This window comes from Eschscholzia californica, unplaced genomic scaffold (genome assembly GCF_041429995.1).
Source record: "Eschscholzia californica isolate CP2 unplaced genomic scaffold, dmEscCali1.0.p SCAF_4, whole genome shotgun sequence".
Classification (NCBI taxonomy): Eukaryota; Viridiplantae; Streptophyta; class Magnoliopsida; order Ranunculales; family Papaveraceae; genus Eschscholzia; species Eschscholzia californica.
Window position 1 is genome coordinate 41,679,526 of NW_028238461.1, and position 71,378 is coordinate 41,750,903.

Sequence of the window (71,378 nt, forward strand, 5' to 3'; positions counted from 1 at the left end):
TGTTGAGTTGTGATAGTGGTGGGGGTGGAGTTTGGTTTTTACACATACCTTCGAGTTGTTTGGAGATGAAGTTGATGGAGTCGTTGAGTTTATCGAATCGTTGATCGATTTTATCGAATTTTTCTGTTGTTTCTTTTTTGTACTCATTGAAACCTTCTTCCAACTTTTTACCTGCAGATAGCCTTCTTTAATGTTATCCCATTCGGATGAAAAGGTTGGTGTTTTCTCCTTAGTTGGTGTAGCGGTGATAGTAGTATTAACCATGGTGATAAAAGTGAAGAAGAGGAAAAAAAATTATGGCTCTGAATACCACTTGATGTAGAACGCAACGGAAATAAAGAAGACGATAAATAAACGAAGAACAATTAAAAGAAAGATTAAAATAACTCTAAAACTTGATAAACTTTATTAAACTCAAGGGGATTTTCTCTTCAACATGAGGATAATGGACAAACTAGACATCCTTTTATAGGATTTTGGACTTTCCTAGATAGACTTGAATTAGACTTTCTTAAATAATTAAAAGACTGCAACTTCCTAAATAGCTACACTCAAATCTGGACCTTTCCAATTATTGGAAATACTAAAATAGCATAAATTCCTAAACCTAAATTCTCTAATAATCATACTAAAATTGAGACTTCCTAAAAACTACTCTTCATGGCCGGATGGCCTATGGCCCGGTTTGGCCATGGAAAAAGCCTCCACGCCGGGTGTCCCTGCATCATGAAGATTTGAACTATTCTTGTGATAAAGTTAAGGTCAGATCGATATGTTAATATCACATCTTGGGTAAACTACACATACTGCATATGAGTTCAAGTCCAGTGCACATGCGCCTTATTAGGTGCAGACGCGTTATGTTAGATGCACATGAGCTATGTCAAGCACGCATAACGGCATAAGTTATGGAGACGAAAACATCAAATTATATACAAGAAATTTCAAAGTGTAAGTGTGTAACTGCATTGAGTTTGCAGATTGCAGTGGGTTCACTAGGTTTGCGTTGCATCGGGAGTACAACAAACCGTTCTAAAAAAAATATGTGGATCGTATTGACTTTGCTATAGCTTGCATTGGACCTGGAAAATATAAATTGTGGTTTTCTTTTCAATCAAACTGTTAAAATGATATAATTGACATTTATATCATTTTAGGTAATAATTGATGACCAAGAAGGGTGGAAATAATTGATGAAGCACCAACATAAAATAAAATAGTATGTTAGGTAATTGGGTCCCAAGATATAATTGACATTTATACGAAATAGGTTACACCTTTCTAGTTTTGACAACTTAATATAACAACTAGTAGTTGTGAACATATTTGGTTTCTTTGTGGGTTTTAATAACTTTTAACCAAAACAAAAAAGACTTGAATCCTTTTGGAATCAAATCTTTACCAATATGTGATTTGATCAAAAGTTAAACACCTTTTCTTCTTTTCTAACTTCACTACCTTTTCTTATCTTTCATGTTCTTTTGTCTCCTATCAATTCTTTATTTTCAATTATAACATACTATGTGGTACGGAGGCAGATAATGCCCTCCAGAACAAAAAATTGTTTGCCGTCGTTCGTTAATATTAACTGGATCATATGTTTATACAACTAACTTGTATCAAAACATTATCTAGTTGTATTGTCGTCATTTGTGTCCTAATTGTATCACAAATTACATCAATTTAAAAAAGTCATGATGACTAAAACGACGCATTCATTCTATTTTGTTGTATATACTAACATATAGTTGGTGCTTTATGGCAAACGTTACCCAACGTTATGTATAAAGTACTAATAATTAATAAAAAATTTGAAAATAAAAATCTTTTTATAAGTAGGGAAGATTTATAGGCAGTGCTCAAACTTATTCAAGGCAATGTGTCTTTCACGTAAGAGTATGTCAAAACAAGTCGACCAAGTGTAGTAAGAGGTAATGTTCAAAATTGAGGTTGTTTATCACCCACTTCCTTTTCTCTCCTCTGAAATAAAGTCGCGGGCCGGAGATCGCTGACCGGGGACCTTAATTAATTTTGTTCTTTCTTCTCCTTCTTACTCTACTCTTTCTCTACTCTCTACTCTCTCTCTCTGTAACAACTTGCCACATACGTTGCGCATTGTCTGTAAAACTTCCAATTGCCTATTATCTACCACAATATCACCACACCATCACTAGTTCCCTATCACAACTGCAGTAGGATCAGCACTGCCCCATTGCCAACAATCTTTGGTTAGAGTGGTAAAAAGTTTATTCTTCCACTCTAGAGGTTAAGGGTTTCGGACGCTGATCATTTAAAAAAAAACACTGCACGATTTGACATTTGTTCCGGTGTGCCCTTTCAACTTCTCTTGTGCACAAATGCACAAGATTGTCACTCGAAGGGAAGTTGTGTTGGGTGGCTGCCTTCAGCAGAAATGGAGGCGCCAATAGCAGTTCTTGCAAATATTGTGAGCCCAGCTCACTATGCCAACTAAACAAATATTAAGGCCAACCACCAGGTGGTCTATACAAGCCCCACTTCCAATGCATCCCCACAAACTTTGGCTTTAGAGGGCCTGCGAATAGCTAGTCAGCTGGGGCGCCTAGAGAATTCTCCAAATAGAAAAATGGTAGTCCCTGGAAACTCCCCTGTTGGACACTGATCAGCTGAGTGGACTTAAAGAATCAATGTAGAACCATTCTTTTGTTGGGAAAAATACCCTAATTAACTTGTTCAGGAATATGAAGATAAACGATGTGAAAGTAAAAGTAGAGACACCAAGATTATTTAACGTGGCAAAAAACCCCTCCAAACTAGAAGGTAAAAAACCACGGGACCTAGTCCAGAAATCTTCCACTATAATTAAATAATGGGTTACACAATTCTTCAAGATGTGTAGAAACACTCTTGGACAACTCTTCACCAAACCTATGGTGGATAAACTGAACAAAGAAACAAAGAAATAAAATCTCTTACTCTTTAGGATTTGAACAAATCCAAGATTACTAAAGGTTGAAGAAGATAACCACAAACTAAATTGCTTCACAAGATTAATAATCTTCTTTTCTTCAAACCAATATTCTGCTCTTTCAATCTCTCTTGAAAGAACCACTTCAGAAATCTCTCTTTCTCTGACTTCTCTTTGTTCTGGAAGTTGTTGTGTATAATCTCTTCCCTTTCATTCCCTATTTATAATAATAAATAAGGAGGTTTACCAATAGAAATAGGAATTCCTTTTTAGGCTTGAAAAAATAGAAGTTTCTATTTTTTCCCCAAACAAGGAATAAGGGAAATCCTATTCCAACTAGGAGTCCTTTAATTATAAGGAGGGACCCCAACATCTTTTGCAGTTGACAACCATTTAGTAATTTTATAGAAAAACATCAATGATTTTTACTATGCGGTAAAGTTTTCTCTTATAGATGTCAGGTTATAAATCCATTTCAATTAAATAATAAACAAAAGTTACAAAATGATTTGTTGAGAAGTTGAAGAACTGTAGCTAAATATAAAAACAACTCATGAATTCACTTATACTGTAAGGATGCATGTTAGGATGTTACAAGAACCCTACTAGTTTTTACAACAAGTAAAAGAAGCACTATAGGTTCAACAAAAAAACATTGTTATTTTTCTTTTTCAATAGATGTGGTGATGGGCCTAAGTTCCACAAGAAAACCAAACCATGATTTAGAGTCCAATCATAAAAAAAAAAAAAAAACAAAAAAAAGTATTTAGTCCTTTATGTAATCTATTATATTAAAACAGCTCAATTAGTTATTCAGAGGATAAGTCTGACCGTCCCTTTAATTTTAGAGATTTGGTTGGGAACACATTCAACGAATGATATAAAATATTTTTTGTGTAAATAGACTAAAATTGGTCAAAATATCCCCACAATAACTACTACCCACGTATTTCTCTCTTATTTATAAGTCTGTTGATATTTTTTCCTTAAGAAAATCTTTTGTAACCGCTTTCAAATGAATATCACTTACTGCTATATATATATTTTTATCCTAACAAAGTTTTGGTATCTTTTTCAAAGAGTTTCACAATTTTCGATTATTTCATTCATTTGCTCTATATCTCTCGGTCAACTTCAATTTAGAGAACAAAGTAGAGAAAAAAAATGTAGAAATATTTTCTTCAATCTTTATTATGTGTATTTTTGTTTTCTTTGTTATTCATATTTTTTGTTTTGGTTTACATTAGTTGTCATCTATGTCTTTAGAGAAATTTATTTTTGTTTTTCTTTTTGAATTGTAAAAAAACTCAACGGCGTTAGTCAAGAGGGATCTACATTGTTTTTTTTTTTGAATTGTTTTCCTTTTGAATTGTTTTTCTTCTTGAATTTATTTTGGTTTACATTTTTTGTCATCTCTACTATTCTAGATAAGTGAATTGTAGTCTTTTTATTTACCACAACGGCGTCAGCCAAGCGGGGTCTACCCCGCCGTAGGGCGGGGTGGGAAGCTAGTATACTAAAATAGCATGACCGGCCCTGTGCCCAAAGCACGCAAAGCCTTGCTTTGGGCCCCCACATTTTAAGGGCTCTCAAAGTTTCATTTTCTAAAGAAAAATACTGGACTCTAATCTTTTATAATGAATTTTAAAGACCACACCAACAACACTGTTGAAAACATGGGCCACAAATTCTCTATCTTCTAACACATCAATTTTTGTGGAGCCCACAGCAAACAATACGAAAAACTTATAGGTTATTGGTCTACTTACATCACAACATGATTGCATGTCAATACGAAAAGAAACTCTCATTTTCTCCCTATGTTGAAGGATTTCCTCACCTTTCACGTCTCACCCCTAGGGGTGTGGGTGAGGGGCTGCAGCCTGTGCGGTCGCACCGGCCCCCTCTACCTAGGGGCCCCATTTTGAGCAAAACTAAAGAACAACTTATAAGTGATTGGTCTACTTACATCACAACATGATTGCAGCTCAGTTGGTTAGGTACCTATCCTAACCATCTAATGTCTCAAGTTCAAACCCAATCAATGACCTAATTTTATTTACTTTTTAAATTCTAACATCTATAGGCTCCTCCATACTGAGTTCCAGCCTATTCACACCATATACACGATAGAAGGCCCACTTTAACGATTTCATGACTCTTATAAATAGATATTCTAAAGGCCACCATAATTTCTAATTTCTACCTCTCGTCTCTATAGGCACGTGTAATTTTTTGATTCTCACATCATCATAAGAATGGCCCCGGATAAAATTTTACACCAGACCCCCAAAATCTCGGCCACGCCACTGCTCATCCAACCCAGCCGGACAACAACTATTTGTGTTATACGAGTATAACTTTAGTGATCAATATATGGACAACCCAAATTTCTATGTGAACAACTGATGTTGGGTGTACAACCAAAATTCTTACGTGGACAACCATCCTACTTTCATTCTTACGTGGACAACCATCATACTTTCTCTCTCTAGAAATTCTTAAGACAATACTGTCCTTATGTTTGCTAAGATCCAAGCTTCACGACAACTTCCTTAATTATTCTACCTACTCTCTCCTCTTTCATTCTCTCTCTAAAATCTCCCATTCTCTCTCTCTCTCTATGAACCAACCTTACCTCCTGATGAGATTGAATCATCTTTTTTCTTTTGCCTACAGTTTACCAGAACCTTTTTTCTTGTTTTCTTTGTTTTAAACAAAGATCTAGTTTAAGTTTTATTGCTCATAATACACAAAATCTTTCATTGTTAAATGCAAACTTTGGGTTCAATAAACTTGAAAAGCTGTTAACTTTGTATAGGAAGGAACAATAGAGCTTAGTGGGGTTTAGGGCTTGGTTGCTAGGTTAAAGATGTTGTTAGTAATTTACAAATCCATGTCTAGCTGCTAACTACAATCCTGTATGGAGATCTTACTTCTTTATCATCGTCGACTAACCGTCCCGAAACCTGAATATAATCAAAGAATCGCTGCCTTTCATCAGCGACCTAAATCTTATCATATGAAAAATGGTCGTCAACACCACCCGAACCAACATCATCTTCTGTTCGTCTATCCATTATCAAAGAATTCTTGAGAGAGAAAGTATGATGGTTGTCCACATAAATGAAAGTAGGATGGTTGTCCATGTAAGAATTTTGGTTGTACACCCAACATCAGATGTCCACATAGAAATTTGGGTTGTAACAATGAACAATAACTTCTAACATTAGGCACATTGTAGTTACTTTTATCATTATGAATAATAATATGATACCTAATTCATAAATTTTAAGAACACTGATTCATGTAAAAGCACCTATTCGTGGATTAATTGATTTATTATGTAATTGTTTTACCATTACTGGTAAACAATAATAATGTTCTTATGAATACCTAATTCATTGTCATTGCATTATTTGGTAAACATATAGTAGGTTATGAATTTTATTTATATATTAACATTAATTAATTTACCATATAATAAGATTTTTTATTAATGAAGTAATTCGGGAGGTGCCAATAACATTAGCACCTCCCATCCAATCTCCACCCGATCAAGAAAGTTTCTCAAGACCAAGATTAGAAGATTACTTTCCTTATTATTTGTAAATAGAAATAAGATGTTTCTATACTTGTTATTATATTTTCTCCTTTTATTTTCTTTCTATATGTAAGTTATTTCTTTGTACAACTCTATATATATTTGTTTATCAAATCAATAAAGCTACCTTTTGATCATCATAATTTCTTGTTCAAACTAATTATTTAACATGGTATCACGAGCATAAGGATTTCTTCTCAATTGGTATTATCGTTCGATCATCAATTTTGCTTAAGGATTAATTTTCTTCTCTATATTGATCATCTCACTTTCAAAAGCTGGGATTCCCATCTTCGTGTTACAAATAATCCATCTTCAAAGGTCAGTAACAAAATCTTACTAATTTACATTTTCTGATATTTTAGCCAATTTTTTCGAATTTTGTTCGAATTTTTTGTGATTTCTTCCGAAGTTCTCAACCTCATTTAGGTTAGAAATCGATTTTGTCCTGTTCTGGTTCAATTCCAATTCTGAATTAACCCAGACCCGTCCGTGACCGGAACCAAATTCTAATTTTTGGTTCCCGACCATAAACCCGGTTTTTTCCCAAACCGGAATAACCAAAACTTGGTAAAATCGAAACGGATTCTAATTTCTGGTTCCAACATAAAAAAAAAAAAAAAAAAAAAAAAAAAAAAAAAAAAAAAACTGGTTTTTTCTAATACCGGTATACAATATCGTCTGCAACCGGAACCAAGTTTTTGTGTTTGGTTCCCGACTACTGATGAGACATGAAAATGTCCCATCTGAATCTCTTAACTTGGACTAGTTAGTCTATTTCGGGCAGTTACTCTCATGAATTACTTGTTTCTTCTGTCCAGGTGTCTTCCACAGAATTGAGCGCGAAAGAACGGTTAAAATCAGGAGATTGACACATTAGGGGCATTTCGGTCATTTGGAGGTTAGGGTATTCTGGAAATTTTGATACTCGGATGAAAAGTGGGGTCCATGGCGAGTCCGTAGGAGAAAACGGGAGTCCAATCGGAGTTCGGAGAATAAAACTAGAGCAGGTCAAAGTGGGTCAAATACAGTCGACCACGGTCAGCACCAAGCTTTCGGAGACACATGGCGTATAGCAGAGGCGCGACATCACTATGCGCGGTACTTGTTCGGGTATAGCGGGACAGACTTATACCAAATCAGGAGAATGATTCGGTGCATGCAATTTCATGCCACTAGCTCGAGTTTATTAATCTCAACGGACCACGTGACAATATACTTCATCCAACGGTCATCTATACTGAAAGGCAAGTAAAACGTGATAGGCCATGTTGCATCATATCCTCCCTTTTCTTACAGCAATCACGTGTAGTGCATTGGCCCTAAAATAAGGCAACTACTCCTTCCTTCTTTATCTCTTTCTCATCTTCTTCTTAATTTGTTTAAAGAAGATATATTTGACAAGATTTGTGATCTTCTTAAAAGAGAAACCAGAGAGAAATTAGTGAAGGAAATAATTTGACATATTAGAAAGAGCTGGACAGTGAGTGATAAGGAAGGATATGACCAAGAAGGAAGCTTGATTGAGGAAGATAGCACTCGGCTATAAAAGAAAACAGAGACAGAGGAATGAGACATCTCGGTTTGGGGTCGAAAACAATCACCATCTCGACTGGAGAGTCTTCCTCTGGTAGCTCAACCAAAACCGACTATATTAGAGAGAGAGAGAGTGATGTAAAGAGCTTTAGAGAGAGAGAGAAGGAATTTGAGTTTACTGTTTTCTGTTTCTTCTTCTTCTGATTCTTCTATTAGTGAGAGAGAGAAGATCAGATTGAAAGAATAGAGAGAGAGAAAGCTCCTGGTTTGTAGAGAGAGAGAGATTGAATTAATTTGAAAACTACATTAAAATCATTTCATCTTCTTCTCCCTTTACTGTTCCTGTTAGAGAAAGGAAGAGAGAGTTATATTTTTGTTTAGAGAGAGAAAGAGAAAGTTTAGAGTGAGAAACAAAGAGAAAACCGAGAGAGAGAAAAAACCAGAGAAGGAAAATTACTTTCTCACCTGGAAATCGTTTCCGGGAAGATGAGAAAATAATTTTCCCTAAGGTTCTGTTTGGCTGCGCAGAAGGAAAAAAAAGGCGAAAAAAGGTGTTTTCTCTCCGATTCTTTACTTTATTTTCCAATTCTTTTTACATAATGCCTATGAGTAACTAATCTTACCTATCTAGGGTCTTAGATGAAGTCATAATAATTATATTCTCGATAAATTTATTAAAGTTTTTATTATTTTAACGATAAAATCTTCCGGGTTTTTAGACCGTTCATGGACTAAAAATCTGAGTTATATAAAGAACTCTCTAATTAGATCAAAATTAAATTGTCGTTAGAATTGATTATATGGATGGATTCAGAAGACCCTAGGCTCTCCCCCATTTGAGTTCCTTGTATCATTTGTAATTATTTTCTTTTCGTAAATTTATTTTTAATATTTTATTCATTTCAAAACCAAAACCAAATCATTTTAAAATCCTATTACTTCCTAGTTTTAGAATAGATTCAACTAGTCTCTGAGGAACGAACCGGTCTTACCGGAATATACAACTTGACACCCGTGCACTTGCGGGTGTAGACCTATTTAGGAAACTTTTTAGGCCCTTCAACTACCCTAATCCATCTTCTCCGACGACCGACCCATTAGGGTTTAATTTTCGCCGGAATCGTCCACTCTTTGACGGTACGAACCACAATCGTGAATCTCTAGGAAACCCAGAACCATTTAGTCTGGCCAATTACACATTCGATCGGTCTAGGGATCTTTCTCTCTCTAGAACTACAAGCATCATTACCGGTTTATTTTGCTCCGACCGATCAAGATTTGGACCAAATCAACCGGACTTTTGCCCTGTACATCCTAGATCAGGGTCATTCCAATACCCAATATATCTTTGCAGGTCTGATTGAAGCCATCGTTTGCCTTTGCAACAACCCTGGTTCGGCTGACTTTCCCGGCATCTTGTCTAGCCGGAGTTTATTAATTTTCGTGACGGTACACATTTGTGACATCCACTGTACCCACATTAACTTCCTGTTGGCTTAGTTAATTGATTATTCCAGACGGTCAGTTCTGTCTCTATTTTTACCAACAGTAGGATTACTGTTGTGAGTACCTCTATCATTTTCGTTTTTCTTCTTTCCGATCATCTTTTTTCTGAGATCATTAGTCTAGATGACTTTTTACTTCAGAACTATACTTCTGACTTTATCATACGTGACTATAATTTTCCTTGAATTATTACACATTACGTCAATATTTGACGTTTTTTCGACAAAGATATTCTTGTCGACTATAGCGACAACATTACTTGAGTTGTCACTTATTCAACCTATTTTTGGTACTTTCTCTTTCAAAATGTTTTTGACAATGCGTTTAGCTAATTTTAGTTTTTCTGGTTTTGCCAACCGGAATTCTCTTTTCAGAAATACTGTAACATCCATGACGGTACGTTATAATTTCATCACGAATTTTTCGAAACTTATTCTCTCGAGTTTTTCAACTAATCTCTTTCGACCCATCATTTCTATTCCTTCTCATTTATTGAGAACGATTCTTTTTCCTGCCACAGATACTGGTGACCCTAGCCGTACGGCTACGACACTTCTCTCGGGAACTATCCTTTCCATCCACCCTACTTCGTGGATTATCGACAGTGGAGCTTCAAACCACGTCTGTTTTTCTTTACACCATTTTAGTTCTTATGAACTTGCTCCTCCATCGATTTATGTTCAAATTCCCGATGGAAACACATTTTTGGTTAAACATATCGGTAAAGTGGTTTTCTCTGACTCTTTACATATCGAAAACGTTTATCATATTCCAACTTTCAAATTTAATTTGATTTCTGTACGACAGTTATGTAAATCTTTACATTGTCTTGCGACTTTCTCACCTTCTCAGTGTGTCTTTACAGACGCCTTGACAACTCGTCTGCTTGGACAAGCTGATGAGGTTGGCGATCTATACGTTTTACGCCATAAATCTTCAGCACTTACTCTGCATAAGTCGCTTGACCTTTAGCACAGACGATTGGGACATCCAAGTTTGGATCGTCTCAAACACTTATCTCAGCGTTTTGATTTTATTCGCTTTGACTATTCGCATGACTGCACAATTTGTCCAATGGCCAAGCAATCTAAATTGCCTTTTCATAAAAGTACTTCTGTTAGTACTTTTCCTTTCCAATTAGTTCATGCTGACATTTGGGGACCTTTTCCTGTTCCTTCGCTCACAAATAAGCGATACTTTCTCACCTTAGTTGATGACTATTCCAGATATACTTGGACATTCCTTATGCAGTCCAAGTCTGAGACTAAGAAATATTTAGAATATTTCTTTAATTTCACAATTAAACAATATCAAAAGACTATTAAGTCAATTTCTTCTGATTCGGCAACCAGCTCCACCTGCCCAATTCAGACTTTTCGTTCCGACAATGGAACTGAATTTCTCACTAAGGACTTACAGTCTTGGTTTCAGTCAAATGGTATTATCCATCAACGCAGTTGCGTTCATACTCCACAACAAAATGGGGTTGTTGAACGCAAACATAGACACTTATTGGATGTCGCCCGTGCCTTGCGATTTCAAGCTAATCTCCCCCTCAGTTTTTGGGGTGAGTGTTTAAAAACGGCAACTTACTTAATTAATCAGATGCCAACTCCTATTTTATCACTTAAGTCACCTTATGAGGTTTTATATGATACTCCACCGGACTACTCGACCCTCCGTGTTTTCGGGTGTCTGTGCTTTGCTCATAATGTCAAAGCAACTACTAAATTTGATATGCGAGCTAAACCGGGAATCTTTATCGGGTACCCTTATGGAAAGAAGGGTTACACCATTTATGACCTAGAGACTAAAACCCTCTATGACTCTCGAAATGTCACTTTTTTTGAAAATAAATTCCCTTTTGAGTCGATTAATGATATTTCCTCTGACTCACAAACTTTTACTCCTTTGAATATTATGGATGACCCTGTGCCTTTTCCACACACTTCCCGGTCTCTGCCGCGACCCAAAATTTTTTCACCTCCACCTTTGGCGGAGTCTTTGCCCCCGCCTTTGGCGGAGTCTTTGCCCCCGCCTTCGGTTGACTCTCCTTGTATGCCTTTTATAGAGCCATCACCTCCTACTTTGGTTGAGCCTCTGACTCACTCTGATTTGAGCAAAGATTTATCTTCACCATCTCCTATAGAGGTGCCTATAGCTTCTTCTGATAGTGCATCTTCTCCAGACCTTTCCGCTTCCGCTTCTCCTCGGCCTTCTACCACCAGTGACACTTCATCACTTGGCTCTTCCGCCGAGGAATCTGATAATCTTACACGACCCATTCGTGCTAGGAATCCGCCTGCTTATTTGGCTGACTATATCCTTTCTAGTTCAGAAACGACGTCTTCGCACACTCCTTATCCACTGGTTGACTATATCAGTTTCGACCGTTTTAGTCCTTCTCATAAGGCTTTTCAAACTTCTGTCATCACTACGGAAGAACCTAAATCTTACAAAATCGCATCTGCTTCTCCAGAATGGCGTGAGGCGATGACTAAAGAGATTTCAGCCCTCGAGACTAATAATACTTGGTCTCTGACTTCCTTGCCACCTGGCAAGAAACCCATTGGTTGTAAGTGGGTTTACAAAATCAAATATCGTTCGGATGGATCTATCGAACGTTATAAGGCACGCCTCGTCGCCAAAGGGTATACCCAGGTTGAAGGTGTCGACTATCATGATATTTTTGCTCCAGTTGCAAAATTGGTAACTGTTCGAGTCCTCTTATCCCTTGCGTCTATCCAAGGATGGTCATTGCATCAATTAGATGTCAATAATGCTTTCCTCCAAGGAGACTTGGAAGAAGAAGTCTATATGACCATTCCTCCAGGTTTTAGCAGCAAAGGTGACACTAAAGTTTGTCGCTTGAACAAATCATTATATGGTTTGAAACAAGCTTCAAGACAATGGTTTGCTAAATTTTCATCCGGATTAAAAGCCGAAGGTTTTTCTCAATCTTTGTCAGACCATTCTCTTTTCAATTATTTTAATGGTCCGACTGCTATCTATATTCTTGTCTACGTAGATGACATCATCATTACAGGCAATGACAACAAGGAAATTGACTCCCTTCGACAACGTCTTGAGAAACAATTTTCTCTTAAAAATCTCGGACGACTTCAATATTTTTTAGGCCTAGAAGTATCTAGGTCCCCTAAGGGTATTTTCCTCTGTCAACGGAAATACACTTTAGACATTATCCGTGATTCTGGACTTCTCGGAGCCAAACCGAGTTTATTTCCTATGGAACAACACTTGAAATTATTACCTACAGATGGTACACCTTTAGACGATCCTACTTCTTTCCGACGTCTAATTGGTCGACTTCTCTATGTCACTGTAACGAGGCCTGATATCGTCTTTTCAGTGAATTATTTAAGTCAATTTATGCAGCATCCTCGTTCAACACATATGGAAGCTGCGACTCGAGTGCTAAGATATTTAAAGGGGACCCTCGATTATGGGATCCTCCTTTCATCTTCTAGCTCTTTGACACTTTCGGGTTTTACTGACTCTGATTGGGCCAGCTGCCCTATTACACGTCGTTCCACCACCGGCTACTTCACAATGCTTGGTGCGAGTCCGTTGTCTTGGAAATCTAAGAAACAACCGACCGTCTCCCGGTCATCTGCTGAGGCAGAATATCGTGCCCTTGCTTTCCTTACTGCCGAGCTCCAATGGTTGAAATACCTTTTCCAGGACCTTCGGATTTCAATTCCAGAACCTTTTCAGGTCTTCTGTGACAACAAGGCGGCTATGCATATAGCTTCCAATCCAGTTTTCCACGAACGCACTAAGCATATCGAACTCGATTGCCACTTTGTTCGTGAGAAGCTTGAAAGTGGTCTTATTCAGATCTCTCATGTTCGCACCACCGATCAGGTGGCTGATATTTTTACGAAGCCTTTGGGTTCTGACCAGTTTCACAAGTTACTTCCCAAGTTAGGCTTGACTCAACTTCCTTCCTCCGCTCCAACTTGCGGGGGGGTAATGAAGTAATTCGGGAGGTGCCAATAACATTAGCACCTCCCATCCAATCTCCACCCGATCAAGAAAGTTTCTCAAGACCAAGATTAGAAGATTACTTTCCTTATTATTTGTAAATAGAAATAAGATGTTTCTATACTTGTTATTATATTTTCTCCTTTTATTTTCTTTCTATATGTAAGTTATTTCTTTGTACAACTCTATATATATTTGTTTATCAAATCAATAAAGCTACCTTTTGATCATCATAATTTCTTGTTCAAACTAATTATTTAACATTTATTTTTTTATTTCTCTCTCATTTAAGTCATAGTTTAGTTGAGCCATAAACCAAAAATTATGAAAATTTGTTTTGGGGCCAAAATTTATTTAAAACCAAAATGTTATTTACCCCTTTCTTTTCCTCTTCACCACCACCATCATGTTTATCTTTGGCCAGCGCTTTGGGGAAAGCTAAATAGTTTCCGGGACAGGGGCGGACCCAGCAAGGGACCTGTGGGGGCTCGTGCCCCCACGGCCCAAAGCTGGGTTCCATAGAGGCACTACGATGTGTGACTCCCTAGTTCTCGCCAGAAGACTATATTAAGCTTAATAGGTGATAAATATACATGAATTATAGTTAGTCAAGTGGTTCCTTAGTTGATCCTACACTCTATAGGTCTCAAGTTCAACTCCACCGTGTGGTTTTTTTTTTTACTCCATTTTTTTAGCTCCAATTTTTGCCCCATACTCCTGACATTATTTTTTTCTTGTTATTTTTTTGCTAATTTAGTTTTGTTCATCTAATCTTTGTCAATGTTATATTTTTTTGGCAATCCTTTTCCTAACACACGCACATCTCTTATTTTTTTTCCCATCACACGCACATCTCTTAAATGAACTAACAATCTTTGATATAATTTTCAGTGGTTAATTTGTTTAGTTTTTAGTTTATGTTTTTTACTTCTATTTTACATTCTTTCGGCGAACTATTGTCTTTCACATTCATAGAATAAATTAAATAAATATTCTTAATTTTTTCCCATCACACGCACATCTCTTATTTTTTTCCCATCACACGCACATCTCTTAAATGAACTAACAATCTTTGATATAATTTTCAGTGGTTAATTTGTTTAGTTTTTAGTTTATGTTTTTTACTTCTATTTTACATTCTTTCGGCGAACTATTGTCTTTCACATTCATAGAATAAATTAAATAAATGTTCTTAATTTTTAAAAATTCAGAAATGTTCATTTAAATTTTCTCTACTTCGACTAAAATGTGCCCCCACAAGTGAAAATTTCTGGGTCCGCCACTGTTTCGGGGTGTGAAATTTTAAAGGAAATAAGCAAAATTTTGAAAATTTTTCGAGGAAACATATTTTATGGGGAATATGTTTCAAAATAAAAATAAAAATAAAAAACCCTCCACCTCACCTTTCTCTCTCTCCACCTCACCTCTTTCTCTGTCTTCTCCGACCAGTTCGCCGGCCGGAAAATTTTCCGGCCGGCGATCTCTCTCTCTAAAAAGAAAATATTTTTTTTTAAATATCTCTTCTCTCTGATCTAGGTCTGCGAACAGATCTTTAATGGCATGTTCGCAGACCTCCATGAAGATCTGCGAACAGACCTAGATCTGGAGAGAGAGGAGAGATATTTTTTTTTGGTGAGATAAAAAAAAATTTAATTTTTGAAACTCGTCGGCCGGAAAATTTTCCGGCCGACGACCTTCGCCAAAGAAGACGATGAGGTGGCAGAGAGATGTGATAAGATGTAGGAGAGAGAGAGAGGTGAGGTGGAGGTTTTTTATTTTCCTATAACGACTTACAAAAAATTTGTCAAACAAAATTGAACAATTTTTGACCAAGTCTTCACACCCCGAAAACTATTTTGCTTTCCCCAAAGCGCTGACCTTATCTTTTCCTCTCTCCTCTTCCTTCTTTCTCTCTTTCTTTTCTCTCTACCTCACAGTTCTGACGAAGTGAAGAGGTTCCCATTGTTGGAAACTGTTCGTTGAGAAGGGGGATCGTCCCCTTGGTTAAAACCGAGAGGAAGAGAAAAGAACTTGCTGGTTGTAGGAGTGGTGGTGGAAATGAAAAAGAAAAATTTAGTAAAACCAAATTTTCTAATTTTGGGGCCTTTAAAATAAATTTATCCTTAAACCAATTTTCACGCCCAAATTTTTAGATTCTGCAAGTACTTGTATTCTTTAAAGCACTAACCCATATACACATTGTCGTAAATGTCGTTTCTTCGTTTCTTTGGTATAGCAGTAACAATCGGTGGCCAATATACGGACAACCATATTTCTTAAGTGGACAACAAAATTGGGTCTAAACAAATTTATTTCAAGGCATCTAAATTGAAGGATTTAAATCTAAAGTGTACTATTCTTTCTTCATCATCACTATTTCCACGGGCAACAACATACAATAACCAGCCAATCACCACCGGCAAACACCATTTTCTCCGGCGACTACCACCATGTTCGTGTTCTTCACCCCTTCTTCATCTTCATCTTATCATCTAGCTACCAACCCATCATCTCATCTCTCTCTCTCTCTATAAGTCTCTCTCTCTCTCTCTCTCTCTCTCTCTCTCTCTCTCTCTCTCTCTCTCTCTCTCTCTCTCTCTCTCTCTCTCTCTCTCTCTCTCTCTCTCTCTCTCTCCTTTCTTTGGTTTATCCGCAAGCGAAGGAGTTCTTCCCCTCGTCTGTTGAAATTTAGCAATACATGTTTCCAATATCACAAGCACATCTCTAAAAAGCAAGTTATGTAAAAGCATATGTGATTTTAGTCTAGCTTTTCTAGGCTGAGAAGAACACACCATAATCAAGTTCAAGCTCAATTAAGGGGTTACCTCAAACCTCATATGTTGGTCTTAGGTATAGCTGGAAGTACAGTAAGAATGTGAAGGATGTTTATGACATGTAGGAGAATATTGATACTAGACTTCTTGAGTCTCCCATAGGATGCCCTAATTTGCACAAACTGGAAGTTGGAGGATGCCCTAATTTGCAGAATTTTAGATGTTTGTGGGTTCGTTTAGATTGACCCTTGTGATAAAATCCTAGTTTCTTCTAAAGAAAAAAAAGGGGAGAGATGCAGAGGAGAATATGTGTTGTTGGTGGTGATGAAGATGAAGAGGGTGAAACATGAAGACTATGAACGTGATTGTAGTTGGTGAGATGGTGATGAAGAAGAAAAAATTGTGTATTTAGTTTTAGGTCCTTCAATTTGATCTCCTCGAATTATAAATATTTACACCCCATTCATGGTTGTCCATCTAAGAAATTCGTTTGTCCACGTATTGGCCACCTAACAATCTGGTCTCAATTTTGATAATCTGACTAGAGATAACTTAATGGTACTTGTTTTTTTAACTCGCAAATCTAAACAAGCTTGTCTATTCTTCTTGAAGGAGTTGGTCAAACCCATTTCCTCCTTTGGATTATATAGTTTAATACTGTTACATTTTCTTGGGGCGGTGTTAAACGAAGATGTTAGATTTGTGGCTCTCATAATTTTTCGAATTTTATAGATGATTTCTCTCTAGTATACGTTGCTCTAATTTTCTCTTTTGTTTCGCCCAATATAGTAGAGACTAGAGAGAGTTGACGTAGTAAAGAGACTACTTAAAGAAGATGATGGAGTAAGTTTGAGAAGAAAATTTTGGCCAATTTTAGTAGGAATAGGCGAGATAAAAGGTCCAAAAACAAAGAGGGAAGAAGAAAGAAAAAATGACATTAAACTCGAGTGTCTTGAATTGTAGCACTTTTAGGTTAAAATAGTATAATTTCTAGGTTTTAGAGCACCTTTAAAGGTGCAACAAAATAATACAGTAAGTAATTTTTATTTAATTATTTAAGTAGAAAAGTAAATAAAAAAAAGTTAGTTTGGTGACTTAAAATTTTGGGATGAGCAAATTGCCGACCATTTAGAGTTAGGCTGAAGCTAAAATAATCAATTATGGTTTGGCTAAATCATCAATCGAAGCCAGACCGATCAAATTGTCAACCGACTTTATTCACTCCAATCTGGTTTGACTCGACTGAATTTAGTTGATCGATCCAGCCGAACTCAATAAACTAAATGAAACATGAGAAAAAAGTGAACTTAAACAAAAAGAATAAGAATTAAAATTTAAAGTTAGTTTTTAAACGGTTGTAGATTTGGTGACATAACAAAATATATTTCTTAGTTTATGTTCCCATTAAGTAATGATTATTAATATAAAGTATTACATAGTTCTGTCCGTTCGACTTAACTTGTTTTCAAATACCCAAACCCCAGCTAAACCAAATCAAGATCGGATTTTTTCGATCATGTCGAATCGAATATTGTTTGATTCAACCCAAAAATCATTAGATTTGGTTCGACCAAGTTCGATTTGGTCGGTTTGACCGATTGTTGCTAATCCCTGTAAAAACTTTGAATTCACTTAAGTTAGACTTTCTTTTATTCGAAGTTCTTAGCTTTTGAATTTAATGTTAAGTTATTTATGTTCAACATTTACACTAATGTTGTCCACCACCCTTTGGTGTAACGGTTGGACACCCTTCTTAAGTTCATGAGGTCGTGGAATCGAGTCTCGGTAGAAGCAATCTGCGATCAAAATTTATCTCATGTAATTTAGGTAATATATAAAGTAAATATTGTAATAAATTTGTCGAGTTTTAGTCCTCTTTCATATTGTCGGTTTTCATGCCTCTTTCATTATGGTCTAAATTAAGGGGTTATTGTGTTCATCACATCTTCATGATGTATCAATGTCTTGTAACGATTAACGTAGATCGTAATCGGTTTCTCAAAAAAAAACACTTACATGAATTTTACTTGGTCTATGTTTATTTGTCTATCTTAGTTCCATCACAATAAAAGATCCACCATCACCACCACCGTTGCACCACCGCCAACCATTGTCGCACCACCACACCTTCACTACCTCAACAACCACCGCATTTCCACCATTACAACACTATTGTACCTCCACCACCACCATCACCACTACAACCGTCATATTTCCACAACTACCACTATCATACTTCCACCACCTCTACACCTCGACCACCATCACCTCTGTACCTCTATCATGAAAATTATATAAACTAAACGAGTATCTCCATGATAAGCAAAATTCAAAAATAGAAAAAATAAGTTATATTAACAAGATAACTTTTAATTTTTCTCAACAAAAAAAAAAGATAACTGTTAATTTGTACTTCAATTCAAAAGAAAACTTTTTTTGTACTTTTTTTTATTTATAAGAAATTATTTTGTGAAATATAATTTTGATACCTTTGTACTTTATTGAAGGAGGAGTACTACTGTGCACACTTGATAGCCCAAGTGATTGATAGTTTTGACATATACTCCAAGATCCTAGAGGTTCCAGGTTCATTTTCCAGAAGAATTTATAGTTTATTGAACGTGGAATTTATAGTTTATTGAACTTGGATTTATGGGTTAATAAAGGTATAAATAATAATAAATTTGTCCGGAATTAGACTCCATATTATTAGACTTTAGCCCCTTTAATTATTAGTTTAACTTAGGCGATTATTATAATTATCACATCTTGATGATGCATCAATGTCTTGTAAACTGTTGGTTGGCAAACAACAACTTCGGGCAATTCCAATATATGGGGGTTAGGGCTCCCAAATCCAAATTTGGGAGCTCCAGCCCCCATGCATGTTAATCCAACCCGGGAGCCCTGGGAATTGGTTCTGCTGAGAGCCTCACCTCCCGGGCTCCCATTTGGGAGCCTGGGCTGGGGGGGTCCCAGCCCCCAAATGTGACCGTTGGGACTCCCCAACGGTCACATTTGGGGTGGATCCCCTAAAAAGGAGATCCACCCAACACATATTTAATTTTTTTAAATATCTTTCGATTAACTTTTTTTTAAATTATAATTGTTTTAAAATTTTTACTTTTCCATTCTTTCTTCAATTTTTTTTATCTTTCCATAATTCTCTCTCTACAATAATATCAAATTTTAATTTTGTATTTGAAATTAGTAATTTATAGTCGAAAATTGAAATAAAAAAATCGCACAAGCACGTCGTTGCACACGTCCATAATTTGGATTGGGGAGCCCGACATTGGAGTTGAGAAAAACCCCGGGGTTCAAAAATTGGGAGCCCGAGCCCCACGTTGGACTTTACCTTAGAGCACCCTTGGAGTTGCTCTTATACTTGTTCTTCTATTTGTTTGGAAAAATAAAACATAAAACTACACAAACTTGTTTTAATAGAGATAATCAGTGGAATATCGAGTTGATTAACAATTGTTATAATAGTGAGATAAGAAATGCGATTTTAAGCGTTAACCTGCAGGTTGACAAAGAGGATACAGCTAAATGGACTGTCACCAAATCAGGTAAATTCTCTATTAATTCTATGTATAACTATTTGAGAACAGACAACAATAATCCTAAGCACGATAGTACGGATTGGTTTTTCATATGGAATCTGAACACTATACCTCGGATAAAACTATTTCTATGAAAATGTTGTACGAATAGTCTGCCAGTAAAGGACAAAATAGGGAGATATATTAGTAATGCTTATAATTGCATATACTGTGACTACGATGAAACTCTAGACCATGTACTGTTACACTGCAACTATGCTAGAGTGATATGGTTTCAATCTAAGATCAGGACGGAGCAACTAACTGAAGTTAAACTGTGGATTGAACAATGGAAACAACTTGACGAAGAACTGGTGAATTTATATGCTAAAATGCTTTGGTTTATCTGGAAAGCTAGATGCGAAAATTGTTTCAACCCTACAAAGCAATCACCAATACAGATGATCTACCGAATCAACAATACGTCAACAAAACCTCTTAAAATTGATACAACTTCAACTAATAAAAGCAGGGAGAAACCAAGGCAACAAAATTGGAGGCCTCCATTGACACCATTTCTCAAAATCAATGTAGATGCGTCTTTTAAGCAATTATCAGAACCAGCAGGTATAGGTTGTATAATTCATGACGAAGAAGCAAACTTTATCGTAGCCATGGCAGATACAGTCAGAGGACAAAATGCTGAAGAATGTGAGAGCTTAGGTATACACCACGGTATCTTATGGGCAATACAACTGCAGATCCAATATGTACACATAGAAAGCGACAACCAAAACATCGTCAACTACATCAATGAACAAGGTGATGGATTACACTGGCAATCAAAACAGATCATCTCAAAAGCTATAGATCTCAAGAATAAATTTACAGATATCAAATTCACGTATGCTCCGAGAGAAGTCAACGCCAAAGCAAATGGTCCATCCAAATGGGGTAGGAAAAATAGTCACAAAAAAGTTTGGAATCCAGCTTTCCTTTCCGCTCTTAGTTAGTAGTTGTTGTTTGTGTTTGTATGGATTTGGTTTCAATATATTTCATCAAAAACAAAAATTTAAAAATAAACCTATAACAACTTGTTAATTGAAAAATCTTGTAGTTAACCATTCATCGTAAAGCTTCTCTCAATAATTAAGTTAATTGAGATGGAAGAATTTAGTATTGCAATATTGAGTAGAAAAAAGATCAAAAATTGATATTGTAAGTCCACAATGTGGCAAAAAAATTCCAAGCAAATCCACAGGATTGAACATAACAGAGAAAAATCTCATTACTAAACTTCTAAATCAGAGTTATATGATAAGTACAAGCAAACTCAAGTAGTTATTAATGGACATTACTCTGTAAAAGCCAAGGAGAAGAAGAAGATTACCAAAAAAAAATTAGGGTTTTGATCAGCTACAAAGTGGGCAAAGAACTAACCCATTTTCATTACAATCAGGACATCTAATCACTGATTTCTTCCCCATTTCTCCCTTCAAAACCCTAACAATTTTACAACTTCCATTACAATTAAAACATGGTAGAAATCTAATACCACCACAACCATCACAAACAACTCCAATTTTAGCTTTTGGTAACCCTTCAAGTAATCCAATCAAACAACCTTCTTCATGAATTCTCAATACTTCTTCAAATCCACCAATATATCTTCCCTTAATAAAAACCCTAGGTGGGATCAAATACCCATTTTCTTTCCCTTTCATTAAACCTTTCAATTCTTCTCTAAACCCTAAATCCATTGAAACATCTCTCTCACTAATCAATACACCTAACCCTTCAATCACTGATCTAACAGCATTACAACCTTCAAATGTTTTTCTTACACCCCTTAATGTTGTCGTGTAAATCACAACTCTGTTTTCACCTCCTGGTGGACATTTTTTCTCAAATTGATCAAGTGAATAGCACTTAACAGTAGAGTTTCTTGGTGGGTTAAGATTTAATGGCTTAAGAATATTGCCATGATCATTAATGGCGGTTTCTGTGAGAAATTGACGGTTAGGGTTTGAGTTTTCTTTGTTAATGAAGAGACGAGGTGACCTTGAGATTCGTGAATCTAACTCTGCAACTGTGTGAAGGAGAGAGAAAGAAGGTTTGGGTTGTGAGTTATTAGGAGAAAAACGAGAGCTTTCACTATCAAGACCAGCCATGAGTTCCCATGAGTTGATTACTTCTGGTTCGGATCGGACCACCGATTTAGTAACTTCAGGCACCGATTTAGTAACTTCAGAAACCGATTTTGATGGGCTTGGGAAGAAAGAAACGATCCCAAAACGAGGTGGGGTTGGTGGGTGGTGATCAGTTTGAGGTGAATCGATTGTTAGAAGACCATAAGTGGTGGAAGTGAGAGAAACAAAGTGATGACCGATTCCTGTTGACCCACCGATTTGAGTAAACTCGTCGTCTTGGTCTAACAGAGATGATGATACACAACCCATTCTTACTTTTCCTGCAACAAACAAGAAAAACAAGAAAAACAAGAAGATGAAGAAGTAGAGAATGAGATAATGAGGAGAACGATTCGAATCGGCCGATTGTGATACAAATTTGAAATTATTTTGCAGAAGCTCTTTTTAGATGTTCATGGAGTTTGGAGAAGTCTTTAAATTGAACTGCACAAGACTGAACGCCTTTTATTAAAGAGTCAACGCGCGCATGAATTTGAATTGGTAAGTTCTGATAGTATACGACAAGGTATACGATTATAAGATTACGACAGGACATCACAGCTTTAGAGGAGTTATTGAGATCTGTGTTTTTGGCAAGACCTAAATGGATTTTGTGTTGTTTTTATTTGTCACGGTAGGAGTTGAGTACTGAATCGAAAGAGTGGAGATGATCGGACGGTTAGGAAGTGAGAGAGGAAAAAGGAATTCAAATTGATTTGAGGATTACGAAGCTAATAATGAGTGTATTTGTGGAAAGTGGTGAGAGAGGCTTTTAATAGAGAGAAGGAGAATCGAATTCAAATAAATCTCACTCTAGCCGGCGCCAATTTGGGATCCACCGGTCGTTGTATTGATACACCCACTATATGTTTTTTTTGTTAAGGATACTCATACACCCACTATATTTGATAATCATTAAAACTGGCCTTGTTATTCAGACCCTAGCCCTTCGTTTCTTTTTTTTTTTTTTTTGTGGAACAATTAACTTCATGTAGAGCCAAATGCTAACTATCAATTACACACAAGTTAAAAGAGGACAAAAAATCAAAGAAGAAATTACATAGAACTAGAAGGTAATTGAGCTTTGTGGGCCAAAGTAGATTGGGCCAGGTGATGGGCCTCGGTATTAGCTGCGCGAGGGACGAACTGGAGTGGCCCAAAGAGGATGGTCGGCCAGCCTAATGCGAGCTTCTAGAATGTAGGGTTTAATCTGCCACGAGATTAAATCTTGACCATTCATTACTTCATCTGTAAGATCCTTGCAGCCACCTTCTATAACTAAATCATTTTGCATTAATTCTTTTCCCATATGAATAGCCAGCAGCAATGCCTTCGCCTCGCTCTCCAAAGTCGATTTTCTTTCAATGATTTTGGTGGTCTGCTTCAAGATGTCACCTCTCCAGTCTCTATTAACCAATGTTATAGCAGCTCCAGTATCAGTGAAAGCCCCATAGAAATTGATTTTGATTTGGTTTGTTCAGGGAGGAATCCATGGGTCTTTGTTTGCAGAACTACCTTCGTTTGATACTCTGTTGTGATAACCACTGGCTTGAAACCTAGCCTGATGAAATATATAGTTTAGGTTTGGGTCTTTGTTGCGATATATCAGTTCGTTTCGACCTTTCCAAAAGAGCCAGAGAAGGTAAGAAATAAATACTACTTTCCTTTCCTCATTTTTATGCTCAACCATGAACTTTATTAACTCAACGGGTTCTGTGATTTAAGGTATCATTTCAAAGGTGGTAGATAGTCCGAGAAGATGTTGTTGTTTGGGACATGAACCAAATAAGTGTTCGGTGGATTCATCTTCCTGACCACATAGTCTACATTTTGGGTCAACATTATTATTGAACCTGTGGATGTCTGCAAGTAAATGTAAACCACCATTCACAATTTTCCATACAGGACTAGGTGTATTTTAGGTTCAATGTTTTTAATTGTCCAGAACTTAGACCAATTGAACTCATTCCCAGCGACTGTTACGGTTGTGACCGATAATCTCTCCATAGTAGGATTGTGCTGAGAATTTACCTGATTTGTTAGGAGTCCAGACGAGTCGATCAGGTTGAGGTTGTGATACTAGATGAATCTGAATGATGGCCTCGGCTGAGTCTGTTTCGAATAAATCCTTGATTTGTGGTACATTTCATCTATTATTTCTAATAAGATCAGAGACGAATACATGGTTGTCTGTTCTTCTATACTGAATCTCTGGTTTGTAACTTGTGATGCTAGGTACCCAATGATCAATTTGGATTCTGTTTGAGTTCCCATCACCCACTTGCCAGCAATACCTCTCTTGGAGCACTTATCAAGTTTGAAGAATGGATGACCAAATTGGTGAAGCATTATGAGATTTTGTAACCGACCAAAAGTCACCAGTGTAGTTGTATTTACCGTGTAGGATTTTCACCCATGTATCATTAGGATTAGTTGGGAATCTGCTAATTTAGCCACAAGAGATTTATTAACTTTGGGTAGAGACCTGATCGCCCCCCCCCCCCCCCCTCCCCACGATCTTTGGTTTTTTGAATAAGTTCCCAGGGAAGAAAGTGGAGTTTTTTATGGCCCCCCTCCTCTTAATCCCACCAAAAGTCCCTTTCGAGTTCCTCTAGTTGCTTGATTCGAGACATTAGCCCTTAGTTGTCAAGCAATATTAGGACTGCACTTCAAATTAACAATATGTAGTTCACGTATCAACCACATGTGAGTTTTTACCAAAAATATTCTTCATAAAATATTTAACATTATTTAGACATTGACCTCCAACTATCTACCGATATTAGGATTACGACCCAAAACGAAAATATGTCTAGGATTTTATTCTCGATTTTTTCATTGAATACCAATTAAGTAATTTGAGTGCCAACCAAACTAATTGAATTCAATTTCGAGAGAAAAAAATGCTTCCTACTAAATATTCACAACTAAGATGTGTTTGGTTTTTAATTCATTGTTTGAATTTACCTAATCCGACTTAAATTGACTAAATCAACCCAAATTAGATGAGTCGGACATCACGAGTAAAAAAAATAACACTCTGACATATGTGACCAGAATCAACTTAGATCTCACTTCGAAAGGAAACAAACATTGCTGATGTAAAAAATTTGTCTTTCTGGAATCAGTCAAGGGTTGAGACTGCTAAGTTAATCCCCATTTTCTCCTCACTAGAGGTGAACAATAATCGAACAAATCGGTCGAACCAAACCAAATCGAACCAGACCAAGTCGAACAAATCGGTCGAACTGAACCGGACCAGTTTGGTTTGGTTTCAGTTTGGGTTTCTAGAAATCGCGCAAGCCGAACTGATCGAACCCTAAGGGCTTCATCTTAATAACATAGTATATATAGGGGGTAGAAAGTAAGAAATACTAAACTTTAGAACCAAATTTTTCTTGTTATCTTTAGTTAATAATAATTTAATAAAGTTTAAAACTGTTAAATGAAACGAAAAAATAAAGAAAATCCAACTCTGTCTCGGAGTCCAGCTCTGCATTCCAACTCTGTCTCAGAGTCCAGCTCTGCCTCAGAGTCCTGCTTCGCATACCAGCCATGTCTCAGTAATCAGCTCCGCTAAGCAGGTTGGCGGGTCGTAAATTAGGTTCGACATCAACCCATATTCAACACACTTTCAACAAATCTCCACCTTGACTTGGATACGTTCCTCTTGACTTTAATCTGCCACCTCATAGCTCAGCGCCTCTGAGTCGTCGTTGCTCCAGTCCTGCAAGTGCTCAACATCTGGAAATCCCAATCAAGTCTTAGTAGTGCTTAAACTTGAAAGTTATAACTGCATTGGTCAACATATCCGTTGTATTTTCTTCTGTAGACACATTCTTCATCGTGATCTTCCCTGGAAACTACCTTTGTCAACATTCCGCTGAAAAGTTGTAACTGCGGTTGGTCAACATCTCAGACGAGCATCATGTTAAATCATCCAAACCTATATAAGCAAATCAGGTTTGCCCTAAAACGAGATGGAAGGTCCGAGTTCTAACTAAGACATTTGAATTCATTTCCTTAAACTGCAAAAACACCCTACTCATGACTTGAGCGTCAGAGTGGTTTCTATATTTTGTGCAGGCTTTGTTTCATCAAATTCACAAGAAAAGTTTACCATCTGATTGTAGATCTTCATCAACCGGAAAAACTAGTTATCGACATAATCAATAAAAAAAACATTTTGAGAAATTGTTTATCAAAATAATTTTTCGATTTCGTTAACTTCTCTACTTTTGTTTTATCTTTCTTTTTTATGCCACGATCGGTGCATTACATATGTACGCTTTATTACAACTCGAGCCCCTTTTTTTAAATAACTCCAGCAGCCTCATTTTTTCTTCTAACCACTTTTATTTTATGACTTCCATTTTACTCAAGCCCACACTTAGTTACACTTCATATTAGGTCCAACCCAAATTTGATTTGAAGCCATTTTCAATATCCAACACCCACTTTCATAATCTGTTTCAATCAAAGATTTCATTTTTAATCTCAGGTTTATTATTTGACATAGATATGTGGATCTGATTTCCATTGTTTTTGTTGGATATATATGGTTTTGGGTGTTTTTTTTATTTTTCATCTCTGGTTTGAGTAGCCAAATTTGTATTTATAATTCCCATTGAATTTAGTTTTGATTTAGATTTAATTTCCCCTGATTTGGGTGGATTTTAGAGAATTTTCACCGAAACGATTGTCAGGGTAATTAAGGCAGTGACATATTTTCGGACTAAGTTTTCTTATTTAGGGTAATTAAGGCAGTGACGGAATTTCTCATACTTTTTAGGGTTTGTGAGAAATAATCGTACAGCATAAAGTGGGGATCGACAATGAATTAACGAAAAACTGGGTATACAAGGATCAAGTGAAAATGATGGACTAAGTTAGAGACCAATTAAATGGGTTGGTCACTTGATTGGCTAATGTAGAAATTATCTATAGTTATATCCATGCGACCATGCCATGATTGAAATAAAGTTGATAGATAGATGTTTTTTGTTGAAATTAGTTGATAGATGTAAGAGGGAATACCTCTTATTATATTAATGTACCGAGATAGAGGAAGAGGTGAAACCGAGAGAAAGAAAGTGAGCTAGTTGAGTTTGAGAAATTAAATTCTCTTATCTTTATTAATTCACAGTGAGATATATAGGTTACACTTTAGTTCATCTTTAGTTTTTGCTATGATCCTGGTTATCTAGTGTTAAACATATAGATGTTTGAGATTCCGCTTACAACACTAGTTAGTAGTCTTAGAGACGAACAAAACCCAACAGTGGCATCACGAGCCGGTTGCACGAACTAACTTTGACTAGACGAATAAGATTCGGATTTGGTTGATTAGATAGTTTTGTTTGAATAAAGATTCAAACAAGAATTTGATTAGTTTGAATTAGACGTAATCAAATAGAGTTTCGAAAGAGTTTCAAAGCATAAAAACCTTAGATTTTCGGGTTTTTGAAAAGGATTTTCCAAAACAAAGATTTTAGGATTTTTGCTTTATGAAAGAAGTTCAAAAATCACTGTTTTTGATGATGAATCATCACCAAATACTAGCTTGGAACAACAGCTATAGAAAAGAGAAGGAGAAGATAAAAGTTTAGAAGTTGGTTTTGCTGGTCGGTCGCGTCCAGGACGCGACCGGGACGCGCTCAGGACACATTCCAGGGGCATCCAGGACGCGAAGTCGCGTCCTATCTTCTAGGGTCAGCAACCCTAGTCCAACTCGGATTAGGAGTCCCGACCTTCTCGGACCATGAAACCTAGTTTGTCTGGGACGCGTCTGGACCGAGGGACTCGGCACGTTTGGAACGTGTTGTCCCAGGTCCGGGCTATGCCCGACCGATGCCGTGATGTTTCTTGGGCTTACCCAAGACTTAGTCAATGGGCTTTGACCAAGACTTTTGACTCGGGTATTATGAGTCTGACTCGAGCCTTGACCCGAGTGGGAGTTTTTCGATCTTTTACCCTTTTTCCATTCCACTAATGTTTTTTGAAAGTGACCCAGGCCATCCGAAGCCTTAATGGAGTTTTTCCTAACAACAATTTTGGAAAACTTTAATAATAAAATTGAAACGTGCCATTAGTTTGAATTTCACAAAAATAGACTTAAGGCTCGTTTGACATAAAGATGTCGGTAGTATCTCTCGAATAGCTATTTAGGACATAGCAAACCTAGATTCGACCTTAAAAGGGAATCTCATACATACTTTGGTGGATTATGAATGTCATATTATTATGTATGTATGAATGTGAGCGGAGACTGGTATGGCCATAGAAGTGTTTTATTCTTGTTTTTAAGCACACGTGTGTGCCGAATGTAATAATTAATTTTCAAGTTTCATGATCTGCGAACCGTTAAGTCTTGTAATTAGAGTTTAAGGGTCTAAGAGTCCATTGAAGAGCCAAAGAATGAGATCAAGGTTCAAGTGAGGAGAAATCAATGGCAGATCGAGGATGGAGATCCATGCGAACAAAGGCGAAACAAGCGAATACCTAAGAAGATTAAATCTTTTAGGTTAGGGGTCATACTGGGATCTAGTCTGCTTGATTTATTTTCTCGCGCGCATTTACTTACTTATTTACGTTTTACGTCGTGGATGATTATGTTAAAGTTCACAGTAATGCATGCATGATAAAAACGTAAAAGTCCCCAAAAAGAATTTTGAGTAAAGCTTCCCCCGATTAAGACACCTGTTGAGCACTTGTTTATCGATGGTGGGTTTGCCTCCGCAGGGTGCCATTGTTTACCTCGGGATAATACGGGTAAACCTATGAAGAGGTCTCAATGTCTAAATGGTTATTCTCAACGAGTCACCAAAAGGGTTTTGGACTTCGAGGCAAAGGATGACTTTAAACACATAAACGTGTTATTCATCAACCAAGAGCCATAGAAGTATGACTCGTAAAGAGTTACTCACCCAGGACGACGGGGTTAAGGGCAGTGCCCTAGTACGCTTAACCTCAAATAAATGGGGTTTTGGAATCGCATTATTCAAACGGAGAAGGTTTTCATTGAATAATGTGGCAAAAACAGTTTTTTGCTATGATAATAAGTTTTAGGATTTTGCTTTTTCTTTTACTGTGTCGTATATATGACTGTTAGACAATAGTTTTCCAACCTTCGTTCGTTCCTTGAGAAGGAATTAATCGAAAGTTATTTTCTTGATTGGAAAGGAATCCGAGAAACGTTCTCGAATTCAAAATAAAGGAAACGTCAGAGAATATCCCATTCCTAATGTTCACTACAACTTCAACGATTGAGGATGTGATTATCCGAAAAGTCTTTTGTGAAGATCCATAAAAAATTTCTCTTTCGTAGAGTTAATAATATGGATGCATTCACAACCATTCGACGACTAAAGGAAGAGTTCCACTAGATGTTGTGAATGGAGAGGTTGGTACCTCTAAGAATGTCGTCTTGAAAATAACATTGAGGAACATTGAATCTAAGAAGCAAGTTTTGAAGATTCAGAAACCAAAGGAATATAAGAAGAGTTCTGATGATTCAAAAGGTCGGTATAAATGTTTCTAAAGCAATGGCTAGGCCATTAAAAGAAACTATCCTAAGTACCTGGAAGACAAAAGAAACGGAATTGCGAATTTTTGGTTCTTGTATCTTTGTTAACATAGTTAATCTAGTAAGTATCGTAGACTTCCTTCATCAGGTGTTTAAGACCGGATGTGCGGCTCAGTGGGAGCTCAAGGGAATTATATACTTGACTAAAAGGAGAAAAGATCTAAGAGAGAGCAGAAGCAAGTGTGTCTAAGGATGCTGAAAGGGATCAAAAGTCTTCTTTTAGACACTGATCTAGCGTAGAACTTAATAAGTGTTATTATGTTCTTCTAGAAACATCTAATGTTTTAAACTTGTGCTAAATTAACAAAAGGGGTTCTAGGAGAACTAAGAACGTTAACAATGATACTATAGGCTATAATCAAAGGATTCAAACCGGTCAACTCTGGTTTTGGCATTGCGTCAAATTACCATAAGACACATGAGGAAGATCCAATGGTATGGGCTTCCAAGTCCAATGATTTAGAGTCATACGACACATGTGAACATTGTTCAAAAAGAGTATTTGACAAAGTCACCTTTTTGAAAGGAAGATATGACTAGTGAACTAATAGACTTCATACATACGGATGTATGTAAAACTTTTAATAGACTAACTAGTGTTAACCAGAATCCACTTGATGAAAACATAAGTCATTCGATTGGATCGAGATTGTGAATATTTGAGTGAAGAATTTGATGACCATCAAAGAAGTTGAGAAATAGATTCTCACCTTGCTCCAAAAACATATCATATGGGTGATGGTGGGAGTAATCGATCATGTTAGACATGAGTCAATCAACGATGGGTATAGGTCAATCTTCCAAACACTTTCTGGGATATATTCTCAAACACGGTTTTCTTCCTACCTAACCACATTCGGTCTAAAGCTAAAAGGAGACCATAGGATTATGGATTTGGATTGGTTCCAAAGTGGTCTTTTTTCAATGTCTAAAGATATGAAACTGACATAAATGGTTTACGAGAACCAAGTTTGCATATCAGACAAAATATTTCTCTATGGGATAAAGAAATATTGGGGATTCTTCCACAATCAGAGAACAAGGTTATTGTTGCTCGTGATAGTGTCTTCCTTCAAATAGAGTTATTTCAAGAAGACAAGTGTGAGAAATATAAGATATCGAAGAAATTCGATCTGAGCAACAAACTGACAGTGATATATAAATGTTAGAAATCGTGGTTCTTATCTATTAAGAGCCAATAGACATGGAAAGAGAGGTAGAGATGGAAGATCTCGAAGATCCTTCCGCATAAAGCGAATTAGATTCGCCGGAGAGCCTTCAAGGAGTTGAGAGTGTCTTAAAGTTGTTCAAACCCCTTATAGGCCTTGAAGGCTCATAGATCTGTCTCAGAGGACTAAAATCTTGCTGAAGAATAAAATGAGCTACCTCACAGAAGCTATGACCGAATCACTCCGAAATCAGAATGTGATCCATGTCTCAAATGAAATTTGGGACTTGATCTATTTGCTTAAAGGATTAGTTCCTGTTAAGTACAAATAGATTTTCAAAGTGAAAAAACAGACATGGATAGAAACATTGGTGTTTCTAAAGCAAGACTAAGAAAGAAGGTCACAGAATTCGTGGTATAGACCCATGAAAAGACCATCTCTCTTGCTACGATGCTTGAGACCATAATGATAAATCATTAGCAAAAGAATGTGTACGTGACACATTCCAGAGGAAGTTAACTCTTCCAAAGCTGGTGAAAATCGCAAGCTTCAGAAATTCATCTTTGGATTGAAGCGGGCAAGTAGGAGTAGGAATCGTCGATTCAGCAAAGTAATCAAGAGTTGGTTTCTTTGTGAATGAAGAGAAATCTTGAATTTCAGGAAGTTCAAGAAGGTTAGTGGGAGTGACCTAGTTTTCTTTGGTCTGGTATGTAGATGACATACTAAATATTGAGTACAACATTCTGATGTTGAAAACAGTTTAGAACTGACTCAATAAAAGGACCACACACACAAAGGTGAAATGCTTTTGGGCATCAAAGATCTATAGGGATAGATCGAGAAGATGATAAGACTCGTTCAAGAAAGGTTCTTGAAAAGTCTAATACGAAAGACTCAAACGAAGTATTTCTACCCAAGTCTCATGGACACAACTTAGCAAGATTCAGCTTCTGAACGATTCTGATGAGTAAGCACGCATTAGAAAAGATGGTTATGCTAAAGGCATAAGATCGGTCATGTTGGACATGATTAGCATTTGCCTCGACGTCTCAAAATACTTAGAGTATCTATGGTCGTCACCAATCAAATCCAGATAAGTTGATCTGAATCGCACAGAGTTCTTGAGAAGAACTTGTGATAAATTCTCGATAGGAAAATAAAACGGTTGAAAATCATATGTTGCAAACTTCCAGAATAAGATGACAATCTTGAGTTGGAAGAAGAATAAGCTGGAAGGGTTCCAGGCGAAGACTATTGCAAACTTTACAAATAAAAGAAAGTAGTCAAAGCTTGAGAAGCTTTAATTTAGTATTGGGATACTAAAGATTATCATCAGGATGGTTGAAGGATATATTGCCTCGATCTGAAGGAATGGTATCCTTTCGAAGGAGTGTCCTTCGACCAAGGTTGCAATGCGTACAATTTGGCGAATAAGATCTTAATGACCTTACTCGGAAGATCATTAGTTCGGTCCAATTAGGGGTCGTAATGCTTAGCTAGAAGTCAACTACGATCGTCGAATCAAGGAGTTGATTCGCGGCTAACATAGACCGGATCCTACAAGGGTTACACATCAGAGTAATAATTTGAACAGAGAGAATTGACTAGAAGGAGAATGGCAAATAAGTGGATTGGATCCATTATTGGTAAGTCCAGATTGATTCGGAGAAGTCCGAAGAGATACATACATGTCCGGGCCCAAAAGGGAGGCCCGGAAAGGCTTTAGGAAGGGCCGGCCATGTGATGGCCGACCTAGGCAATAGGGTCGGCTATGTGATGGCCGGTTAGGCCCTAAGTGGGCCGGCCAAGGAAGCCCATAAAGGGCTATGTTGGCCGGCCACTTCAAGTGACCCAAAGGAGGGTATTTTAGGTGTTGCCTTATAATTAGGTTTTAGGAATCCTAGTTTGAGTCTAATACCTCTCCTAGGGATTTCTATATATACCTAATTATACAACCTAAAGTAAGAGCCAACTTGTGAGATCTTTTTCTGAGAGCCTGAAAGAGTTTCAGTATATACATCTCAGAGAGAGAGAGAGAAAAGGAGTTTTCTCAAGTATCTAGTCAAGAAGAAGGAGTTCTTCATCTCAACCTTCAAGAAGGTCCTAGCTGACTGAAAGGAAGGAGTTCAAGTCATTACTCGGTGTCTCAAGTAGAGGAGCTACACTTGGAGCTCTTATCTTCCGAATACTGGTCGGGATTTAGTTCGTGGGAAAGCGATTAAGAGGTAATCATCTTTCTAATCTAGTTCATTGGTATGTTCATGTATAGATCCTGGAAACTAGTGTTAAACATAGAGATGTTTGAGATTCCGCTACCAACACTAGACAATTAGGTGTATGAGATATCCTAGTAATTCCCTACAGTGGCATCACGAGCCGTTTGCATGAACTATCTTTGACTAGACGAATTAGATTCAAACTGGAACAACTAGATACTAGTGTTTATGATGTTTGAATAGAGATTCAAGCATAGTTTGATGAGATCAAATTAGGATTTTGAATGAGATTCTTGACCTAGAAACACTAAAAACATAGTTTTATGAAAAGAGTTTTCATAAACAAGCTTTAGGTTTTAAGAATTTTGATAAAAATCATCAAAACCATGAAGATTGGTTGATGAATTTGTCAAAAACAGTACCTAACAGCAGCTGGAACAAAGAAAAACAGAAAAGAATTGAGTTGGAACGGTAGAGTTTCCAAAAAGTTTGGAAACCTAGCTGGCCGGACAGGACGCGTCCAGGACGAGTTTTTCAGACTTTTTCTCCCGGTTCCAAGCATAGTTTTTCCGAAATTGACCCGGGTTAGAGAAGATCCCGAACGGAGTTTTTCCTTATAATGATTTAGGAAACAATTAAGGAAGAAACATAATGTGCTTCTAGTTTAAGTATTGTGAATATGAAACTTTAGAGCCCATTAGACATAGAGATGTCACATATTCCCACAAATAGCTATACGAGACATAGCAAAACCTAGAAACGAATCTAGGATACATACTTTGTTTATTATGATTGTCATATTAATTGTATGTACGGATGTATGTGATTGCGTAGAAAGTATACCTTTAGATAAGATTATAGTTTCTTGTTCTAAGCGCAAGAAGTTGTGCCCGAATAATACTTAGAGTATAGGGTCTTAGAATCTATTGAGGAACTGAATGATGAGATCATGGTTCAAGTGGGAGTAGTCAATAGAGATTCTTGGATATGAATCCAAACGAACCATAGGCGAACAAGAAATAAACTTAAAAGATGAGATCTTTTAAGGGGTAATACTAAGATTTAACAAATCATTACGCAAACCCACATAAACTTTTACGTAATAAATCATGAATGGTTATGCAAGAGTTCACAGTATCGCAACTTGATAAATTACGTAATAAGTCCCAAAAAGAATTTTGAGTAAAGCCTACCCAGATTAAGACACCTGTTGAGCCCTTGTTCATCGATGGTGGGTCATGCCAAAGCAGGGTGCCATCTTTTACCTCGGGACAACACAGGTAGATCTATGAAGAGGTCTACATGTCTAAATGGTTATTCTTAACGAGTCAGCAAAAGAGTTTTCGATTTCGGGGCTAAAGGACGATTTAATGTTTAAATCATTAACCAAGAGTCATAGGAGTATGATCAGTAAGGAGTTACTCACCCAGGACGACGAATTAAGGGCAGTGCCAAAGTACGCTTAATTTCGAAGGAATGGGATCTTGGAATTATATTATTCTAAGAGGACAAAAAAAATAGAATAATATAGGCAATTTGAGAAAAATTGCCAGGATAACAAGTTTAATCACTTTCGCATTTCTTACATGTAGTTTAATTATGACAACAAAAAACTCAAGCAGCATAAGCTGGCTTCTGGAAAAAGAAAAGTTGAATGGTGACAACTTTAGGGTATGGCAAAGGAATCTAGGACTTGTCTTAAGATCCGAACATAAGGCAAACGTGTTAGACACACCTATTCCTGTTCTCAATGAAGATTCGACTGAACAAGAAAGGGAGCAAGAAAGAAATATTCGGAAAAGGTCCGAACCCATAACATGCCTCATGTTGGAAACCATGGAACCTAATCTTCAGGATAAGTTCATAGAAATGGATGCCTACACCATGATTCGACAACTTAGGAATTTGTTCCAAAAGAAGTCAAGAATGGAGAGGTATGAGACTTCAAGGACGATATTGGATATGCGTCTTGAAAAGGGAAAGCCTGTAGGGCCACATGTTTTCAAAATGATTAGTCTTTTTGAAAAACTAAATCGACTGGGAGTCGACAATGGCCGAGATTTCGCTACTGATATTATTTTGCATTCGCTTCATAATAGATTTAACCAATTCAGAATGCACTATAATATGAATGCCTTTGACAAATCTCTGGAAGAACTACACGCTATGCTCCAAACAGCCGAAGAGAACATCGCAATAGTTGAACCCAAGAAAGAAGTTCTAATGGTTCATAAAGAAAAGGGATTTAAGAAGGACGGGAAGCATAAATTCAAAAGGAAGAAAACGGGTAAAGGGAAAGGCAAAGAAGTTGCCATGAACAAAGGTACCCATTCTGATTCCAAGTGTTTCTATTGTGATGGCATGGGTCATTGGAAAAGAAACTGTCCAAAATTCCTGGAAGACAGAAAGAACGGAACTGGGAGTTCTGGTCAAGGTAAAAATTATTAAAAGTTATTCAATTAAATACTAATTCCTCAAGGTATGTGATACCTAAAAGACTCTTATCATTATGAATGACAGGAGCAAGGGGGAGCTGAGTATTTATTGAAGAGGAGATGAACCTGTCAAAAGCTAAGAAGGCAAGAGTTGCTGGAAAAGCTCAAGAAGGATCATAGACTCGATAGGCAATACTTTAAGGCAGTTTTAGTATTCTTTTTCTTTTTAGAACATTGACTCTGTAATGAGACTATGGGAGTGAATAAAATATTAGATATTTTATGATGTTCTTAAAAGAGCCTATTTAAACTTTTAAGGAATTATACCGAATGATCCGACTTAGTCATTCTAATCTTGTCAAATAAGCTTGAAAGAACATGAAACTAAAGTTGTTTGGTCACGTATCTCTCAACAATAGTCAATCATGGTTTGGACGAAGAAGTTTGACAAGAATTCTCGTAAGAGTACAAGAGTTCAGTTAATCGTAGAAACTCATGTTAGAAATAAAAGTCTACGATTAATGTGATTAGAATGGACTTAAGACTAGATTTTGGAAAAGTTTTGGAAACAAATCCTAAATCGAGAAGTGGGTCTAGTTGACTAAAGAATATGATGAGATCATAAGTTCAATAGTCATCGATCTTCCGAAAATACAAAAGTCTAATACGAATCTGCCAACCCACTAAAAACCTAGAAAAACTATAGTGAATAATTGAGTCCATATGGATATGGATATTCTTTTTAGAAGGAGTTCTAAAAACTAGTCAATTATTCTAATGTCTAAAGCGTGTTAGACATAAGTTCTTCGAAAAGAAGAACGGGGTTTTCTCACAAATCATCGAAACACAATGAGATTGTTGCTCTCGATGGTGTCTTCGTTAAAAGGAGGGTCCTTCAAAGAAGACAAGTGGGAGGAAAAATCGAATAGGATTCGATAAAGAGCAACAAAAGGAAGTAAGGAGTTACTTGCCTTAAAACGAAAGGGAGTAAGGAGTTACTCGCCTTACGAGACAGGGATGTCGCCTTGAAAATAAGGGACAATCACCTAGAAACTTCTTAAGGAGTTAAGAAGGTTGCTCAAAAACCCCAATGAGTCTTGAGAAGATTCAAACGGACTATAGCAGAAACTACTCTAAAATTGGACTGGAAATCCAAAGAGATAAGAGTAAGAATGGTTAAATCTTGTGCGACAAGAAGGTAAGTGGGAGTGAAACAAGCTAGTTTTATGTCCTGTATGTAGGAGACATACTCGAGAGGACAGAAGGCGAGGGTAGATTAACAATGGGCATCAAAGTCTATGGAGATAGACCAAAGGATGATAAAGACTCGTTCAAAAGGAGTTTTGAAGAGGTCTGAATAAGAAGGTCTCTTGGAGAGAAATTCTACCCAGCTCCCGTGATGAACATGGGAGAGACACTTATGTTTGAAAACATAAGAACGATCATGAGATGATTGTTGTTTACCCGAACATCTGAGAAGTACTTGGAGTACGAAATGATGTCGTCACCCATACAAGTCAGAAGATTGAAGAAAGTCATAAAAGTAATCTTCCGAAAATAAAGATAGGAATCTTTTAGGAAGGGCAAACAGGTGGAAAAGAGTTTTTCATGCTGGGAGTCGTTACTAACTCTACTAGATAAGAAAGTAAAATTAGAACTTGGGAAGTACTAATTTCAGTGGGAGAAACTGATATTATCATAAAAGCTTACGAAGGGTTCGAAAGTAAGATAATAACAAAGCGAAGTGAAAAAGAAACTAAACTGTCACCTTAGAACGACCATGGAGATGCTCGAATCTAAGGAATTAAGATCAAGGAAGGAGTATCCTAAGAAGACTTGTAAAATTGAGAACGTGAAGGAGTTCACGCGGGTGCTCAAATTTTACAGACTCTTGTTATCCGAAATAAACTGGATTTATTTCGTCATCTAAATTGTGGTTTAGAATTTAGACGACAGTCCAAAAGGATGGAGTGTTCCAAGTAGGTTTATTAGATACGTGATCTAATAAAAGAAACCCTACTAAGTGAACATGGAAGCACACCATCTTACTATCCCTGGTCCAGGTCATTAATTGGACAATAATAAATTAAGAAGACTAGCATGAGTGATTGACAAGATAGCGCTGTTTCTTGGGCTATGGGAATAGGAGTATTCAAAGGTCAACTTCATGGGTGAATAGTTGATACACTAGAAACCCGCTGAATGAGAGTACTTCAAGAGTTGAAGTTGTAAGTTATCATAACTCTCATTTAAGCAAATTGGAGAGATTCCTCAAAACATGAGTACTCACTCAGTTTATGGAAGGAATGTCGAACTTTGGTACCGTCAAACGCCATCCGTAAAAAGTGGTTATAAAAGCGGAATACTGGGGGAGACAGGATAGACATGAAATTGAGTGGGAGTACAAGAATGGAATATGCTTTCCTGAGTAAAATCAGGATAAAGTATCTCCGGGCCACTTGATGAGAAATAACTGAAAAATGCATGGTCGTGCTCAAACGGATTAAGAGTTAATCGCTTGGATTGGAAGTTGTTCTCGGGATCAAGAGAGTCTGATGAATATGACATATCAGATGAGATACGAAAAAACATGGGAATCGAGCATTGCACTTGTTCTAAGTACAAGTGGGAGACTGAAGGATATATTGCCTCGGTCTGAAGGAATGGTATCCTTCCGAAGGAATGTCCTTCGACCAAGGTTGCAATGCGTACAATTTGGCTAATAGGATCTTAATGACCTTACTCGGAAGATCATTAGTCCGGTTCAATTAGGGGTCGTAATGCTTAGCTAGAAGCCAACTACGATCGTCGAATCAAGGAGTTGATTCGCGGCTAACATAGACCGGATCCTACAAGGGTTACACATCAGAGTAATGATTTGAACGAAGAGAATTGACTAGAAGGAGAATGGCAAATAAGTGGATTGGATCCATTATCGGTAAGTCCAGATTGATTCGGAGAAGTCCGAAGAGATACATACATGTCCGGGCCCAAAAGGGAGGCCCGGAAAGGCTTTAGGAAGGGCCGGCCATATGATGGCCGACCTAGGCAATAGGGCCGGCCATGTGATGGTCGGTTAGGCCCTAAGTGGGCCGGCCAAGGAAGCCCATAAAGGGCTATGTTGGTCGGCCACTTCAAGTGACCCAAATGAGGGTATTTTGGTTGTTGCCTTATAATTAGGTTTTAGGAATCCTAGTTTGAGTCTAATACCTCTTCTAGGGATTTCTATATATACCTAATTATACAACCTAAAGTAAGAGCCAACTTGTGAGATCTTTTTCTGAGAGCCTGAAAGAGTTTCAGTATATACATCTCAGAGAGAGAGAGAGAGAAGGAGTTTTCTCAAGTATCTAGTCAAGAAGAAGGAGTTCTTCATCTCAACCTTTAAGAAGGTCCTAGCTGACTGAAATGAGGGAGTTCAAGTCATTACTCGGCGTCTCAAGTAGAGGAGCTACACTTGGAGCTCTTATCTTCCGAATACTGGTCGGGATTTTGTTCGTGGGAAAACGATTAAGAGGTAATCATCTTTCCAATCTAGTTCATTGGTATGTTCATGTATAGATCCTGGAAACTAGTGTTAAACATATAGATGTTTGAGATTCTGCTACCAACACTAGACAATTAGGTGTATGAGATACCCTAGTAATTCCCTACAATTGTAACTAGGAAAATCCATATAGATTAGATCTACTCACTAAACTGTCACCTTAGACTAAGTATGAAAGTCATACTAGGGTCATAGGCACTAAGCTTTTCAAAAAAACTTAGACTGATAAAATTGAGGGTGTAAGGAGTTACATGGGAAGGCTCAATTGTACAAACTCTTATTATCAAAAATAAATTAGTTATTTCGTCGTTAAATCATGGTTTATTATTTAATCGACGGTCCAAAATAATGAAGCATGCTAAGTAGGTTTATCCGATATGTGATCTAGTAAATGAAACCCTACTAAGTGATCTTGGAATAGATTCATTATTAAGTCCCTAGTCCAGGTCATTGCATGAACACCAATGACTTAAGAAGACTAGCATGTCAGATTGACTGATAGCGCAGTTTCATGGGATATAGGAATATGGTATTCAAGTCAACTACATGGGTGTATGATTGGGAATATACACTGGATAACCCAACATGAGAGTTCTTCAAGTGATACAAAACGTCATGAACTCTCATAGGCAAGTTTGGAGAGATTCCTTAAACATGAGTACTCCACTCATCTTATGTAAGGAATGTCAAACTTTGGTACCGCCAAACTTCTGTGTTGTAAAAAGAGGTTATAAAAGCGGATTACTGGGTGAGACATGATAGACATGAAGTTAAGTGGGAGTACAAGACTAGACTATGTCCTCCTATTAGGTTAAGATTAGTATCTCCAGGCCACTTGAGGAGAAGCAAATGAAAAATGTGCGGCCGCACTCAAATGGATTAATAGTTAATCATTTGCACTGACACTTTTTCTCCAGATCAAAAAAGTCTGAAAGATATGACGAATCAGATGAGATACGAAGTGACATGGGAATCGAGCATTGCACTTGTTTTGAGTACAAGTGGGAGACTGAAGGATATATCTGTTCGGTCTGAAGGAGATGTCCTTCCGAAGGAGTGTCCTTCGACCAAGATGGCAATGCGATTAATTTTTCATCTAGGATAACGATGACCTAATCCTGAAGATCGTACAGTCTGGTCCAATTAAGGATCGTAATGCTTTGCTAGAAGCCGCTTACGATCGTCGGATCACTTCGGTGATTCGCAACTAACATAGCCCGGATCCTACAACGGTTTACACATAAGAGTGGTGACTTGATCGGAGAGATTTGACTAATGGGAGCTAGGCTTAAGATGGATTAAATCTGACTAAATAAGCCAAAAAGGTTCGAATGGAGATTCCGAACAATGATAGAAAGAACTGGGCTCGACAAGGGTGCTCGGAGCAAGGCTCATTGGGTCGGCCATGTGATGGCCGACCAAGGTGAGTGGGTCGGCCAGGCCAAGCCCAAAGTGGGCTACTATGGCCGACCACACTTAAGGGGAAACCCTAATTACCCTAAAAGGGCGTTTTGGGTAATATCTTTTATATTGGTCAAAATAGAAACCTAATTTGAGTAGGACTCTTATTTTAGGGTTTCCATATAAGGATCAGTTTGAGAACATAAAAGGTGTGGAATTTTCTCAAAGAGAAAATCATCTCTCTCTCTCTCTCTCTCTCTCTCTCTTAGACAGCTAGTGGAGAGAGGGAAAGTAAGAGAAAAGCTGTCATTCTGTCTATCTAGTCAAGAGAAAGGTTCTTCTCAACCTACCATTAAAGTCCTAACAGACATTAAGGAAGGGAGATCATGTTAACCTACCGATTTCTCAAGTAGAGGAGCGACAATTGGAGCTCTCGATCTTCACACGCGATTGGAAAGGTTCGAGGGAAAAATTGTGATTAAGGTAGGTTTTCCCGATTCTAGTTCATCTTTAGTTATTGCTATGATCCTGATTATCTAGTATTAAACATGTAGATGTTTGAGATTCCGCTTACAACTAGTTAGTAGTGTTAGAGACGTACAAAATCCAACAGTCTGAATCCCTGAATCTGGAGATGTTAAATAAACCAGAAGCAGAGAAAAAAATTCCATTTACAATAGCCCCTTTAATATAAGAAATGACGCGATGAGCAACCTCAAGATGTACGGACGTGGGAGATTGCATGAATTAGATGTGATTATTTACTGCAAAAGTAATATAAAGTCTAGTGACTATTAGATATAAGATACAACCAATTGGTCATCGAAAAATGTATGGATTAGAAAGAGTGGTCCCATCAGACTCATTCAGACAGAGTTTCTGTTTCATCTGAAAAGAAGAAGACCGTGCGACCGTGCGGCCGTGAGATCTGAGTCGTGAAGGATGTCAAAGGCAAATTTACGCTGACATAAAAAAATCCCTTTAGAGGAGCGGAAGACTTCAATACCAAGAAAATATTGAAATCGTCCAAGATCTTTTAAGGAGAAAGCTTTATCGAGAAAACCTTTAAGACGAGAAATGGCATAATCATCATTACATGTGATAATAATGTCGTCGACATAAACAAGGACATATAGACAAGATTTGTAAGTGAACAAAGAGTAGTCAGTCAGGGATTGAATGAAATCATGATGGACGAGAGTGGCAGTGAATTTGGAGAACCACTGTCATGAAGCCTGTTTAGGCCCATAAAGAGACTTATTTAAACGGCTGACGCATGGCTCTTCCTTGCTACAAAAACATGGAGGTGGTTTCATAAAAACTTCTTCATCGATATCACCTTGAAGAAAGACATTATTTACATCAAGTTGATGAAAAGACAATCCCTTGACAGCAGCGATGGAAAGCAAGACACTGACAGTGACTAATTTGGCCACATGGACAAAACTGTGATGATAATCTATGCCCTCGATTTGCGTGTAGCCTTTAGCAACTAGGCGAGCTTTGTAATGTTCGATGGAGCCATCACAATGAAACTTCATCTTGAATACCCATTTACAACCAATGGGACGTTTGCCTGGGGACAATGGGACAAGGGACTATCTGTTGTTAGTTTCAAAGGCACTGGTTTCTTTGGGCATGGTGTCATGCCAATGGGAGGAAGTCATAGAGTGAGAAAATGATGTGGGTTCGAAGGAAGAGGGGACATAACCGGTGAAATGTTTATGGGAGGTGGAGAACCATTCACGTGAAATTAATCTGTGATCGGATAGGGAATGTCTGAACCGGGCAGCGACATTATAAATATAGTCATTGAGGTGAGTTAGGGGTCTGCGGGTCCATTGAGGACGAATGAAGGAGAAGATTTAGCCACTGGTTCAGTTTGCAAAGGAGGAGGGCCCTAACATGGTCTGGTGATGTGGTAGATTTGATGGATCGGGCTGCAAAAAAAAAAAAGTTGGATGAGTGATGTCATCCAAGGTCTGGATGGCAGGGACAACAATGTCTGGATAAAAGTTATATGGTAGAGTGCCTGCAGGCAGACCACGGGAAACCAGGACAGGAAGTAAGACCATGGGGGTGCTGACGGGATTGTCGGAAAGTGGCAAAACATTGAAGGAGTGAGGTGACAGAACAGGAGATAGTGCCATGTTGAAGGAACCGTTATCTTGGACGGCTATGCTCGCAGCAGTCGGTCTAACTGTCGGTGAGAGATACCAGGTAGCATCCATAGGAAAGTCATTTTCATGAAATACTACACCACGTGAAGTGTAAATGCGTTTGGAGATTAAAAAAAACCTTGTATCATTTTTTACCATAAGGACAACCTATGTGAAAATGTTGGGAGACGAACGAGGGTCAAGTTTAGCTTTGACCGATGTATTGTGTACATAACACAAACAACCATACCAAAAACATGAAAGTGGTAAAAAGCAGGTGGATAGCCAAAAAGCTTCTCATGGGGTGATAAATCATTTAAGATATGAGCGGGAAGTTTATTTATAATATAGACGGCGGTCAGAACACACTCCCCCCAAAAAGAGAGAGAGGAAGGTGAGCTTGAATTCGAAGAGAACGAGCAACCTCAAGGATGTGGCGGTGTTTGTGTTCAACAATACAATTTTGTTGTGGTGTGTGAGTACAACTACGTTGATGTACCATCCCATTATCATGGAATGATTTTTGGATATTCGAATTCATGGATTTCGTGTTGTTGTCGGAATGAAAAGTTTGGAGTTGGGGAATGATGGAAGAACCGCTTCCTGGATGAAAATAGAGCACAAACGAAATTGAAAATAGAAGATACAAACTTGAGTGTTTGATTTAGATGATATCAAGGAAAGTCAAGTACAACGACTAAAGTCATCGACAATTGTAAGAAAATTATGATTTCCAGAAAAGGATGAGACTGAAAAAGGTCCCCATAAATCCGTATGTATTAATTGAAAATGATGGGAAGAAACAAAAGTGCTATTGGGAAAAGGTAAATGTGTAAATTCGGAAAGAGGTCAAATCGAACACATAAATTTATTACTATTACTAAAAGAAACATCAATACATGGAAATTTATCTACCAAAAATTTAAATCTAGAAATTGATGGGTGGCCTAAGCGCCAATGCCATGAACTAAAACTACTAGAAGTGCTAGAAAAAAAAGAAGCAAATATCGATGGTTCCGTGCAAAGAAAGTAAAGTCCATCATGTAAGTGACCAAATCCAATCGGCATTGTCGTTGCTTGGTCCTGAAAGACACAAGAAGAAGAAGAAGAAGAAAAGAACATCACAGGAAAAAGATTTTGTAATTTGGGAAACAGAGATTAAGTTTAATGGAATATGTAAAACCTATTGAAGAGGGAAAGATGGTAACCAACGTATACATCCGATATGATGGACCCGGTAACAGGAACCATCGGGTAACCACACAAAAAAAATCATTAAGTGCAGTGGTATATGAAGAAAAAAGGGAAAGTAAAGATCATATGTTCTTAGCGGCTCCTAAGTTAATTACCCATGAAAGGGAATGAAGAGACATACCTGTTAGGTTGATGACCGGTTCAAAGGTGCCTATAAAAGGGGTGCCTGTAGCAGGTCTATTTTGTTCGATTAGAGCAACTAGGTGGTTATATTGGTCTAAAGACATAGAGGTGGCTGATGGCACCCCTAGATAGGAAAACCGAACAACAACAGGTACAGGGTTTGGACGTGTGTTTCAATGATTCAGATATCCATGGAGTTAATAGCACGTAGCCTGAACATGGCCATGGTAGCGGTAGTTTTCACAGAAGGGTCGCTGACGTTTTGGACGGGAGTGTTCAATCAGATCGTTACGAGGAGGAAGGTCGGTGCGGTTGCGATTATTATAGTCGGAATGACAAACTAGCGCAACAGAGTCATTAGCAATGATGGTGTCGGCCATGATTGTTTGTTGCACCTCTTCCTCGTTGACTAGATTGTGAATGCGAAGAAGGGAAATAAACGGGTCCATGATTAATATTTGACTGCAAAAAGAAAAACGATCATGAAGACCTTGCAAGAATTCCATAACCCGTTCTTGATTCAAGCGATCAATGAGCAATTTTCCATGAGAACAGATGCAGGGCTCGATTATCATCAAGGATTATAGTTCATCCTGAAGCGATTTCAGGTGAAGGAAGTACGTAGAAACATCGAAACCCTCTTGTTTTAGAGAGGAGATGGCTCTCTAAAGTAAGAAAATTTCAGGAGCATTCGTTTGAAAGAAAAGATCGTGTAAATTCTTCCAAGTATCGGCAGCAGAGTCATCATATAGGATAGATGACCTAATACCCAGAGCAGTAGAATTCATTATTCACCTTGCAACGAGATCGTTGTACAGTTCCCAGGAGTGTAATCCCGTGGGAGAAGTTGGTTTAGAAATAGACCCATAAACAAAACGGAGCTTATCTTAGCTCGGAAATTTTTGTCATTCCCCTATACCAAGAAGCATAGTTATCTCCAGTGAGGAGTGGAGTGATTAGCACAATGGTGGGGGAATCGGAATGATGAACTATTAAGGGCCATGCACGTTGGAAGGGCCATGCACGTCGGATCATGAAGACCCGAGACCCACACACGAGTCCAGGCAGCCGAGACCCACATCTCTCCACTCTCCCGCCAAGAAGATCATGAAGATCTATTTTTGAATTAGTCAATTAGTTAGGATTGTATGTATCTTCTCCTTCATGTATATCTCTTTAGTTGTTAAACCCTAATATGTACCTATATATACCCCATTACACTTAATGGAAAATACACAACAGAGAACAAGTTCTCATATAGTTTCTCTTAGCTTTATTTACATTCATAGTCTTCATCTATTTAGCTAAGTAGTTTAGGTCTCAATATCAGTAAGAGTTCATACTCTTCACATGAACATCGAAAAGTTAAGAGTTTTGGGCAACATTAAAGGTAACATCATCGGCAAAAGACATCTCGTTTAAAAAAATAAGGCTCTTATACAATGTGAAGAAGGAATACCTCTTATAATATTAATGAACTGAGATAAAGAGAGAGAGAGAGAGAGGTAAAGCCGAGAGGAAGAGAGAGGTGAACCCGAGAGAAAGAGAGAGAGCTAGTTGAGTTTGAGAAATTAATTCTCTTGTATCTTTATTAATTCACATTGAGATGTATATATTGGTTACACTTTATGGTTAATTTAGGTTAACTTAATTATACAAAAGAATATAGGATAGGGGTAATTTCTAGAAAGGTCAAAATAATATTGAAAATGAGTAGAAAAACACAAAACATTTGAAAATTATTATTCAGGTCAAAAAAATGTGCAAATACTAAAATACCCCTTTTTGTCATTTTGTGTAACTAAATTTTTTTATTTTTCTTTAAATTTTAAATCGATATAACTTTTGTTTGAGATGTCGGATTTCTACAAAAATTATATATTTAGAAATGATTTTTCATTAGCTTTCTAACAAGATCCACTTTCAATACTTTTTTTCCAAAAAAAAAATCCAGAATAAAATGGCGTTTTTTTCCTTTACGTTTTTTCTGCAAACGTGTTTGCAACAATCTGTTACGCAAACGTGTTTACAAAACTCAGTTGTGCAAACGTATTTGCAACAATCTGTTATGCAAACGTGTTTGCAAAAATCTGTTATGCAAACGTGTTTGCAAAAATCTGTTCTGCAAACGTGTTTGCAACAATCTGATCTGCAAACATGTGTTTGCATAATGTAAACTGCAAACTGTGTTTGCAAAATATAGATTGCAAACACGATTTGCATATCCTGCAAACTCGATTTGCAAATCGAGAATATAAGCTATTGGGGTGTTCGAACCACTCGGTCCAGCTCAAATGGTTGATGCATCAAATTATTCAAAATTTTCACTGCAAAAGAACAAGCTATCGAAGTTGTTTTGATGATTCGACAAAATAACGAGAAATATACTGATAAAATAAATTCTTACAGACAAAAGTACCATTCTTCGAATCAAAACAATACAATAAAAACTAGATATGCTATTGCGAAATGTTTTCAGAACCTTAAAAAGAAGTAAGCGAGATAGGAAACAAAGGAAAAATGCAGTCACTAAGATACTGAAGTTGCTTATTTGTGACATTTTTTCTTCCACAAGTCGCCGAACATTCGAATTCCAGAGCCTTTCTTTTTTCCACTGTCAAATCCATCTTCAAAATCATCGCGCGTTAATGGTAAAGGGTGGAAACCAGAATATCCAACATCAAAGAGTTGTTTTTCCATTGACCCACATCTCTCAGCAACTCTCCATTTCATATCTACTCCGGATAGTACAGTTGTTGCTGCATCAGCAGCTTTCCTCCATTGTTCAGTTTGCACTGTGAGTTTCTGCATCAGCATACTCAAAGACTTTACATATTGCTGAATTAGAATAGACGAGACTAAGACAGACGCATAAACAATTACCATTGTAGTCATATTGGACATCACTCATCAATAATAAAAGAATATTTTTTTTAGAAGTAGATAGGATATTTAGTTAATCATTTCAATTTACAATTACTAGCGCATTCATGAACAATAACAAAAACCAACAATGGGACTGAATAATGATTCAATACTCACTTGATTGAAGCTCGTGTTTCATTTTGAGAAGGCTCGAAGGTTAGCTCATTGGAGCTTTATATTTGTCGGCATACTTCCTGCAAAATAAACCTGAACCCTAAGAATGTATAAAAATAGAGATGGAATTACCGTGAAACGACCAACAGTAGTTACATAAATCTCATTCTAACCTAAAAATGGAGCTGCCACAGAACAAGAAAACTTGGGTTAAGATCCCTCACCTATAAATGAAATCCTTTCAATTTAACCTAAAAAAGGGAATCAATTTAGAAGATATTTTCTTTACTGAAATCCAAATCGGGTACTTTACTAGCATGTAATCTTTCATACCAACATAAAACCACTTCATTCAAATACATTTGTAAGTTCATCCTGAATGTGAAACTGCGATAAACAAAATGCCAATAAAAAATAAACCCAAAATTTATCAAAATCCGATTGCAACAAACCCACATTCTCAATCAAACTATCTCTATATCCATTTCTAGCACTAGAATTCACTCCTTCGGTACCGACATTGTTGATGTTGACAAGAATCGACGCAAATGGCTTGATCCAAAGTAATGATGTAAATATACCAATTATGAGATTAACGTAAAGGAGCAATCTTGCACACCACCCACAAGAAATTATCGATAAATTCCATCGAAGTTGATCAGTTCCCATCCAAAATGATCTAGCTATTTTTGTAGCAGGCATAAACAGAAATCCAACAAGAAAACCAGCTAAACTAGAAATAATAAACTTCCCAACCCCATCAATTGAATCAAAATTGAAATCAATAATTGAAGGACCAATAACATGAAGATCGAAAACCCTAAAAGAAACCCTAACCCACCAAAAATCACACTAAGTTGTTTCTGTGTCCTCTTAGATGCAGATCTTTCAAATGATAACTTACCAATCACTACAAAAACCTTAAGAAGAGCAAACAACCCTGCAAAACTGGAACCAGAGATCCATTAAATAAAACTCCAGAAGATTTCTCATGTACTACTGATAAGAATTGTTGAACAAGAATACATGAAATTCCAACAAAAGAATAAGTAAAAATATCTTGATAATCAGAATAATATACTCTTGATACTAAAGGACTATCAACTAATTGTAATCTAAAAATTTGTGCATTATTCTCATCAAATTCAAATTTCTCTTTTGATTTTTTGTTTCTAGGTTGTTCATTAATCGAAGAAGAGACTTTACCAGGGATTACACCATCAATTGTAGGTTTTCCGACTGGTCGTTTTCCAGAAATAGAAGTGCGGACGGAGAAGAACAACAAATGGTTCTCTGATTTTTTTTTTTTAGGGAGGAAGAGTGTTTTCAAGTTAAGGGTATTTTGGGAACTAAAAAAATAGAAAATGACCTGATTGATAATTACTCATATTATTCTAAACCTTATGTATCATTACCACTAATATGATGACAGCTTTTGGTTAATAGGGAAATATGATGGCTTTTTTTGTTATTATGATAATTTGTTGAACCCAACTGGTCATTTTTCCTATAGGATAAACATAAATTGATTAGTTAGCAAGATCTTCAAGGGACCGGTTGGGTTGGATCTCCCTTCATGGGTTGACGACGTCGGTTGCATGCATGGGACAGATCGGGTAACGGGTCGGTGGAGATGCATGATATCTATAATAGATGAGAATGAATTTTTTTCATGTTCTTGAGAGAAATTTAGAGTCTTACGAATTCTTTTGGTATGTTAGTCGCCATCGTTCTTCGTCTTTCTTCAACGTGTTACGGAGAGAGAAAAATATATCTTAAGGCTACTTACTAAACTTTAAGGCCGACCACTTGGAGAAATTAGATAGAGGAGAATTGAGGAAAAAGAGATAAGAGGAGAGGGAAAAGTAGAGATAAGAGATATAAATGGAGGTGTTGGTAGGAGAGAAGAAGAAATAAAAAAAAATAGTAGTGATCGCAGTTGGTGGTAATAGATGAGGAAGAAGATGTTTGTCTCTCTTTAAGATTTTGCACTCGGAAATTAACGATTTTCTTTAACACTTTTTACCTAAGAATATCTTTTTATTTCTTCAAAATGTCAGCCTATAATTAAGTAGCATCAGTGAAGTTGTTTTATTTGTTTAATACATACAAAATCAGTTTTTTTTTTTTTTTTTGTTGAAAGGCAATACATTAACATAAAGAGTATATTACAAACGTCCAAAAAGAAAAATAAAACTACAATAAGTAAAGTAGTAAAACAAAATAACAGAACTGAAGAAGTGCATAATATAACTTCGATATGTAGAGCAGTCTTCATTCTGTAGCTTGCGAGTCTGGCATCTCTTCGTGAGAATGATATGATATTTGGTCTTGAGAGTCCGTCTAGTTGATTTAAAGATGAAACTTGTACCTAACTTCCTGAAACACTTAAGATTGATTAAACATACACCCAAAGTTTTAAGAAGAAACGGGGGTGTCTGCAAGATGGAATCAAAAGATAATTCCGGGTTATTCCGCCAGTATTCTCATGTAAAGAGACCACATCCGATCGAATTCTACAAAGTAGAAACAGGTCAGACACCTGGTAAATGGGATCTCCGTCATAGCCCGAGTACGAATACCCAGCTAATTCGAGAAACGGTCGCAATAAAATTGCGAAAAGGGGTGGAAGTGAACATGTTACAGAACTTGAATTCATAGTTAAATCTATATGATAACAAAAGACAAATGTAATCAACAAAAAATGAGTTGAAAGATAAACAACATATACTGCACGACAAAGATGGAGATTAATATTCGAAATAGATAGTCGACCGGGGTCGAAGAGAAAGTTGAGATGGATGCTATTAATTACTAGTCTGATTGATAGGCATAAGTGTCCAGTAATTGGACGATTAGTGTTCCTAAACTGATTTCGGTTCAAGATGGATGAGACTAGAATGGATAGTCGATCAAACTGATCGTAATTAGGTCGATAACATTGTAACACTATGTACCAAGGAAGAGGACTATGCTCGAAGTAGGCATGAAGGTTCAACATGACTGGTAAACAGATAGAATCGACATCGGGTTGAACAATAGAGGTATATGGCATCCTACCATAAAATTTGTCATTCTTAACTCTATCTAAGGAGTTTCGTTGGAATGGTGAAGTGAAACAAGATAATGGGGTTTTCTCAAAGATGTTGCATACCATAAGGCAGCTAAACAAGATGAAATCCAGATGAACACTGATCATGATTAATTGGTCATGCAACAAGGAAAGGAAAACTCGAAGATATTATGAAAATAATCCAAATCAGATCTGAAAATATTAAGTCTAGGGTTCGGACAGACCAAATCTAAAACTGAAAGTTAAAGATAGAATCACAAGCAAGAGCAAATTTATGAAAATTAACTCGTGAACGAAGGTGGGCTAAAACTGAAGTTTAGGGTTAAGAGTGAAACTTCCCTGTTGTTGGAGATTTATGTTAAAAGATGGTGTGCAATCGTTCATGAGTGCTTGCTGCCTTCTTGGTTTAGTCTATGGACCTTCAGCAAGAGATCGAAGTTGGGTGCTTCATGATTTGAGCCTCTCTCGATTCGATCCACTTTTCCTCATTGAACGAGACCCAGGTTAGAGAGTCGTTTGTTTTGGTATGGTGTGATGAACATGGAGGTGATGTTAATATAATTTATGATTAGGTTGAAAGAAGAGGGAGGAGAAAAACGCCATGCAACATCATCAAGACTCTCTCTCTCTCTCTTAAAAGACCCTTCTTCAGTTCAGTTGGATTGATACTTTGTTGCTTGTTGTTTGGAAGAATGGGTCACTTTGTTGCTTGTTGTTTGGAAGAATGGGTCGAGGAAGAAGATACTATCCAATCACTAGTTAGGTGCACTTCATCAAAACAGGAAACCTAACCTAGACGAAGTTGAAAAGGGGATTGATGAGAGAGAAAGTTGGTACTAAAATTAGGCACTTCTGCGGGAATGGTTGATATGAGTTTGGAAAGGATTATTTCATGGTTGAGGGTGGATTGAGTGATGCGATTAGGGTTTTGGTGAAAGAAGGGAGAAGCTAAAATCGCTATTAAAGATGACGCGAGCTTCTCTCTCCTACAAAATCCGTTAAACCTTGAAGACATATTATTTTATACTCCATTGGCCTTTAAGTGAGAGAAGCAATTAAAAACTAATAATATTTACCTTAACAGTAACCATCCTACATGATTTGATTTGAGCTCCAATTAGAAAACATTAACATCTCTAACCAAACTACCTTTTTCTAATGACCTTCTAGAGAGAGAGAAAGTGATATGAGTTTTAATTAGAAAACATTAACATCTCTAGCATAACCACCTTCCTTAATGACCTTTTACATGAGAGAGAGAGAGAGGTCATGGGTCTCCTTTATCCATTCCCTCCCTCCCCCAAACCCAAAAAACACAGGGACCCAAAACTGTATCCCACATTGAGAGAGCAACTACAATTTGAGACAATGGAGAAATCTGTTTCCTCCAACAAAACATCACAACAAAATTCTCTCTCTAAAATGCAGTGAAGTGTAAACAGAGTAGAACATTGAGCAAAACAGGAAAGCTTTAGAAGTGGAATACAAAAACAAATCCACCAAAGACCCAAAACAACAAAACACAAAAGAAATTACAAAAGTTACTCTCTAGTTTTTCTTGTTCAACATTTTCTCTAAAAAGAAGAGGGTTGATATAATTTACTCTGATTCAACAACTGAAGAGCAGCAAACTCAGATTTAGCAGCAGCAGATATCGAATTTGGACTACTGTTACCACTACTATCAGATAATGAAGCAAGGGTTTTCTGTAAAACACCAGAAGGAGATGAAATTGAGGTTAATCTTGGACTAGAATTTTCAACATTACTAAACCAATTACCATCTGTCATCAAGTTAAGCCCACCTCCATTAATGGAACTCTTACTACTTTTTGTTGTACTTGATTGAAGAACTTCACCTAATGGTCCACCTGGTTGTGAATTCGTCCATGAAACAGGATCCATCCAACTTAAAGTTTGGGATTTCAGACCAAGACCCATTTCGATTCGATCGACTTGTTGGATTTCTTCTTCAGTTGAATTGCAACCAGACATTGTAAGGGAAAGATTTGATGGTGAAAACTTGTTACTTGCAAAAACAGATGAATTGTTAGTAGTAATCTCTGTGGGTTTACCATCATCTCTACCAGTAGACCAAGCATCAATAAATCTAGTAGGTGTTTGTCTTTCATCTGAATTCAGATTCCCATGCAAAGAAGTTAATTCAGGGTCAAGAAATAACCCAAATTGATCATTTCTTTGCTCTGTTTCTTGATATTGTTGATGAAAAACAGGACCAATGCTGTTAGTTCTAAATCTTTGTTTTGAATTCATCATCTGTTCTAATTGATGGTTCGATGCAGAAGCCATTGAAGTTGTATCTCTTCTCATCATCCATTCAGAGCTCCTTTAGAACCAAAAACACAGAAAACCCATTTTTCAAAAACCAACATTTAAGCCAAAAATTAGAGAAATCAAATGAATTCTAACTATTAACTGAATAAAACTTCAATGGTGGATTAAACCCTTATAAACTCACCTGGTGTTATCCTTGTATGGTGAAGAAGAAGAAGAAGGCATGGATTCAAAAGGAGGAACATTAAAATGAGGGTTTAAAGAAAAACCAGAAGGGATTGATAATGGGGGAACAAAGTGATTGATTTTTTTGTTAATTTCAGTTTGTATTTCCACATGCTTTCTTGAACGGGGACGACTTCTGTGCATGTGTCTTTCACAATATTTCTGATCAGGAGCTACATCTCTTGAACACCTCCATTTTTTACCATCTGTTCTTCTGCATCTCCCTGGTTCAGGATCTATGTTCTTTGAAAATCTCATGTATGAACTACCTCGACCCACTATTGAAAACATAAATTAACAACAAAAACAAAATCAACCCATTTTAATTCGATCTAAATTAAACAAAACCTCCAAAAATTTCATTTCTAGAAGATCAAAATCAAAAGATAAATGAAGAAAAAGTGAAAAAATTTACAGGTAGAGTGAGAGGAAGTAATTTGAGAGAGATTTCTAGTCATGGGTAAGAGTAGATCAGTTGGAATAGGAACACAATGCATCATATACTTATAGATCAAAGCTTGTCTTTCAAGTTCTTGATATTGAGCTGATGTAAAAGGAAACTTCAATGTTCTTGTTGTCATTCCTACTGCAAATTAGGGCAAAAAAATAAACATCTTTAGATCTCTTCATTTACTTTCTCTCTCTAACTCACTCACTCTCTAACTCCAACTAAGAAGATCTAAATCTTCAAGAGAGAGGAAGAGAAAGAGAGAGAGAGAGAGAGAGAAAAATAATCTAATCAACAATACTAAACTAAACCCCAAGTATGAAAATAACTTTTTTAGTGATTTGGGCAAGAAAAAAGAAAAGATTAAAAGATACCTGGGGATTTGAAGGCATTACTGTTAAAACCCTGAAAAGTTCTTCCAACTGCACCACCACCACCATTAAATCCAACACCAGCACTGAACCTACTCTCATCTTCACTGCTACAAAAACTAGACCCATTCTCTCTGAAACTGCTAAAACCCTCATTTGAATCGTTTTGATTTATTATCATTTTGTAAGGAAAAGATTCGGTACGTTGGAGTTTCAGGTAAAAACCAGGGGTGGTAGTATCATTACCACCTCCATTAATCTTCTCATCATTTAGTATTGTTGTTGTTTTTGATGTATTTGGTGGTTGTGACAGTGGTTTTACCTTGTCTGAAGAATCTAAACCAAACCCACTACTGGTTTCACTTTCCATCACCATAAAACCACTTTACCTAAAGTAGAAACCAAACAAACCCCCTTTTACCAGAAACCAAAATGTCCAAATTTCTTCTTCTTAGAGAGATAAAGTGAAAGATCTAGAGAGAGAAAGTTCTTAAATCCAAAAACTTGTTTGGTTTGGTAGTGGTAGTGTTGATGGGGATTTTGTAGTGGCCGCCATTCTCATACCCATAACTTAGCTAGGGGTTTAATTTTTTTTGCTTCCCATGCTTCCAACATTCGCACCCATTGAAGACAAATTATTAAAAATCACTCTCTGCTGTCATCCAAAAATAACGTCTGCTCCCTTGTATAAATACATCTCTATATGTACTGTGAGGGTGGGAATCAGGCGGGCTCGCACATTTGCAGCGTGGGCTCAGACGGTTCGGACTCGAGAATAACATGCCCGATCTGGTTATCGAACAATTCGGGGTGGACAAATGTTGACATATTGGTGCTCGTGGCCCGGTGCTGCTCGTGAGCCAGTTCGGGCTCTAGCGGGCACGGGCGGACGGATGAGAAGATGAGAGAGAGCATGAGATGGGAAGGAAACTCGAATCAATTTTTCACGTAAGAATGTGTGTGTGTGTGCGAGAGAGGTGAACATCAATTTTTCATGTGAATGTGTGTGTGCTAGAGAGGCGAACATCGAGTTACAAAGAGAAAGAGGTTCTATCTGGTTATTGTTTACAACAAAATTGTTTACAACAAAATAAAAATCACCACTGATAAGTAATAACCAACCAAAAAGTTCTATAGACACAATATCAACAAAATAAAAATCACCACTAACATGGGAGAGTAAAACTTTTGGAAGCCATACTCGATGAGAGAAGATGTTGAGAAAGAAGCAAAATGGTGGCAAAACCGTACATTGAGAGAGAAAAATTAAATTTGTGTACAGAAGTGTATTGGCGAAACCTAGAAATTTGACAGTTAAATTAAGTTCCAGATAACCTTCTAGTTCTAGATAACATATCAAATCATTGGGCAAAATTGCAAAACAGCGGGTACTCCATTATTGATGGTATTTGAAACCTAGATGTGATATCATAGATAAGAAACCTAGACATAAACCCCAATAACATAAATCAGGTTGAAAACCTAAATAACATCTCAACACCCATAACAAATAACATAAATCAGATTAGACAGTTATTTAAGAAATCTTCAAAACCCTAGATTTAACATACCTTGAAAGCTTGAAAGAAGGTTAACTATCTCATTCCCAGAAACCCTAATTTAAAAAATCATCAAATTATATGAACCCTAATTTCAGAACTTATAAATTTAAACCCCTAAATCGAAGTCCTCAATCAAACCCCTAATTTCAAAACTTACAAATTTCAACATCAATCACCTGTATGAACCGAGAGCGATAGAGAGAATGGTTCTGTGTGAGCGAGAGAGGGACATCAAGAAACAGAAATAGAGAGAGAGCAGATAAAGAGAAAAAGATAGAGAGAGAGAGAGACGTACCTGTGAGAAGAGATGAGCGGGAAGGAGTTTTGGAGATTTTTCAAAAAAAAAAGAAAGAGATGAGAGAGGGAGTCAGAGAATGTCCTGAGAAGTATTGGAAGAAGAGTGGACGGGAAGATGAGGGACGCAAGGAGTTGTTTGGGAGGGTATCTTTGAAAGATGCTCTTTGCTTTCTTCTCTTCCTTTGGATGAAAAGTAATTAGATCTAGGCCTTCCAATTCTAAAAAACTCAATCCTCAACCACTTGATATACATTGGTGAGGATAAATCCTAACCATTGGGAGGAGGGAAAAAGATACCCTCCTCCCTTATTATATAGATATAGATAATCTTGTCTTTATTCATGCTTCATAGTGAGATATTTCATGCTTTTGTTAAGTTATTAGATGGGATATGCTTATTAGATGATGAATGATTATTAAGGAATATAACTTTTATGTGATAATCAATCAAAATATAAAAGATTTTGAAATATGTTATTAAAGAATATCTTCCGGAATCTAAATAGTTTATTATGTTAGATTTTGAGTTATATATGAAAAAAGGAATTTGTTAATTGAATGCATGTTTTAGATAGTCCATTTATGTGGTGGAATCAAGAACCCTAGATTACTTTCTCATCTTGATTTCATTATTCTTTAGTCTTTTCTTGTTTTTTTTTAAAAATAGTTTTCACAAAATCAAACCAAAATTAATGAATGGAGAGTTAATTTAAGATTTAGATAAAATTACTTGTCCCTTAGAACGATTTCCAGATTTACTAATTTTACTATAACTTGATCCCATGCGCTTGCGGGAATAGACCTTTTTTAGGCCTATCAAGTTTTTGGCGCCGCTGCCGGGGATAAGTTTAATTTTATTTTAAATCTTGAATTGGTTTTTTATTTTTATTTTTGTCTCTTTTGATTACTTTGACTTGCTTTTCTTTTCTTTGTGTAGATTCACAAAGGAGCTAAAGGGAAGGAGCATCAAGGAAGAGGACATCAAAGAAGACCTTTTTAAATTTTAGTTATTTTAGTACTTTATTTTTTTTTATTTTTTTTTATTTTTTTGGTGAGAGAGTGTTATAACTTTTTTTTGTATTTCTTTATTTTTTGTTTTGTTTTAAGGCCTTTATTGTTTTGACCCTAAATTGGAGGGCATTTAATTTTGTAACCGAAACTAAGAAGCCTCGGGTTCGCACACTTGCGGGAAGAGTGGCCCGGGTCGTCTACAAAGGTCGTCGCCCGTCTTGAACGGGAGGTAACTTCTAGATCACCCACGAATCTCCTGTAAGTGGGTACTTGTGATGTTTTTGCTTGCCTAATTGATTGTCGAACTGTTAGTTTAATTATCATATTAGTAAGGGCATTAACCCATTACAAGATAGGAGTCGGATTTCATCACCGATCTCTTGCCCATCTAGGTAACAACATTGCGCGATCCCAAGCCTCAATTAAAATTAAAAAATGATTTAGAAATTGGCCAAAGGGAACGAGCTTATAGGACCTTCTTCACAAATTTCGAACTTGATTAGTATTTGGAGTTTTCCCAGGAAGAGGGAACGATCCAAGCGTACAATCCTTGATCGTTGTACTGTGACGGAGTAACTCCTTATAAGAATCATAGTTCAAGCTTTGGAAAGAAATAGAAGCTGTCTAGATCAATTTTTAAGTCAAAAAGACTACCCAGTCGTCTAGATTGTGTCTAGGTTGCTTGGTTGAGTCAGCTTCCTTGCGTGTGTGTTTTCCTTAGGATCTTCGTAGTTTCGTTACTCTTTTCAAAAACAAAAAAAAATGGTCCCATTACAACCAAAAACTCTAGCAGATGATCCGTTGGAAGCATTATTGGCCCATTTTAGCTTCGATTTTGATGAGGAGAGTAGTATCAATGAGGTAAATCTTTTACTAGATTCAACCCCATTGCTGGATACTGCAAAGTGGGAAGCTAAAGCTAAACTCCTCATAATCTCAGAGCCAAATTTGGTGTCAACTTTAGAGACACCTCACCCATCAGAAGAGGACTCCAGCCAGCCTAACCCAGAGTCGTCTTCATCTTTGGAGAAACCAATAGGGTGGTCTATAACAGACCAAAAGAGTATAAGTTCATTTGTCCTTGAGAGTCCTCTAGATTTTTGTGTATATGGTCCATTGGATATAGGTCTAGATGTTTTTGCAGTTCCACACCCAGTTTTTCATTCATACATAGACCCTTTTTATCAGGTCTATACTCTTTCGGGTGTAGTACCAAACTTAATGATTGTAGCTTCATCTAAGTTTGGGGATAAATCATCCACATCAAAAGTCTCACTCAAACTGTCATATCAATCAATGGACGTGAGACTCAACCTTTCTGGATACTTCATTTTTTGGGTTGACCCTCAAATCTTTCGATTACTATTGTATGGGGAGTCATCAACCATTAATCCAGTAGGTTTACAGTAATTTTCTTTTTCTTTTATCATCGTCTAGCTGAAGACGATAAATTTAGCGCTTCTTGGGAGGCAACCCATGCTTCTGATATAGGACAGTAGAGTCTGGTAATATCTTTCCTCATTTTTTTCTTTTGGCATGGTCTTCAGAACATTGGGGACAATGTTCGGTTTAAGTTTGGGGATAGGGAAGAACTTTTTGCTAAATCCTTCATTTCGAAAATTCGAGAGGGTTCAAAATTTTTCAATTTTGGACCGAAAATGTGAGTCTAATAGTTGTTTTTGACTTGTTAATAGTTATAGAGTCGAGTTGATCGTACTATCCGGTTGTTAAAGGTTTCTTCATGAATTTCAAGTCTTGAGGTCGTCTGTGTGCTAGCCATGTGAGTATTATGGAAGTAAAGGATAGACGGTTCTGAGTGAACTAGATTAATCATTAGTGGAGACTTAACCCTTGTGAGAGTTCTGAGCCTTTCTATTACCTTTGAGTGTACTCTTCTGTACTGACTCTGAGTAGAGTGAAGAGCTACTCAACCTCGCAACTTTATAAAAAGAGCTCATTTGATCTCGTGTGCTCAACTTCCATAACCACTAGGAGTGACATCAGGATAGCGAATAAACCTTACTCTTGTAGTCCATGAAACCCGATAATAGTGTCAACTTTAGGAAGACGGATACTCCACCATCCATTCATCATATGGCTCCCGAGAATGAAGGCATGAAAAGTAAAGAAAAAAGACTGTGAAAGCAAAGTGTGAAAAATAGAAAAGTTGATTGCTGAGAATACTAGTGTTGGTATTGCATTATTTGTATTGTTTGTAGTTGTATTTCAAAAAAAAAAATGAAATAATGAAGAGAAAAATCTCTGAAAAACAGAAAGTGTGTGTAAAAGTTCATGTGAACTTTAGTTTGTTATGTAAAATAAGTGTTCGAAGCAAAAAGTTAAGTATGGAAGTTGCTTGAAGTTCTCTAGCATTGAAGGCGTCGACATTCTCGGGATCTCATCACCATTCATCTCATCACTTGTATCCGTTGATCTTTACGAAGCATTATTAGAAGGTAGAGTGGGTGAGAAGGGTGAGTGAGCTTCCCCATTCCATTTAGTGGTTATATTCCTTTTCGTAGATCATTCGTTCTAAAATATTGTCCTCACCCCTTTTTATGTGTTGAGTCTATAGTCGTGATCACACTCACACATACGAGCGAACCATTTCTGAGTGATTTCATCTTTTAGAGTGTATGTCTGTGAGGCCAAAGTCGAGGCGAAATGTATTAAGATAGGAATCAAGGTTCTGTCTGCTTGGAACTGAAGTGATTCTCATTATGGCTAGTCACGTACACTTTGAGTCTAGATTACTAGTGAAGAGATTTTAACGTCTGTATAGTGTTGTTAACTTTGACTGATTCCTATTAGCTTGCTAAAATTTTCTAGGAGATAAACATTTTTTGTCTGTCTTAGTTGACTTTGAGTATTTTTGGACCCTTTTGTATTTTTGAAATGTTTTTGAATTTTGTGGGTATATTCTCTGGAAACCCTCACGAGACAAAACTCGTCCACTAGGGCAACCTAGGGGTTCAACGGCTTGTTGCATACGCTAAATGCAACCGGGATTCCTCCGAAAGTGAGTTAGGTTTTTCTTTTTGTTTTGTTTTGCTCGGGGACTAGCAAAATCTAAGTTTGGGGATGTTTGATGGGTATTGAAAATGTCCCATCTGAGTCGTTTAATTTAGTCGAGTTAGTTCGTTTCGAGTCTTTATTATAATAAAATTGTTGGTTTTCTTGATTAGGTGTCTTTTGTAGAGTTATGTGTGAAAAGTGATTAAAAACGGGAAGAAGTTACTTGAAGGGCATTTTGGTCTTTTGAACACAAGGGTATTCTGGTAAATTTGGGCAAGGTCAGTTTATGGGTGAGAAGTAGAGTCCGAGACGAGCTCGTAGGAGAAAACGGAAGTCAATTCGGAGTCCGGATGATTGAAATATGCAAAGTCAAAGTCAGGTCAACATTTGGTCAGCTTACGGTACAACGTCGGGCACGATTCTGGCCAGCGGTATACCTCTAGACACGTGTCTTGGTACGGAGGTCGGATCATCTAATTACCGTATTCAAGCTGAGCATCCAAGTGCATCCTAAGTGGACGATCCAGTATTTCCGGTGCATTTTATTAACGTAGTCCCAGATCTCACGTTTTAATCTCAGCCGCTCCCTTCCGCGTTTTCGAGATCTAACGGCAGCTGAGCGACTGACCCACTTTCTTATATTTCCTTGTTACCCGAGACATCTTATTAAGGTACAGCCGGACACGTGGCTCAATGCAGACCACCCTCTTCCAAGTTTCCTTCATCTAACGGTCCAAGCTCGCTGGCGCACTTGTTTTCATTAGCCGCGGAGCGTGCTATCATCCGAATCCTTACCAGCAAACCCTAGCCGCCGGGTCACTTGATCTATTTTAGGGTTTTGCACAACTTAACCCCTATAATTCCAAAAGTGACCCTCTCTTTTTCACCTAGTACCATTTAACCCAACAAAAACCCTAACCCATCTATAAATAAATCTCTTTCTCCTCCATTAAGCTCTAGACTTGCAAACCCTCTCAATCCCTCTTCTCTATTCTCCCTCTTCTCTATTCTTTCTCCTCTCTTATTCTCTCTCCCCTCTTAGCCTCTCTTATTCTCTATCCCCTCTTACCTATTTCTTTCTTTCTTCTCTACTACCAAATCCCTTTTTTCCATTCTTTATCCATCTTTCTGATCTACTACTACTACTTCCTCTCTACCACTATTATTCTTCCATTAATAGTCATCTCTTTCTTTCTTCCATATTCTTCTATCATCTTTATCCCCTTTCATCTCTTCTTTCCAACTTCTTTCTACATCTACTTTCTTCCTTTTTCTTATTTGGGTGCAATAAAATAGCTAATACTTGGGATTCTTGGAGTAAAATTCTTGAGGACAAATGGAGCAAATTTTGGACAAAATGGAGATACATAGGAATATGGATTTTGAACATTCTTGGTGATTTCTTTCCATTAATCTTTTGTAATTCCATTTACTTTATAAATTCAATGAATATTACTTTAGATTCCATGAGTAGCTAAATTTGTATCTAGGGTGTAGAGGAAACCCATATTTGGGCTTATTTTGAGAGATGTTATTGATTATTAAATCCTTGTATTGAGCTTCAATGTCTATTAATTGTTATTTCATATAGATCTTATAATCTTGTCTTTATTCATGCTTCATAGTGAGATATTTCATGCTTTTGTTAAGTTATTAGATGGGATATGCTTATTAGATGATGAATGATTATTAAGGAATATAACTTTTATGTGATAATCAATCAAAATATAAAAGATTTTGAAATGTGTTATTAAAGAATATTTCCGGAATCTAAATAGTTTATTATGTTAGATTTTGAGTTATACATGAAAAAAGGAATTTGTTAATTGAATGCATGTTTTAGATAGTCCATTTATGTGGTGGAATCAAGAACCCTAGATTTCTTTCCCATCTTGATTTCATTATTCTTTAGTCTTTTCTTGTTTTCTTTTAAAAATAGTTTTCACACAAAATCAAACCAAAATTAATGAATGGAGAGTTAATTTAAGATTTAGATAAAATTACTTGTCCCTTGGAACGATTTCCCGATTTACTAATTTTACTATAACTTGATCCCCTGCGCTTGCGGGAATAGACCTTTTTTAGGCCTATCAATTATTTTATGGATTAGTTGTTTTCCTCTTGTAATTATTATTGATATAGTTTAATATTTGGAGAATTGAACATATGTAAATTATATATTCATAATCATATAGCTTATAGTTTCTCTCTCTAAATTGTTCAATAATGAAATTTTATAATGAAATTTTATAAAGAAAATTTATTCGAAAATCTTTACTCACAATTGTTTCTTTTGTAATTATTTCGAAATTTTGTTGTTTCCTTCTCTAAATGATTATATTTTGATATTTCAATTAAAAAAAAGGGTTATTTCCCAAATGGCCCCTAACTTTGTGACCAGCTTCCTGCCTGACCCCCTATTTTAGCAAAAATACCCATATGGCCCCCTTTTTCAATTACCGTTAACCAGTCATCATTTCTCTCTCTTCCATCTCATTACCTCTCTCTCCACCTCACGTTATCGCCAACTCATCATCTTCTCCGGCGAAGGTCGCCGACCGGCCAGTTTTCCGGCCGACGACCTTCAAACATTAAAAAAAAAAAATTTTCTTTCTCCTCTCTCTCTCTCAATTTTTTTTTTCTTACCTCTCTCTATAGAGCTGTTCTAGAGAAAGAGAGGTTTGTTCGTGTCCATCACGAACAGACTCAGTTCGTGATGACACGAACAGACCTCTCTCTAGATCTGTTCTAGAGAGAGAGGTAAGAAAAAAATTTAGAGAGAGAGAGAGGAGAGAGAAAATAAATAAATAAAATTTTAATGTTTGAAGGTCGTCGGGCAGAAAACTGGCCGGCTGACGACCTTCGCTGGAGAAGATGATGAGTTGGCAATAACGTGAGGTGGCAGAGAGAGGTAATGAGATGGAAGAGAGAGAAATGATGACTGGATAACGAAAAGTTAACGGTAACTGAAAAAGGGGGCCATATGGGTATTTAGGTCAAATGAGTAATTTGATTCCTTATTTGGTATGATGAATAGGTGACTATTGAATAGATCGGCTAGAATGTGATTCAAAAGTTGTATTTCACATTCAAAATCATAAACCTAAATACTGTATTTACTGTTTAGTTTAATAAACAATTTGATTTGTAATTCTTTTTTTTACATTAAATCAGCAGGCTATTAGGCATACCCAATAGCATAAACTCAAACTCAAAGGCATCTAAAAACAAAACAACAATCAAGAACAAAAGAGTTCAGCAACTACAACCTATCTCACTCAATGAGTTTAGCTTGATCTATCGTTTCTAACGATGTGTCTAGTACCAACTTTAAGTTTTCATTTTTAAACATTCCATACTTTTTTTTTTTTGATGAGAAAAAACATTCCATACTTGTTAGTAGAAACTGATACAATTACTTTTTTTTTTTTTGAGTTTGTGAAATTCTGGTTCTTCCTCCGGCTGCAACCCCTACATGAGTTGCAACCCCTACATGAGTGGAGTTCTTTTTTCAAACATAAGCTTGATTATAAGAGGAACTAATATAAACTCTTACGTATATGTATATTACTATATGAGTAATTAGTAGGACCCCAAGTTTGGAGACCAAATTATATTGACTAAAGGTCAACTTCAAATGTAGTCTTCTCATCAAAAAAAAAAAAAAATTCAAATGTAGTCCTCTACCATTAAATATGGTAGAAGATTGGCCCCATCGATGGTTTTCTTATAAGCATTATTTTTTATTTAAGTGATAAGCTTGTTGATGTGATGCAATAACTATTTTCCCACACGTTATGAGGCTTGGGAAAAGCAACTTGGTGCAGATAAGACGAAGGAAGTTATTTAGAGAGAAAGAGTGTAGAGGCTAGAGAGAGAAAGACACAAATGCCAAGGTCAAAGAAATGTGAGGTATTGATTGACCAGTTTGGACGGTCAGCTTAAATGAAAGGTGGAAAGAGACGAAGAAAACCCTAGGTGGTTAGATATTGGCCTTTACGAGGGAGATGTTATCTTTTTGATATACGTGGGAAAGTCGGCTGCCTCTTAAGCAAACCAATCAAATTGCAAGGAAAAACGGCTGACCGATTTTCTTTGATCCTCTCTGACATTTTCTTACTCTATACATCAGTGTTTCTTCAATTTTATTACTCCGTCCCTCCCAAATTAAGAGTCTCATTAGATGCTACACTTACAACTAAAAGTCTGTAAAAATCATCCAGATCCTACGTGGTAATCTTGGAAACTAAATTTCATTTAATACCACATTCTCACTTCCTCAAATACCCTCTTTGTTATCTTGTTTCTCTCTCTAAACATTTCCCTCCTTTTCTTTTAATAATTTAATTATTTCTGTAACTTCTTTTATCTTCAACCTTCAATCCAGCAGAGAGAAGGAACCATTTGTTGGTGAAGAACATTAGAGTTTGTGCACCATCAAAATTTTCTTTTCATTATCAAGTTTTTGGTTTATAATACTCAGTTTTTTTAAATAAAACTTAACCAATCTGTCATTCTTAACTTTTCTCTATCCTAATCCCCCTTTAATCAAATCTCACCATCGATCACGGAAATTTCACAACCAATCACGGAAATCTCTCGAACGATTAATGGAATCTCTTCTATCCCACTTTAGATTTCTGTTCATATACCTAAATCAACAAATAAAACAGGTAAGATGTATAGATGATGATCACAACAAATCATCACTTTGGTTGGATTCATTTTTCATGGTGTCTAAAATAAATAAAAAAGACTAAGAAAAACAAGAGGAAGGAGAAGTTAGTGACATTCACAGCAAATCAGAGAAATGTTTAGAGAGAAACGTTGGGAACGAGAAAGGTTAGTGAGAGAAAGAAGAGGGAGAAGAGGGTACATTCGGAATAGAGGATCCCGTCTCCCGTGGTAAATGCTATTAACTCTCGGCCACGTAGATCTGGACATCTTTTCCAGATTTTTAGTTGTAGGACTAGCATTTCTCTTCCTTATATATCATATAAAATCTCTTACTTTTTCATGAATATCTTTTTTTGATATTTTCAATATATGGTGCATTAGTTAAACTAGGGGTAGTGGTTGGAGATTTGGAGGGACATGGCTAAAAGGGGTAGTGGTTGGGGATTTGGAGGGACATTGCCATGTCCCTCCAAATCCTATGTTATTGGTTGGGGACATTTTAAATGTCCCCAAATGTCTGTGTTATTGGTTGGGGACATTTAAAATGTCTCAAAATGTCCGTGTTATTCGTTTGAGACATTTCAAATGTCCTGAAATGTCTGTGGTATTCGTTAGAGACACGAAATTAAGGACATTTCAAGACAAATTGATTTTGGAGACATGTGAAGACATTTTAGTGTAAATTTGGAGAGCTTTTGGAGAGAAAATGTCTCTCAAAATATGAAAGACACTTGTGGACATTTCATTAAGAAATATAAAAATAATTATTATTATCAAATAAGATTAAATAATTTATAATAAATAGGGTTATTTCCCTAATGGCCCCCTACTTTGTGACCAGCTTCCCGCCTGGCCCCCTACTTTACAAGAAATACCCATATGGCCTCCTAAAACCGTTAACTTTAACTTTCCGTCACTCTCTCTCCTCCATCTCTTTTTCTCTCTCTGCCATGTCACGCCACCTCATCTAGTAGGCCACCTCATCACCATCTCCGGCAGAGGTCGCCGGCCGGCCAAATTTCCGGCCGGCGACCTTCAAACGAAATTTTTTTTTTTTTTTTTTTTTCTCTCTTCCTCTCTCTCTCTCTCTAAAATTACTCCGGCGAAGGGAGACCTTCGCCGGAGTGGTTTGTTCTTCAATGAACAGACCGAGATCTGTTCTTGAAGAACAGATCTCGGTCTGTTCATTGAAGAACAGATCTCGGTCTGTTCATTGAAGAACAGATCTCGGTCTGTTCATTGAAGAACAGATCTCGGTCTGTTCGTGAAGAACAGACCCAGGTCTGTTCTTCACTGAACAGACCTTGGTCTGTTCTTCACTGAACAGACCTTGGTCTGTTCTTCAATGAACAGACCGAGATCTGTTCTTCAAGAACAGACCGAGATCTGTTCTTCAAGAACAGACCTTGGTCTGTTCATTGAAGAACAGACCACTCCGGCGAAGGTCTCCCTTCGCCGGAGTAATTTTAGAGAGAGAGAGAGGAAGAGAAAAAAAAAAAAAAAAAAATTTTTTTTTTAGTTTGAAGGTCGCCGGCCGGCGACCTCTGCCGGAGATGGTGATGAGGTGGCCTAACAGATGAGGTGGCGTGACATGGCAGAGAGAGAAAAAGAGATGGAGGAGAGAGAGTGACGGAAAGTTAAAGTTAACGGTTTTAGGGGGCCATATGGGTATTTCTTGTAAAGTAGGGGGCCAGGCGGGAAGCTGGTCACAAAGTAGGGGGCCATCAGGGAAATAACCCTAATAAATAATATATAAAAATATTAATTATTATAATACTTTATTATAGTAATAATGATATTATTGCCATTACTATATTATACTATTATTATATTATTATAATATTATCTTATTATTATATTATTATACTATATTATTATTATCTTATTATATGTTACTATATTATTGTATTATTATATTATATTATTACTATATTATATTATTATTATTATATTATAGTAATAATGATATTATTATCATATTACTATATTATATTATTATTATCCTATTATTATTACATTATTTTCTTATATTACTATATTATTGTATTATTCTTATTATATTATTGTATTATTATTATATTTTATAATATTATCTTATTATATTACTATGTTATATTATTATTATCTTATTATATGTTACTATATTATTGTATTATTATATTATTATATTATTATATTATTATATTATATTATAGTAATAAGATTACTATATTATATTATTATTATTATATTATATATATATATATATATTAGTATACTATATAAAATAATACATATTTACCAATTGTCCATCAATGTTCACAGATATCTACGGATGACTACCAAAGTCGAAAAATATATTTTCGAAATAATGGTACAATTATTTTTATTTCATATGATTAAACGATAATGATAAAATTAAATAAATAAATGTCCACCTATTGTCCATAAATGTCCTCAGATATCCACAGACGTCCACAAAACCCGAAAAATATATTTTTAAAATATGAGTACAAATATATTATTTTGTATGGTTAGACAATAATAATAATACTAAAATAATAAATGCCTACCAATTGTCATCCATGATGAGATAATAATAATAATAATAATAATAATAATAATAATATTAATAATAATATCCACTACACATTTTGTCCATGGATTCAATATGTTGAAATGTCTCCAAAACATTTTGTCTATAAACCAAATGTCTTGAAATGTCCATAAAGACTTTTTGTCCATGAATCAAATGTCTTAAAATGTCTACAAAGACATTTTGTCTACAGATAAATGTCTCGAAATGTCTCAAAATGTCTACGAGACAATTTGTCCACGAATGTCTTCCTAAATCCCTATCCACTACCCCCCCCCCCCCCCCCCCCCCTAATTAAGATATTTGACATTTTCCAATACAAAAGTTGGTTTTTCTTTGTAATCTTTCAATTACTTTAAGAAAAGTTAATTACTTCAAGAAAAGTTACATGTATTTCTAGAATAGAAATTATAATCCTTGAATTACTTCAAGAAAAATTGTTAAATAAATAAGGGTAAATCCGGAAGAAGAAAAAATATGAAAATAAGTTGGATATATTTAATTACCATACCCGCCCCGATTAAAAGTTTCCATACCGTTACCGATCGCCCCGCCCTGTTTAACATGAAATAGGGTACGGTGAGTCAGATTTAAACATAAATTTATTATTTTTAACAAAATAATATATTATTATAACCAAAACTTTTTAAGAGTCTGATTTTATCAACCATAAACACTACAACTAATTACATAATATAAAATGTAAAATAGTTAAATTGATAATATAAGGTAAAAAGTTTTAGAAACACATTATATATATGATGCATAACATACTTAATTGGGGCGAGGCAGGTTTTAGTACCTAATCCTAAATCCGCTCCGAACTCGATAAATGTTTTTTATCTTCATACCATCCCCTACCCGTTTAATAAACATTCTCACCCCTAGTCGTAATGGAAAATAATCTTTAAGGTAGACTTTGTTGATGTCTATGTAGTCTAGACGCATTTTCCAGGTATTGTTCTTTTTAGGAACAAACACTATGTTGGGCAACCAATCAGGGTAGGGGCCTCTCAGATCACTCACGAGCCCAGAAGCTTCTGCACTTGTTTTGCGATCTTAACCTGTTTTCTAGAGCGAAGTGTCGTTTCTTCAATTTGACCGCTTGGTGCTCTGGCTTTAGATTTAATCTATGTGAGATTACGCAAGCGTCTATGCCTGATACCTCCTCTATGTGTAAGGCAGATATGCTGGTAAGCCCTCAAGAACCCCGTCAACTCTTTTCTCTCTACTTCAATGAGTGTACTGCCTACATATGTCACACATGCCTCTGAGATCCCGATTTGTACTAACACCATTGCGTCTTCTAAAACGAATAGCTATGTCGCGTCTTCTACTTAGACATTAACCAGCTCTGTATCGGGCTCACTAATATTTTCGTCTAAGACTATGGGATTTGTCTCATCCACTGCAATTATATTCTCAACAACAAAGATTGTTTCAGCTTTATCCATACAAACGTCTGATGGTGTTTTTTCATTTTCATGAAATGTGGCTTCAACATCAAGCGTCGTTGAAGTTTTGGTGGAGAACTCTACGCTTGTGAATTTTTCTGTGGTTGTTGAAACCTGAGTCATCACATCGGAATTCTTCACGTTTTGTGCTAGACAAGTGGATTCTAAATCTTAGAAATAGTGACGATGAGTTCTGGTATTTCTGATGTTTTTAAGATTGTTGGACTCGTGTGCATGAATGTGGAGATTCCAATGAAGTGACTTTCACTTCCTATAACGCCAAAGTGATAATGTCCGAAAGTGACTTCTCCAAAATCGTCTTAAGAAGTGACTGACGTGGTTATAGAGAGAGTGAGAAAGGTGAGAAGTAATTATGTATTGGGGTTTTAGAAAAAGGAGAATGAAGAGTAGTTTATTAGGGTTCTTCACGTCTTCTAGAAATGGCAAGTAGTAACTATGTTTACTATGCATTTTAGCGGGAAAACATAAACATAAATTCTGGTTAAACATTCGAGTCTGGCAGTGGCGAGGCCAAAATATATCTTATATGGGGGCAGTTTCTTTATGGAAACAAGAAACATCCAAATATAATAAAAAAATAATCTCGTCCGTTATTTTGTAGGATTTGACTACATATATTGTTACTCTTCACAGGTTTTTATCTCTTAAATTCATTAATGAATGACAACTATCAGACTGTTTCTCTGTGACGGAGGATAAACTCCAGGGTAAATTGCAGAGCCGTGTTTGGGGGCGGGCGGGCGGGCAGGGCGTCCGCCCTGGGCCCCCACCCCCAAAGAGGCCCACTTCTTATGGAGGTCGCACTTAGATTATATATAAATAACGCTAAACTCTTTAATGTGAAGCTCCATCAGCTCCAGTGGTCATGTTAGGGGATTTCCACAGCTGAGACACGGGTTCGAAATCCATCACTCGTTTTTTTTTTCTTTTCCTTAAAATTGTGAGGTTGAGAGAATTATTGCTAAATCATATCTTATTTATGCTCCGTCACACTTTTTCTTTAGACTGTTTTGTTGTTTAGGTGCATATCTTTCTTCTTTAGGCGTGTTTTTAAGAAAAAAAGATCTAAGTGTTTTTTTTTCTAACAATACATAAATACTTATGAGAAAATCATGATACAAAAGATATCATATTAAAAAAATCGCTTAGACTCTAAACTATACGTTGTACAAAGATTTTGTTTTATCATTTTAAGTTAATCGTGTTCATTAGAAGTCTTTAATTGGCGTGTGGTTCAATTTTTACTTGTAATTTTTTTTATCATACCGAAGGCCATAATCAAACTTCGCCCAGGACCCTCAAATTCCTAGCCACGGCTCTGGTAAATTGCATATGGCCCTTCTCCTTACTTTCAAAATTAACACATAGAATTTCTTGATTGCAAAGCGGAGCATTCCTACGTGTTGATAGGTCATATGATGGGCAACAATCACAAACAACGAAAAAAAGATGAAATGTCGTTTTCCTCGTGTCGTTGTTCGTATGCGCAATCCAATTATCATATATCAACTCGTCTTCTATTGATTGTTAAATTTTATATTGATAATGTGAAACTCACTCGTTGTTATGGAAGTTGTAATAAATAAGGTTTAATCTGAATGTAAATAATAAGTATAAAAGACATACACTTTCTCTCAAATATTTCTATTGCATGAACTTTAGTACCTTTGCATTTGATAGATTCCCTATTAATTGCATCTTTTATATGGTCTCCAAGTTAATCCATAAGTTCCTCTAGGTAATATCATTAATAGTTTGCATTATTTGAAACAATTAACTGTTTTTCCTTAATAATTATTAAGAAAATGATTTGTTTGAGCTTATTTGAACTCTAGTTAAAAGTAATAGATGTTGACGTGATTTTGTGGATGTGAGATCATCCTTCTGCGTCTTTTGAAAAATCAAAAGTATTTTAAATTAAACTCAAGATTCACTGAACTATCGTCTTTTGAAAAATCAAAAGTATTTTAAATTAAACTCAAGATTCACTGAACTATCACTAAATAAAAATACAAAATCGTGTAAGCCAAATATAAATAAGAAATAGAGAATAATATATAGATCTAGACAAAGTTTGTTGGTGACCGAAATTGGAAACACAAAATTGCACCCTTTTGTAGTTTGCTAGGGTAGGACATAACAATTTCATTGATCCTAATAGAATTGCTTTATATAATGACGGAGTTGAAGTTTAAACAGGGTAAACTAGCTTTCCACCTTGGGGTTGTGGGGGCATGTAACCCCAGTCGCCCCAAGGGGCATCTCCCCTAGGGCCCGGGCCAGTAAATAATCATAGATTATTAATGGGTATTTACTAATTAATTGAAGGCATAGAGGGGAAAAAATAGATTTTGAAAATTGGATAAAGAAAACTGATTTGACTGTTGTAATGAGTCTTGACTCCAAATATTTTGGGTTGAGTAGGGGTATTTGTGGCAAGATAATGGCAGCTCCCTAACTCTAAACGGACAAAAGGATGGAAAAATGAAAAAAAAGGCTAAATTGAAAGCTGGTCATCTTTAGAGGATCATTTTAGTGAGTCGTCATTTATAGGGGGCCAAAATAAAATTAACCTTTCAAATTTTGGGTAACATTGATTCAAACAAAAGAATTGGATAAGAATCCGGGGCACAAAAGGAACTTTACTGTATAAATGTGGTTAGATTGCATGATTTTTGCTCTGATCTTCATGTCTCTAGAGGAGATATTGAGAAAGGTCTCTAGAAAGTTGTAGAAACATATTGAGAATGTCAAATCCTCAATCAATAAAATGCTAAAATGGAGTGCTTGAAAAGCAACCAATCATCCATGGTCTCCCGAAATACAAAAGAAAAACTTTCTTTTGTATTGCTAGAGGAAGAAGAAACATATTGAGAAAGTAGCATGTAAAAAGTAGTCTTATCATAGTCAGAGTTCTTGATTAAGTTTTAGTGTATAAATCAAATTTCATGAATGGGTTTATAGGCACCACCAATATTACAAACCCCATATTAATGCAACATTTTCTTAATAGTAAAATCTATAGGCCCGGCAGGAGGTCCTGATTGCTATACGCACCCCTACAGCGAAATTTTCTTAGTTGTGCAGTGAGATTCCGAGCACGCACAAAAATTCAAGGGACAATTTTCGAAGTTAGCATGGTAATCAGACTGTTTTACTATGTGGTCATAAAGGTAGCTGAATATCTCTTACATTTATTGAAGGAAACTTCTACTACTTAACAAAAAAAAAAAGAAGGAAACTTCTACTATTTTCTCAACCAACTATTAAATTTGAAATTTCATCAAACAAAACAAAAAAAAAAAAAAAAAAAAAAGAAAA

At 36.6% G+C, this 71,378-nt stretch overlaps 2 protein-coding genes and 2 long non-coding RNA genes across 5 annotated transcripts; 1 reads left to right on the forward strand and 3 right to left on the reverse strand.

Moving 5' to 3' along the window:
- Nucleotides 1-21,180: 21,180 nt before the first annotated feature.
- Nucleotides 21,181-22,556, reverse strand: LOC147544772 (uncharacterized protein At5g39865-like). The gene has a single exon (XM_086635200.1). The coding sequence runs from the start codon at nucleotides 22,374-22,376 to the stop codon at nucleotides 21,330-21,332; it is 1,047 nt and encodes a 348-aa protein (XP_086491326.1). The 5' UTR covers nucleotides 22,377-22,556; the 3' UTR covers nucleotides 21,181-21,329.
- An 857-nt stretch (nucleotides 22,557-23,413) lies between these two features.
- On the forward strand, nucleotides 23,414-24,844 carry LOC147544773 (uncharacterized). Its single transcript, XR_015223857.1, has 2 exons — nucleotides 23,414-23,748; nucleotides 24,342-24,844. It is a non-coding gene; the product is annotated as an uncharacterized LOC147544773 (long non-coding RNA).
- A 21,511-nt stretch (nucleotides 24,845-46,355) lies between these two features.
- LOC147544774 (uncharacterized) lies at nucleotides 46,356-47,150 on the reverse strand. The gene is made up of 2 exons (XR_015223407.1): nucleotides 47,038-47,150; nucleotides 46,356-46,800 (listed from the first exon to the last, which is right to left on the reverse strand). It is a non-coding gene; the product is annotated as an uncharacterized LOC147544774 (long non-coding RNA).
- Nucleotides 47,151-51,558: 4,408 nt separating this feature from the next.
- Nucleotides 51,559-55,306, reverse strand: LOC147544775 (growth-regulating factor 7-like). 2 transcript variants are annotated; one of them, XM_086636022.1, is made up of 4 exons: nucleotides 53,449-55,306; nucleotides 53,042-53,212; nucleotides 52,586-52,904; nucleotides 51,559-52,453 (listed from the first exon to the last, which is right to left on the reverse strand). In XM_086636022.1, exons 1-4 carry the CDS (start codon nucleotides 53,819-53,821, stop codon nucleotides 51,682-51,684), a joined length of 1,635 nt encoding a protein of 544 aa, XP_086492148.1. In that variant the 5' UTR covers nucleotides 53,822-55,306; the 3' UTR covers nucleotides 51,559-51,681. The 2 variants fall into 2 exon arrangements, with proteins under 2 accessions (XP_086492148.1, XP_086492149.1); XM_086636023.1 differs by having other exon boundaries at nucleotides 53,042-53,209; nucleotides 53,449-54,109.
- Between the last annotated feature and the right edge of the window lie 16,072 nt (nucleotides 55,307-71,378).

What these genes read in the sequence shown, in the direction of transcription:
- LOC147544775 (XM_086636022.1), bottom strand. Translation starts at nt 53,821, where the DNA reads ATGGTGATGGAAAGTGAAACCAGTAGTGGGTTTGGTTTAGATTCTTCA. An exon ending in TAATGCCTTCAAATCCCCAG is followed by an intron (nt 53,213 to 53,448) that starts GTATCTTTTAAT and finishes CCTAATTTGCAG; the next exon opens with TAGGAATGACAACAAGAACA. An exon ending in CCATACAAGGATAACACCAG is followed by an intron (nt 52,454 to 52,585) that starts GTGAGTTTATAA and finishes TTGGTTCTAAAG; the next exon opens with GAGCTCTGAATGGATGATGA.
- LOC147544772 (XM_086635200.1), bottom strand. Translation starts at nt 22,376, where the DNA reads ATGGGTTGTGTATCATCATCTCTGTTAGACCAAGACGACGAGTTTACT.